General features: G+C 43.4%; 3 protein-coding genes across 5 annotated transcripts; 2 read left to right on the top strand and 1 right to left on the bottom strand.

Moving 5' to 3' along the window:
- Positions 1–7,710: 7,710 nt before the first annotated feature.
- On the top strand, positions 7,711–10,670 carry spsb1 (splA/ryanodine receptor domain and SOCS box containing 1; the record flags this gene model as incomplete). Its single annotated transcript, XM_080853254.1, has 2 exons — positions 7,711–8,404; positions 10,377–10,670. The coding sequence occupies 2 exons, from the start codon at positions 7,711–7,713 to the stop codon at positions 10,502–10,504; spliced, it is 822 nt and encodes a 273-aa protein (XP_080709380.1). The 3' UTR covers positions 10,505–10,670.
- Positions 10,671–48,657: 37,987 nt separating this feature from the next.
- Positions 48,658–57,747, top strand: slc25a33 (solute carrier family 25 member 33). Its single transcript, XM_080853962.1, has 7 exons — positions 48,658–48,818; positions 52,181–52,354; positions 54,077–54,154; positions 55,112–55,212; positions 55,346–55,412; positions 56,069–56,349; positions 56,735–57,747. Exons 1-7 carry the CDS (start codon positions 48,778–48,780, stop codon positions 56,932–56,934), a joined length of 942 nt encoding a protein of 313 aa, XP_080710088.1. The 5' UTR covers positions 48,658–48,777; the 3' UTR covers positions 56,935–57,747.
- A 4,581-nt stretch (positions 57,748–62,328) lies between these two features.
- On the bottom strand, positions 62,329–64,823 carry sike1 (suppressor of IKBKE 1). 3 transcript variants are annotated; one of them, XM_080854429.1, is made up of 6 exons: positions 64,803–64,823; positions 64,350–64,510; positions 64,130–64,235; positions 63,741–63,883; positions 63,516–63,629; positions 62,329–63,319 (listed from the first exon to the last, which is right to left on the bottom strand). In XM_080854429.1, exons 2-6 carry the CDS (start codon positions 64,506–64,508, stop codon positions 63,209–63,211), a joined length of 633 nt encoding a protein of 210 aa, XP_080710555.1. In that variant the 5' UTR covers positions 64,509–64,510; positions 64,803–64,823; the 3' UTR covers positions 62,329–63,208. The 3 variants fall into 3 exon arrangements, with proteins under 3 accessions (XP_080710555.1, XP_080710556.1, XP_080710557.1); XM_080854430.1 differs by lacking the exon at positions 64,803–64,823 and adding an exon at positions 64,689–64,801; XM_080854431.1 differs by lacking the exon at positions 64,803–64,823 and adding an exon at positions 64,744–64,764.
- Positions 64,824–72,089: the final 7,266 nt, after the last annotated feature.

Raw genomic sequence — 72,089 nt, forward strand, 5'->3', positions numbered from 1 at the left:
AAGGTAAGTTTGAATGTCTTAATCGTTTTTCTAAAGCTTTTTGTCTTCCTAAATTCGAAATGTTTGTATGTGCAAACGGATCATATTTCAAGCTTTTCAGGGGGCATGCTGTTTTAGAGACGCTTTTAATTCTTTTTGAAAGAATCTGCGTTGCCTAAAGTGAGGCTTACATGTAGGCTAGCTAAGCTACATGAGCTAGATTTTTTTCGTTGCAGTCACAGTTGCCGCCGCACCCGAATGTAAATAATAAATTGGTAGGCTATGCATTTTAACACCACCACTTCCTGTTTTAAGAGATGTTTGCTTGATGCACGCAAAATATCTTTGTTCAGTGGGTTCACATGCCGCCAAATACGCTATGAGATAAAGGTTGTTAAAACAAGAGAAAGAAAGCTCAAATGTAGCCTATAACGTTACTTTGAACAGATATGGGTTGAAAGGTTTAAATAGTGTAACGTATCGTATCAGATGTAACGATAAGTTACTTATCGTAGAATACGTCAGCAAAACTAGACACATTTCTTTCGTTTTCCTAGGATTTTGTCCCTTGTCGACAAGTTTAAAGGATTATCAAGTCTCTATCCGCTGCCCCCTATCTAACCACACTTCAGTTTCATGTTAATTTGAGCGAGGGAAGAAGGCTACCTTTCACCGACTGTAAAAGTGGCTTACTTTCGGTTTTGAAGTGGCAACATTGGTACAATTTCTTATTTCACTTAGTTAGGAGTTTAGGCATTGAAGCCCGTGCATGAACCTGTAAAGTTAGAGCGCAATATTGTTCAGCGTGTTCAGTGTCTTTCGTTAGGGAACCTTTGTCTAAACTGTTTCCTCCTACCGAGCTGATTTTGAACCAATATTGCGTCTTAAGGACAGGCTTGACGTCATCTTTTAAACATCACTTTTTGGACAGTTTGACGAACTTTTTTTTTTGGATCACTCCGGTTGCCTCAGAGCACCTTTCTTATGCAACTACACTCGTATTCTAATCTTGAAGACATGCTATGGTGATTCACTGTGTTATATTGCCGGGTTAGACTATCAACATTTAGTCAATGCTGTTTGATCAAAGGCCAATTGTGCCCTTCCATCAGGCAACATAAACTACCGTTCTTGTGACCAATGACGCATTTTATTCGACAGTGGAAAGAGAGACAGACAGACGTCTACACTAAACTACCTGGTAAAAGTTCTACATACACTCGGTAGCCTATGCTTCGTATCATGTGTTAGCCCAAAATTCACTGTATTGCAGCCATTACCCTCCAGGAATAAACCCTCTTCTTTCTTCACTACTGTGTTGCAGTAGGCTAATGGGAATACCGTACATTCTCATAGAATGTGAAAGAAAACCTGGTCATATTCACTTCGACACGCAAGTTGTTGTTTTTTTACCAACATTTTCCAGTTAAAGTTGCCAGTGTGTTGTCACAGGCTGTTGTTCAGCCCCGTGGAGACAAGCTTGTGCCAGTGGCTACAAATCAGCTTTGCTGAAGGATTCAGTCTGAAGTTGTTTTTGCTGCCTAATTTCCTCATCAAGACTGGCACAGAACACAAAGCAACAGGCATAAGCAGGCTCTGGGGAGTTGCTGAGGAATACTGAGGTTGTAATAAGCTATGTGGTTGTGAATGTGCAATCTTGAGATTTGATGATCTAGTTTGACCATTACTGTAGCAGTAGTCTTGAATACTGAGTGGAAAGACGAGGTGTAACTCTAAGAGCATTTAATCACACTTGTTGGTTGGATGGTCTTCTGGTTTCCCCTAGGGTACCTGGAAATGACAGAGACTATCTGGAAGCATGGAAGTGGTCTGGTGGTGGGATCCAACCCTGTCCAGACAATTAACAAATCATAGACTCTTAAACTGATATGATTCATTCACTCTCTAGTCCATGGTTTTTGGCAGAAAGTTAGGGACCATGACTAGTATCGTTGGCATTGATTTGGTTGTCTTGTGTTTTTCATGAATAATGAAAGTTGTAAGAAACACTGTGCCCGGCTTTCTCACTGAGCTGATGTTACAGTCTGTGGCATCTCTGTCCTGCCCCATGTGACGCGTGACCACTGTTATCACATCCATGTCTGCAACCCTCTGTAGTGACATGATGTATGGAATAGAATCAAAAGTCTACGTTTTCAAACATGCACCTTCCAGGTTATGACGGGGATGTCTTTGTAAAGGTCAGATAAAGTTTTAGCCCACATTGTTGGCACATAAGGCCCACACCTTTGGCTGTGTTTTGTGTGTCTTACATGCTGGCCCATTGGTGGTGATGGTGATAATTTATGTGGTAAAATATGTGATATTTACAGTGGCAATTGCTTGCCATGTAATACTACTTTACTAATTTGGCTGCTCATTATGCAGACATTGCTGTGTATTTGAGACCCCCCCCCCCCCCCCCCCCCTCTTTCTTTTTGTAATACGCTTATGTTTTGTCTGCTCAGGACTTGGAGGGAAGCAGTGCTTGTGTGGAGAATTGCACGCATGTGAACAGAAGAGCTTTGCTCAGCAACTTTTTTTGCCTGAGATGCCCCACATACTAAATGTTGGGTTGGATAAACACTATATCAAGTTCACTCTCATGCAGCAACGTGTGGTCTGCCATAGAATTAGAGCAGATTGGATTCAGCGGTTTTGTCCCGGACAGGCCCGATCAGAAAGTAGGTTATAGTCGTGCCACGGCAGTAGGTCACTGAGTGTGGAGTTCGATGATGAAGGTTATCGCTAGTGTTCAGGGCTCCAACTGATAAGCCTGCAAGCAAAGAGAGGCCACACGGATCATGGAGTGCCAAGGCAAGGGGTGCTTTCAAAGGTCGACCACTTTTTCTGGGGTTTTCTGGAGAAGGGTTTTATTTTACATGCCGGAGCCTCCCCAGTTTGAAAGAACTGCTCCCCTGAGAGAGTGTGGGGAATCCAGCTCAGCAGGCTCCTAGATATTGACAGGGCGCGGGGGTTTGTGTTGAAAGTATTAAGTGAAAGCTGTGTTGTGAGGGCGATGTGTTTAAAGCACTTTGTGTAAATTCCACTTCGTTATTAACGCCTTTTGTTCACATGCCAGAACTGTAGGGGTAGACGTGACACCGAGGCCCTTTTGTTGTTTAGTTGCCTTACCTGTTCTGTTGTGTACGTTTCTCTCATTCATTTTCGCCAAAGCACACAGATGTCAGTCATGGCAGTTGAAAGGATGGAAATTATGTTGCTTATTAACGGCTCAGATGAGAACACTGATTTCTCTCACGATTTTCTTAGCTTTTTGTTGTTGTCAGCTCTTGGTCAATTATTTTTGCGACCTCAGTAAGGTTGCCTGATATCTGTTGGTTGTAGATTCTCTGTAAATATTCACCTGCCATTAGATTTTAAAATATAAATCTTTGATCAGTGTCTCTGAAAGCTTGATTTTAATTAGTTCTTTAAATGGTATTTGAATAGATTCTTGCACATTACAGATCTTATGAATCCCCTTTTTATTGTGGCTGTTATTGTAAAGCATTTAGGTAGTTTTGTAATGAGCCACCTTACACTCCACTTTTCCATTCTGAAAATGCAACACGTTCAGTGTCAATGCCCTTTGACCCAATCAGGTCAGCGATGTTTATCAGTCTGGTTGTTTTAGTCTTTCCTGTATTCTCTTCTTCTGAATGGATGCCTCAGTGATCCCTTACAGTGGCTGTAAGTGCACCTTCAATGGCCATTTACAACAGGTGGGGAAACACTCAGATTCTGCAAAATTTTCCAACACTGAGAACAAATAATATTTGAATCTGATTTCAAGTACACAAAAGGAGGACAGGAATTCAACTGTGTGTGTGTGACAGGACTGCCCTTATCTAATTTGCCCTTATGGCAATTGAGATGTTTACTGGACGACATCACCCAAAGTTTGAATGGGCTGCCCTCTGCGTGGTGCACATATTTAGTCTTCCTTTTCCTCAGATCCATCAGGAGGCACCCGATGGGAGCTTCAAAGCTAGCGGTGATTCAGCAGATACACACACCAGTGTCTGTCTCGTCAGGAAGTCCGTCTCGCGGCGGCACTCTGCGTCGTGTTGTGGCTTCTCAGAAGTGAATACACTTCCCTCATTACTTCCTTTCATGTGTCTGTGTGTGTTGGCCACACACATCAATCCGGGCTGATGACGGTTACTGTTATGGGGCAGCGTGTAAGTACGTCATGTTAGATTCCTAGCTGATGAATTGAGCGTTGCAGGTTGGGCATGATATGTGGTCTGTCTGGCTCCATCTGCCTGGTTAGTCATGCAGGATGATGCAGGGCTCGTTGGCAGGCCTCTGCTGTCACGCCATGGCTAGACTGTGACGGCACCTGTTGGGGCCTGGGCGCTCCACCCGCAGGGCCAGCGCAGCAGTTAAACTGGTCAGGCCTGTGGCCGCTCAGCGGGCCTCTCTTCTGGGGCTGTACGGAGGGCTGTGCAGGCAGCTGTCAGAGCGGAGCGGGGAGGTGGAGGATGTCTTGAGTTTACCGCTGCGTGGCGTCCGACTGGGGTGAACCCGAGTTCAAGCAGACGCCACTGCCTCCAAAAAATGTCATGTGCAAACAGGTCTGTTGAAATGTTAACCTCACAGCCCACTGCCTGCTCTCAGTCTCTACGTTTCTGCTTCGGTTAAGGACTTCATGATAATGTGGAGAAGTAATTGATACTGAGAACATTGCGCACTAAAAAGCTTTAAAATACCATCTGTATAGTTCTTAAATAAAGCAATAATATCTGTTGTAAAATTGATCCTTCCTATTTGACTCGGTAATCAATGTCTTTCAGCCAACCTACTGATAACGATTAGTGTTTATTCGGGGAGGCAGACAGTGAATAGTTTTCAGAGCTGAAGTGAATGGTGGTTTGAGTTATATTTAGGTATAGCGTAAGTGCCTTGGAATCAAGGCAATGCAACATATTGAGCAACGTTTATCATGCCAAAGTGTGTGTGGACGATTTTGAGATTATTTACTTTTTAACCGGCTAAATTACGGACAGTATATCCGCTTCTCTCCACTCAATGGAGGGTCTGTGTGACAGTTTTGTTAACAATGAGTTGTGCAGGCATTTCCATTCTCCTGACCCGGCAAGCCGACATATGAAACATGTGCTTGCCAGATGTCTCAATATCCTTGTTGAAAATATCTCGGATGACGTGTCCTTTTTGTTCTGATCCGTCATGTACCTGACAAGACCTGTCTTCAGTTAGAGGGGGGAAAAAGCAGACGGGAGCAAGTAGCAGTGTCTGACTGCCAAGCAGAGGCCAGGTGGGTGCATAGTCATGGTTGCACTTCCAACAGTTGCCCTGCTTGTCTCTGCTCTGCTCTTATCTTCTCTTCACCGCCACGCTCTCCACCACACTCGCCTCCTGCTGGTTGTTGAGCTGCTTGCTGCATGAACTGGCCTACCCCAGCCTCGGCTGAGGTGAGGGGTGAGGAATTTCACTGGGGCCGGACGAAGGCAAGGACCTCACCAGGCTTTTTGTGGAGCAGGGGCCCAGACCAAAGTCCAGCACAAGAGTACATTTGCATGAGTATTAAACGTGGGCTAGATGGGGTCCCACACAAAAGGCACCAGTGTTCCCTCCACCTCCACCTCCACCTCCCCCCTTCTCTCCACAAGCTCCGCAAATCCACACAGCCCCCCTTTGCATTTCAATCAGGCCCCTGCCCACCACCACACACACACACATACTCCTTCGTCACCTCCAGCCCACCAGCACAGCAGGCCTGAGACCCCCCGCCCCACCAGCTGAAGGCCTTCAGCCCTCAGGCAAAAAAAGTAAAACTATATGACCTAAAACCGGCCCAGGTAGCGCGGTGCCATTGTCCTGCGAGTCCCTAGGTCATTCACCCACTTTCATCTGGTCACATTTCACGTTTATCCTGCGGATGCCAACTGTTGACAGAGGGCGTATGTACACGATTATGGCTGCGAAAAGAGCTAATCACACAACTAATTGTGCCAAAGCCAATCTGAATGTTTTTGTTTTTTTTAAGTTGTGTACTTTACGAAAGCAAGACAGACTGGGTTGGCCTGTGTCGTGCGCCTGTGGCCGGGGCAGGAAGGGGAACAGTTAAAGTGGCCATGTGCAAGAGTGTGCAAATTAACATGTTTCCCTCTTTTTCTAAAGGCTGGACAGGCATTGAGAAGGATATTGTTTACATCCACAAACTCGCCACCCACTGCTAGCTTCCCCTCCCGCCTCTGTTTGGCCCATCACTGGAGAGGCATGACCCATTTCCAATGGTTGTTTACTTGTGTCAGGGGAAAAAGGGCTAAGACACTTCTCAATGAACTCTTGTCTACAATTCAATTACAGATTGGCCCCTCCAGCGGCCCATTTCTTTCTAGGCTGTTTGTGTCGCAGCATTCTTGGCACGTCTGGCCTCCATGACCAGCTGAGCTGAAGAGTGCTTCACCGCTGTTTCAGTAATGTGTGTTTGAATTTTTTGTAACTATTTTAACTCTGTGTTAAAACGTAAATGCTAACATCGCCATCTTTTTGTGATCGTTGACCGGTGATGACCAATAGGGGTTATTGATCAAAGCTCTTACGGAAGGTAACGAGTCAACCAGTTCTTCAACGTTACCGTCGCAAATCACTGGTTTTGCAAAGGCAGTGTGACGCAGTAAACGGTGGAAAAAGTGGCGTCATTTAGCAGAGGAAAGAAAGCGGTGTGTTGCGTCAGTGCAGCGTGAGACATGGGCGGTGAACAGGTTCACTGGCTCGCTCTTCGCCTCAGTCTCAGGGCCTCTTCTGGGAGCCCGGGCGAGATATTGTCACTTGTGGTTTCCTTGAATACAATGCGGCTGCGTGGATTTTCTTTTATTTATTTCTTTTTAAAGCCAGACATTTTCTTATTGCTTTTCCTGTTATCTGCAGACTAGACGAGCTTATAAAAGGAAATGGCCTTTTTTTTTTTCTCCCTCTGACATTTCTTTTTTTTGGGACGTTTTTGGATCCAACCTGAAATTTTTACCGGTTTTCCCTCGCTTGTCTGTGGAAACTCACCGAGATGAAGCCTTAAGACGTTATATTGTTTATCATTACCATGAAAGCCGTTTTTGAAAAGGGAATATTTCCATGTGTGGGCTGGCAAACCCTGTCTGCCTCTAGTCTGTACAGTAATCTGCACCTGTAGACTTTGAGAGGCACACAGCAGCAGCAACGACACCGTTACGAAACCACACACACTTATGCAACGGCAGGATGACACACTTGCATGCGCTGGCTGTGTTGTGTGCTGCTTTGTTTTGGTGCCATGTAATCAAGAGTCTTCATTTTTTTTCTTTATGTCCAAATCTGTGCGTAGGCTGTAGCGTGTATGTATTCAGACTTTTGCAGCAGATTTAGTGTCTGGTAATGGTGGATCTGAAGCGGAGAGGATGGAAGGCTGGCAGGTGTAATGATTAGCTAACACAGACTTCTGCCTCTGCTTTTATGTCCCCTCTAATCTCCCCAGGTGGGCTCGACGTGCATCTGCTCCGACTTGGTTTCCGAGCAACTTGTGACACAGTAAAGGGAGCACCCAGCCCTCCTGATTGGCTGACTGGAAGCCAGGAGCAAAGCATTGGACCCCTGCTGACGAATTTTTTTTTTTTTTTTTTTTTTTTCCTGTTCCCTCTATCTGTTTTTCTCTCTCCCTATACCACCAGCACTGAAGGCGGAGGAGGGGGGTGGGTCAAGGAGTTCGGGAGGATAAAACCACCCAGCATGGGGCAGAAGGTTCCGGGAGGCATCAAAGCAGTGGACATGCGCGACCCGGCGCTGCGGCCCCTCAAGCTGGAGCTGCAGGCGCAGGACTATGCCAAGCCCTCGCGGCTGGACATGCTGCTGGACATGCCGGTGGCAGGGCAGGATGTGCAGGTGCAGCACTCGTGGAACAATGACGATCGCTCGCTAAACATCTTCGTCAAGGAGGAGAACAAGCTGATCTTCCACAGGCACCCGGTCGCCCAGAGCACAGACGCCATCCGCGGGCGGGTGGGCTACACGCGCGGCCTCCACGTTTGGGAGATCCACTGGGCAATGCGCCAGCGAGGCACGCACGCCGTGGTCGGAGTGTCCACCGGTGAGGCGCCGCTGCACTCGGTGGGTTACACTGCGCTGGTGGGGAACAACCAGGATTCCTGGGGCTGGGACCTGGGCAGGAATAAACTCTACCACGACGGGAAGAACCAGCCCAGCAAGACCTACCCGTCCTTCCTGGAGCCTGATGAGACCTTCCTGGTGCCGGACGCGTTTTTGGTGGTGCTGGACATGGATGAGGGTACAATGAGTTTCATGGTGGACGGACAGTATCTTGGGGTGGCTTTCCGGGGACTGAAGGGCAGGAAGCTGTACCCTGTAGTTAGTGCGGTGTGGGGACACTGTGAAATAAGGATGCGGTACATCAACGGGCTTGATCGTAAGTATTTTCCTTCTCTTCAGTGGATTTTGTGTTTCTCTGAATTGCTAATTTGATTTAAGAGGAGTCATTGCATGGTCTGGTTATTAAGTCAGCTTTTTCTTCAACCAGCACCACGGAACTTCTTATGTAAATTCTAATGCTTCCCAAGATATAGGGGAAACTAGAAATGACTGCATTTCGTTAGGTCATGATATGCGTATTTGGACAAAAGGTGCTCAACCAGGATATCTGTAATAGAAACGTTTGTGTCAGTGATTTCCAAGGGAGGGGCAAGAACCGAATTCAATACTGAAGTCGCAAAAGACCTTTCATTGAATGACCGTTCATTAGTTGGTGCCACATTTCAGTTTTATTTCCCACTCTCTATAAACTCATGGGTTCTCAGAGTTGCTCAGTTTGAGCATGTCCAGACACAAGAGTAGTTCCATAGCAGCCTTGACTTCCAACCATAGCCTCTGGAACACTGTGTCCATCCCACACCCCCAGCACCCCACTCCCGGAGCCCAGCGTTGGTGACTTTTGGAGCAGGACGTCAGAGTCGCGGCTCCTGTTTCTCTGCAATGAATTATGTAAACTAGGTTAGCGTTCCTGATAAGAGCTTCTCTGTGACATCATTCCTCTATCTCCGACAGTGGCTCCAGGAAGCCAATCATTAATCCGAACACTTTGCCCTTTCCACTGGAACACCTCGGTGTGGCTGTTCCACATAATACCTGTGGTCAGACTTCACAATGTGTCCCATGGAACCGTTGCAGGGCTTGCTTGTGCTTGCTCCACAGCAAATCAGTCAAGATGGGTTTTCCATGTGTTCCTACACCTGAGGCCATTGCCTGTCCTTTGTCCGCGCGCGTGTGCGTGTGCGATAAAAATAATACAATGGCCAGGTCCCATTCCCTCAACATGGCGCTTCAAACTGTGCAGGTATGTCTACACTTTCCCAGGTTTGGCACCATAAACTTTTCAGGGCCGTACTGTATCAAATATCCTCTAAAGTCCCTCAGATTTGAGGTGATGGAAAACAGCTTGGTCAAGTCGTGATGACCTCAGCAGTCTGGTGTCCTGTTAACGAAGGCCGCCCCGTGCCCAGTGACTCAGGGGACCCAGCTGCTCGTGATCACTCACTCACTCGTCCCCGCCGACCGCTCAAAGGCAGCAGGTTTCAAAGCATGTGTCCATTAGTGTGGCCTCCAGTAAAGTGGGGCCTAATGAACTCCATCCATCCTCTCTAGGTAGCCTTTTCTTTTTTGCCAATACCAGACTGGAAATATCTGTGCTGTGGGAACCTTTTCATTCCTTTGGCTATTTTGTGTGTGTGTGTGTGTGTGTGTGTGTGTGTGTGTGTGTGTGTGTGTGTGTTTTTTTTTTCTTTTCTTTTTTGATTGTTTTTTTTATGTGATTGTTAATGGAGCTTAAATGGCAAGCATCATTACAGGATACAGGTGCTGTTTTTTTTATTTTATGGGAACTGAAGTGCGGTTTCGCTCTTGTGTAGCACGAGCATCCGTGTCTGGAGAGCCAGAGCATTAGTCAGCCACATGACATCAAGGCCTTTGGGCTGCGAGTGGTGTCTGTCTCATGTCAGTGTGTCTGCTGCACACTTCCTCCCATAGAACACCCTGTTTGTCTGCTCACAGATGGCCCGACCTTGCCGTATTGTTCAATTTGTTTAGTGTGTGTGTGTGTGAGTATAGCGCTTGGCGTGGAGGGTTAGAGGTTGTCAGACGACGATTTCCTGAGGCAATGTGTGAGGGTCTGAAGGGGGGTGGGGTGGGAGGGGAAACGAACTTAGCAGGTGGTTCCACAAGTGGTTAACTGAAGTTCACTTTCTCATAACCTGGAGCAAGGGTTTGCTGGATGACCTTAGTAATGGCCTAGTTTGCACTGTGTTTTTGCGGTCGCTCATGTAATCCATCCGTGTATTCGGTGTGTGTTCTAACCAGCTTCCCTGTTTCTGTGTGTTTCTCCGTAGCTGAGCCTCTGCCCCTGATGGACCTGTGCCGGCGTTCGGTGCGTGTGGCGCTGGGAAGGGAACGACTAAGCGAGATTCACGGACTGCCTTTGCCAGAGTCTCTCAAGAACTACCTGCTCTACCAATGATGCTGGGAGTGCCTTTACCTCTGCACGTGGCATAAACTCCCAATACTTTTTTTTTTCTCCCACTCTCTCTATCTGTCGCTCTCAAGGATTTTTTTCTTCTTTTCTCTGGATTTGGTACAAAGCTCCTGTTTTTTAAATAGTTTTTTTTTTTTTTTTTTAAACAAAATCTGACCCAGGACTATTCTCGTCCAGTGTTTCGGAGGTGTTTACGGTCACATACTGATGATGTCCCTATGTACTGGAATCGTTTTGTTTTGTTTCCGTTTTGGTTGTAACAAACAAACACATATGAAACACTGTGCAGGCACTGGCCCAAGACATCCACAACAAAATGGCCTCCGCAAATGAGCTTGGTGGAGCCTCCCTCCATGACTGCCATGGCCTCCTCCTCATCCTCCCTTCATCCCTCTCACTTTGTCTGTTTTTATTTTTTGTTTTGTTTTTATTTTAAAACTGTTCCAGTCATGGCCGTGTTATGTGCCCGACTGGTACTATCTGACATGCCTGTGTGACTAAGCAGTGGGATTTTTGCCTTCCGCACCATGCCTTTCCTCTCTAGGATTCGTAGGTCTAACAGGCCAAACTGTAGGCTAAAAATGCTCTTGATTTTAATCATGATTCATCTGGGCTTGGACATGATTGTAAGGCCATTGGATGCCATTTTTAAAAAGAAAGTGGTGCTTTTATCTTAAACCCCCACCCCCGACCCAAAATCCATGACATGGTTCACAAGTGCATACACGTATAGACCTCATGGTATGCATTACATTTCCAACCCTAGTGCAAAGACGTCCTTGTGGTTGCTTTTAGTTACCCACCCCCCTATCCCATTGTAATACATCTGTTTCTAGATGTGAGTGAGTGGAGGGGAGAGTTGGAGGTGTACTGATCTCCCAACAGTTTACTTGTCCACGCTGGGTAAACCCAGGCCTGTCTCCCTCCCTGGGCTTTGAGGTAGCTGCAGGGTGGACTCTTTCTCCAATACCGAACCACAGGAAGCCTGTGAATCAAGCTGCTCTGTGCAGCGCTCTGACTGCCCCCCCCAACCAACCTTGTGTCCTCCTCCCCCTTAGCTACACTCCCCACTGCTCATGTTTAGGTTCCCACTGCAACATAAGTGCCTGTATGTGTGACACCAGAGCATTACTGGGAGGGGGTAGTTTTTAGGAAGCCATTTTGGAAAAAAAAGTGTTTTTCAAAGGAATGATTGAAGGATTACGTCACTGTGAAAATGTTGTAGCATCCACTGCTCCAGGACAGAAGTGGCATGGCTTTCATCTACGGTCTCCCTTTGTAATGTGTCATACAAATTAATGTACAATCAATAATTTTTAGCCAGTTAGCCCATCTTGGATGTCTGAATACTGTTTTTTTCCCCCTATTTGTTTTCCATATGTTGGCAAAAAGTGCATTGACACGACTTGGGTCCATGATGGAAGGCCAAGGCCAGGACTATAAGCAGGCAATCTTGTCACCAGATGCTATTCTAGTTCAATGGAATTTGGTGGCATCATTGCACACAGTTCGTTTTTGACACTGTCATTGGGTGGCTCGCTCTGGACTTTGAGCCATTTGATCTTCCTCTGTCTAGGGTGATGAGAACTTGTTTCTGTGACCATACGAGAAACCTGTTTTAAACTTGATGCAAAGATGGTGAACATTTGCCAAGATATTGACATGTTTCTTTCTTATTTGTTTTGTTTTTAATTCCTTCCTCCATCTCTCTCTCTCTTGCGCTCTGTCTCTCTCTTTTGCTCTCTCTCAAACTTGGGCTGTCATTCATAGGCTTTTTTTTTTTTTTTAATGAAAATTGCAAAATGCCAGCTCTGGTTTGATGTTCATGGATCTGATCATGGACAACTGAGCTGCTGGTCTCATTTTATAGCCCCTCTGCCTGCAGGTGATCCCTTTCTCTCTTTGTATTCAGTGATGTAGATAATGTTAACTCTAATAAAGTTTATTATAAATTACCTCCCTTCCTTTATGTGCTTGTTCTTGATGGCCCCTGTTATAGTGTTTTGTAATTGATTCACGTCAGATATGCCTGCGATCACAAATCAAGATCATTTTAATGGTTGTTCTTAATGCTGCCCTTCATTATAGGTTAATCTACTAACAATTATGTTTTAAAGGAGAATATTAAATTCATCAGATGAGTTGACCTCTGTGTGTCTCTGCCCGGTACATTCCAAAGGGACTGCATATAGCTTCAGACCAGCTATTTTGCGGAGGGCGGAACACTATGGACTTGGTGGCCCACAGCTCTCCGTTTATTTCAGCTGACAGGCTCAGCCAATGCTCCTCTATCTGGTGGAAAGAGACAATCCCGTGCTCTCGCTCTCATTTTGTACTTTAGCTGTCACCAAACGTTTTATTCACATCTCAAATATACACAGTGGAAACTTAATCTGCAGACATAACAAGTCAGAGGTCGCCGAAGCAAAGGAACGGCAAAACTATCTCACAGACACCAAACGATGTCTCGAGGCATATTTGTTATCGTTAACAGATTGATCTGAGACAGTGGAACAACTCTGTTAGGCTGATTAATCGTCCTGAAAGTGAATCCGATGCAGCCGCGCGCACCGAGTGGCTTTTATATCACGGCTCTGCACGTCACTCCGGCTGCCTGTTGCCATGGTGCTGTGTTTGCATACACAGTGATGTGCTACTTGGGGATGAGGTCATCCATTTCAAGTATGCCGTTTGGCTAGTCTGGGAAGTCCCGCCCCACTTCTTCCGGCCAAATTGATTTTGCCTCAGAACTGGGTCTGGCCAAGTATGGATACCCGTTCATTTCAAGAGTTCCACAATCCTTGGAGCCAATCACAAACTGGCTTTTGGCTACCTGGCGCGCCATTGGCGGATTTAAACTTACCACGGCTACGTTACAAATTCTACTGCACGGAGAGTTTTTAAACATTGGACATGGTGGCCGCCGAAGCACCGCAAAACTTCGATAAGGCAAGTTTTCTTTGAAAACAGAACAGAAACTTGCCCTGGAACAATTCATACAGAAAAAATATGTGTTTGCTTTATTACCGATCGTTGTATCGTTGTATAGTATCGTTGGTCTGATTGGTTAAAGGCGTGTCCAATTACGTGAGTGAAGTGGATCGCTGATGATAGTTGGCCAGACTAACTGAGCAAATGCAATGCAGTGAAGGGGCAGGGAATTCCCAGACAACCGTTTGGCTGGAACGGCTCAGTGTTTGGGTGTCTGGAAAGGCACATTCCTTTGGCTCAATATTGTTTCAAAATGTTCAAGGGCAGAGGCTCCTTGCACCATTTTTTTTCCTGGGAATCATCAGCGCTTCCTTTAAAAAAAAATCTTAGCCAAATGTTCTTATACCATCCCTAAAATTCTTGTAAGCAGTCTCATCACCACTGAACCTCTGAGTTATGGGAAAAGACACTTATGACTTAGGGTTGTTCTTGTCCCCCAGGTTTCAATTTGTATGAACTCTCAATTCGACAAAGAAAGTTGTCTGTGTTCTCATGCTTCTGTTGCACAACAGGCCATGTGTAAGACGTGCCTCGAGGACTTAAATAACAAAGATAGACATGAATGTGGTGTCTAGTTCCACCCTTTGTGTTTGGGTGTCTGATGACCCCCCAAAAAAAAGCCCATGAGGGCAATTGAGCAACTCTCAAACAATTGAAGCCTGGGCTTTTTAAGAATGGAGCAATCATCATCTCAAAGGACCACAGTTGTAAAGTAGACAAGTACATTTACTCAAGTACTGTACTTTAAGTGCTTAGCATTTTTCTGGTGTGTCTGTTCATAAAATGGTGTATATAAAGTAGTTCAATCTACCTCCCAAATCCAGCAACTACAATCCAGTGCTAACACACTGATGCTTTAGTATTAATAATCTAGTGAGTGCATATATAAAATAATTTATCAGAGGGACCAAACCAGTACTTAAATCCTTTAACCAACTTTTTTTGCTAATACTTCTGTATTCTTACTTACTTAGGATTTTTTTATGCAGGAGTTTTAACTTGAAATTAAGTAGTTTTACATTGCTGTATTGGTACTTTTACTTCAGTAAAGGATCCGAATACTTCCACGGCCCACCACTGCTTTCATCTCATAAGCGACACCACCACTGGCCTCGCTGGAAGTGGATGTATTCATCGCTGTCAGAGAGGGACGTGGGCTGCTTTTTTGTTTCAATGGCATACAAAGGATCTAATCTATGTGCACAGGCATAATAAGCTCTTGTCAACATCCACTCCTCTGGTGTGAAATCTCACTGCAGGACCAGCCTCTGGTCCGAGGCCTGGACCACAGACCGACTCCACTCCGGTCTGCAAAATGTAACAGCCTCTCCTCAAATATTCAACTGCGCAGAGAGGCATCCTTCAACTTGTGGTTTTGTCAGAGAGAAGAAGTGGAGGGAAGCAAGCGGATAAAAAAAATGTCCCTCCCAGAATAATTCTGAGTACATGATGCCATTAGTTTGTCTGCTTTCTGCTTTCACTGTTAAAATCACATTGTAAGGCCAACAAAGTGAGAGTGAGTCCTCACCCACCCAAGCATGGCGTGATACAGAAGCTTGTTTATTTTTCCCCTTTCGTACCTGAATCCTGATGTAAAAAAAATAGGGAGAGCCTGAACCAAGTGTTCGGATTTGGGAGGAGTGCGAGCGAGAACGAGGGACTGTTCTTTTTCCCTGAGAATCGGCAATCTCCTCAACGGTTACGTAACCAGCCCAGAGAAAGAGCTCAGAGTTTCCCCTCTCTTCTCCCTCTCCCTCTTTGCTTTTCTCACTCACTCACTCTCCACCCCAGCTGGGCTACTCCTTTCAGTCAGGGATCCATGGGCGCCAGCTCCCTGTGGAAACACAAGAGCTGGATGCTCCTGCCCACAATGGGCTGGTGATAACCATAGCACGATGTATAGAAGAGCATGTTAGGATAGATGTGTATTCCCACACTGGGTCTTTACGTAACACACAGTATGTATAGAGTACTGTTTGTGGTTAGAAAAGAGGTATGTAAAAGAAGGATGCTAACTATCCCAAGATGCAGGGGAGTTTAAAGATTGCCTCTGGATCAATGGAGAGGGAGAGAAGGAGCACCGTGTCATTTCCTGTTTTAGGAGATATGTGTCTCCCCAGGTAGATGTAGAAATATGGGCTACAGCTGCAGAAGCTGACGCTCTTGTAGATGAGCGAATTTATGGCCCAAGTGTCTCGGAGTTAAGCATAGGCTAGCTGTACTGTGGTAGGATGAAAGCTAGACAAAGTTAAATGCAGTATACAAATCTGTGTAAATTATACACATTTTCATATTTGTCATCTTTTCTAACACAAATAATTTGACAAAAACACAACATGTCATGCAGGCTTCAGGTTCTCTGCTCAGGGCTTCAGAAGGTCAGTTAAATGAAAGAAGTATCTTTTTACACCCAGGGTGAAATGTATAAATGTCAGCTACTGTAACTATTCGTCATTACACCAGTGATCTCATTAAAAAAAGACACTTTGACGTGACAACTACTTCTGTGTCCACATTCACTTCATCTAAACGGTTTCAGAAGAAATTCATCATTGTTCAGAAGAAATTCATCACTCATCATGCTTCAGTGGTATGGTTGGGGGGGGATGTGAAGAAACCTATCTGCATTTCCAGACTATGAAGTCTATCTGCCATGTATGCTGTAATTATTCCGAATAAGTTTTTACCAAGAGCTGGAGCCAGAGTCTGAGATTTCAGAACAGATAAGGCCTCTTAACGATGTTCTTCTTGTGGCCAAAACGGCATACATGTCAGCCTTTGAAGTCTAAAGCATTTGCATATGATGATGAAAACAATTTACATTTGGCTGACTCATATAGATGAGATGAGACACTTGTTTAACGGAGACAGCTTAAAGTCTTACACAGCAGACTGGATTAGAAGATTCCAGAAATGTGTTAACAGTTGTTAATCACAGAATACAACATATCCAATCATTAAATGAGAATGAAATGGTTTGAGCTCATGGTTTTCAAAATCCAAGGTACAGTCCCAAAAATGAATCGAAATGGCATCTCGGAATGTTCAGTGGTGGTTTAGAATGTAGGCTTCAAAGCATGAGGTCATGCAGGATGCTCCTAAGTGCGTTCTACCACCAGTCCTGCTAAATTTGGAATCGGCTTGACTTGGTGAGTAGGTGTGAGATATGAGAGAGGAGTATGCTTTTCTGTCTGGGGGGAACATGGCCGTGGTACATTATGCCAAAGTGCGATCTCTGACACTCCTCTGATGGACTCTGCGGTCACCTCGGCAAATATTATTGCATTTTCTGACATAGACATAATTGTCGAGCATCTAGAAGCTTCTTTGAGAGTACAGATATTAAAAAAAGGATTTGTCTGAGGCCCGCAGTTTTTTTGTATGTGAGCGACAGTGTTTCTCACAGTCTGGAGGTACTGCAACTGTGTTGGGACATACACAGTAAGTTCAAACACGTCATTTACGAGAGCAGTGGTATTAAGGCAAAAAAGGGTTGTGAGCATTTAATCACAAGAGAAAATGTTTGGTTTAGACCAAGCCAGTTCCATCTGGAGCAGAGAGGTACCAGATAAAACCAGACACTGAAAATCATTACCATGTGAATGTTTTAAGAGGTGAAGTGGGAAGGCAGCTCAGATAGACAGGGAGGGGGGTAGGGGGGGATCATGAGCCACTTGTAATGCTGAGAAACCTGGAGGCAAGCATGAAAGGACAGGAAAAGTCTTCATGGAGGCTGGCAAGTAGACCTTTCCGGATTATTACCCCTTAATGATGATATGCGTTGATTGCACTGTGACCCGACAGAAATGTGATAGCACATGGCAAAGCTAGATGAAAAACAAACAAAAAGAACTAAATCGTGTGTGTGTGTGTGCCTCTGTGTGTGTGTGTGTGTGTGTGTGTGTGTGTGTGTGTCTGAACACAGCCTCCCAGATGCAGACTGTGGCATAGCTGACCTGTAACTACAGGCTGGGAATGTGGCCTATGGACAACTAGTGATATGTTTCCCCGGCCTGTGTCCTGTCTGGTCCGGCTGCTGTGGGAACCACAGGGGACCACCACTGGGTCATCACCCTCAACTGGGTCCGGGCCTCATGGAATCTATTAAGATCAGATGGACATTCACTAAGAGGTTCCCTCACCACTAAATGTAAACTCAAGATGTTCACTGTTCTTACTTTTCTAGCAGCCATAATTTGCCTGAGTTGAAAATAAGTGAATTAAAAGTCACTAAAGCATGTTTTTATTATTTTATATTCAGTTTTTACATTTTCGAATGTATAATTACTCATGGAGCCAATGAAGCTTGCCAGTAGAACAGCACAACCTTAGTCCCCACAGTCCGGTGATTGGCTGAGTATATCTGCCGTGGTGACAGCTAAGTAAGGCGTTAGCCCACAGTTCCAGTTAAATGCTGAAGAATGCATATCTGTTCCCTGGCTTGCCAGGCACGCCATCCCGTGTCCATAGACACCTGCCAACCTCGCTTTGTCGGCTGCCAGTACTTCATGCTTTCTAGGGGAGCATGTGGTTATGGAAGCTGGGAAGGTTTTGTGTTGTGCGTTTTCTTCTTTTTTTCTCTCTCTCTCAGACATTAGCTGGTATCCTGGCACACTCAAATCGAGACCCGTGCCAACATGCCCCCTCATTGAGGCTTTGCCCTCGGGGGAAGAAAAAAGGGAATGCCCCTCTCAGAACCTGGGCCCCTCGAAACAACTCCATCAACATTCTCCCTGCCAGCTTTCTGCTGTTGTTTTGCAATCTTTGCCTTCCCGTACACTGCCTGTTCCCCTAAACCAACTAATTACTATTAAAGAGAATATGGCACACACGACAACATCATGTAAAAGCCCTCAATTTACCTTCTGCAAGACATTAAACAGGAAAAGAGGATGGAATGAAATACTCCTTTCAATAAATTGTCACCCACTCCCAGCCCCACTATCTCCCCCTCACTGGCCTGTGTCTGTCAGAGATGTTTATTTAACTCTGGCATAGAAACTCTGTGAAATGTAGCACAATGGAAAGTCAGGAGGCCTGTCCACTCACCTTTGGGATTTATAGCAAGAAATGTGGAGCCAGGGGGAGGAGGAGGAGTTCGTCTGTCTGAAATTGTATTCTTCTTCAGCAGATGCAGCTGCCTGTATTTGGGCCGATTATCACCAGCTCCCACCATTTCTAGACAACACGTTTCATCAGGTAAGGGGGAGAGTATTTGTGTCTAAAATGTTGCAGTGGATCAAACAGGGAGGGGGATTATGGTGTGCCATAACTCACAAACACTGTCATTCTGCTCGCCCCGAGGCTGAGAAACGTCCAACTGGTTTTCCTGTAAATTTGTGTGTGTGTGTGTGTGTGTGTGTGTGTGTGTGTGTGTGTGTGTGTGTGTGTGTGTGTGTGTGTGTGTGTGTGTGTGTGTGTGTGTGTGTGTGTGTGTGTGTGTGTGTGTGTGTGTGTGTGTGTGTGTGTGTCTGTACATGACAGGAGACATTTCTCTTGGTTGGTAAAGTTTAATGGTACTCATATGACACAGCGTGGAATCTCTGCTCCCTCTGTGAATCATGCCAATCTGCAACTGATTCCTCCCTCCCTTTGAAGCATCCGGGAAGCTTCCAGACACAATACGAAATACTAAGACTACCATCAATCCAGTTTTATTTTGGTAGGCCATCATTTAAAATCAACAAGGCATCTGCTGACATGGTTGAAAAACTAAAACTGTAGACTAGGTTGGGACTAGGTTTAGGAACAGGCCATGACCAACTTTAGCTGTTGCTGTAGACAAATAATTTGACAATGCTGAATAAAGCTAGCAAAATATTAACTCCATTACTACTGACTGAAGTGCCACCTTGTAATTGGCTCCTCAATGTCCCACAGCTCTCCTCCAGTCCTCCTACTCCTGCATGATGTCTGCTGCCTGCTCACAGAGAGAGAGAGGTCGAGGGGAATCTGTCAGTGCGGCACTGAATGAGTGTGGCTAGCAGAGCATCAGCAGCAGCAGCAGCAGCAGTGTCACACCCAGCGGGGCAGCAGGGCCTTGTGGCTAACCCAAAGCTGGTTATAGCGCCTCAGAGCCTGGTGCCAGTGGGGAAACATGACAGAGGACTCATGGCAGAGATGCCCCTTGCTCGCCCCCTCTTCCCCCCCCGCCTCCCTGTCTGTCTCTGTCACTCTCTTCTTCTTTGTCTGTCTCTGCTTTCTTTTTCTCTCACTGTATCTTGAGAACATTAAGTCTTCCACATGGTCTTTTCCGATTCTCTTTTTTTTTATATAAACACAGACTACTGTTCTCTCCCTCCTCCTCTCCCCTGCCCTACGTGGAAAGTCATATCTGCCATGTGTTCAGCCCTGAAGGTGCTATTGCAGGGACGAATATAAAACAGTCCAGAAACACAATAGAGGCTCTTCTAAGGATTGTTATACCTTACTCATCCAGTCAATGAAGTTACTATTCTACTACACTGCACTTCTGTTCGCTAACCTTAGCCTTAGCCATATCTCAGATCACTACCTACTCTGTACTCTAATCTCCCTAATACACATTATCTAAAAGCTATTTCTGTAGTTGATTGGTGAAATCTATATCACTGTCACGTTGGTCATGTGTTTGGACTACACTTGATATGAGCACAGCTCTTATGTCATCCAGTGGACAATGAAGCCTGTGTTGATGCAGTTTAGAATGTGGGTTTCCCATCTTAGGTTTCTCAACAGCAGTGAGTATATCAGGGAGCTGATCACCTGCTCCAAGCCTCATTATGGGCCTGGCTGAGAGGCAAGGCAGAGGGTTTACATGCAGGATGCATTTTCATTTCATTAAGTATGGATGAGAAGACGAGCAGCAGGCTGCACAGTAAAGGTTTTTTTCACCGGACCTCGGCGTAAATGATTTAGCGATATCTCACTGAACATAGGGTCTCCTTCTGTTCGCTCTTCTGAAGAGGATGTCATTCTGCAGGTGATTTTGTGATACTCCACATCTTGTGCTTTTTCACTGACCGTATATATTTTTTCTTTATTAGCATATGACGACAAACATTACAGTGCAACACAGGTTTTTTCCCTCCCTCAGTTATGAGAGAGACATGCGATGAGCGCATGTGTGTTTCCAGTGGAACCTGTAGCATAGTCCAAGTAAAGCCCACAGGGAATTTAAAGGTAATGACGTTTGTGAAGTACTCACAGCCTGTAATTACTTCCTCACTGGGCAACTAACTTGTTTATTTTCCTCTTAAAAGGACACAGCAGGCTGATAATGTGCTCCTCGGACAATTTATTCCCTTTAATGCCACACTAAAATATTGTGTCTGGTTCCGCCTGTGTCCAACTCCAGGACATCTCCGGCATGCCACCCAGAAGCGGGGTCAGCCACGGTGCTGGTGTGCTCTTCTACGCCGTAAGTGGCCAAGCGATGGGCATGGCAAAGAGTGTAATTGCCATAAATGACTGCCAGAATCCACTTGGAAGTGGAAAGCGGGCAAACACAACTGATTAATGGAGAACCTGTTTGTTCGAGTGTCCTATTTAATTAGGAGGTCAATTTATCATCATTAGTGGGGGCAATCATGCCATCTCATCATCATGTGGAAGGTTGGGTGGAGGGGCATTGGGGGTTGGGTGGTGTGACCAGGGTCACCAGGGCTTGGGTGCTGTGCTGCAGGGCCTATTCGCTCCCCCTACGTGATCTCTGCCTTGCCTGATCATTTCTCCCCTCAGTTTCTTTGCTTCTTTCTTCCTGCATTCCTTCACTCCCTTTCTCTTTTTCCTCTCTACCCTCTTCAACTTGTTTCCCTTCCTGTCTTCAGCTCTTTGTCCCCTCCTGTTTTTCCCTCCTTTTCCTCTCTTCCCTCCTACGTCTGACTCAGGGCTGATCTGACTGAAAGTACCGCTGACTCACAGCCAGTCGTAACAGATGACTTCCATCCACTCATAATTAATGCTCACTCACTCTGAATTTCTTAGTAAATCTTGTTGTGCTGAAATCTTGTGGGTTGTGTGTAACTGGGAGAGAAAGAGAAAGAGAGAGAGAAAGAGAGAGAGAGACTGTAGTGTGTGGGTGTGTTTGTGTTTCTGTCTCATGTTTGTTCATTTGTCCGTCTGGAGATTGCTAAGAGGGAGCTTAATCATAACAGACGATGATTAAATGGTGCAAACCACAGCTTTAAAGACTTCTAAGAAAGATGGTAGGGAGTGAACCTCCCCTCCCCGGCCACACTCACCTACATGTCTAACATGTCCAAATCAGTGTCAGCCCAATGCAGGACCAAGGTGTGGATTACTTCCAGATAGCAGGCAGTGGAGTCATGGCTCCATGGTTTATTGAACTATCTGCAGTCCTGAGACTGACCAATAGTGCTACTGTTCAAAGTCCTAGATGTGAGTCACGGCTCTGAAATGAAGACAGTCGGTTCATGAACTTTAATGAGGAGAGGTGAATGATCCTGACAGGGTAATTACGAGATGATTTTCAGCACACGCCGTATTTGAAAACTCCCTGTGAACTTCAGTCCCACACACACACACACACACACACACACACAAATTTCACAATTAATTTAGATGTGTCAGTGGATGTTCATTTTAAGGAACACACACATAGGCTCACACACCCATAAACATACACTCTCCCTCTATCTGTCTTCTCTCCTCACACACACACACACACACAATTCTTTTGAAGGTGTCAGTAAAGGTTCACTTCTACACAGCTGTTGATGCTAAAGTAATTAAGACACTGCAGATACCTGTGGAATGAGGAAAGCAATAACAGTTGTCACCATGGACATGCTCTCCCAGTCTCCAACACACCTGTCCTAATAAAGCCAGCCAGAGGATTCTATTTATGGCATTTCATGAGGAAACTCTTATTTGGCACGCCAGAGTGGGTCCCATCAGTGCAACTCTCACACAGGGTCCTTCACTACCTCCTCTCCCCCCCCCCCCCCCCCCCCCACACACACACACACATACACACACACTCATCCCGTCTGGGATGCGAGCAAGGCTGCTTCCTGTGGAGCATTCTTCACAGCTCCCTGTGGTTCCCGGCTCTCCCGCTTGGCTAGACATCACAAGCCCCAGCCAGACACCACAACATGATGTTTTTCAGCTATTTTCATAGCAGTGACCACATGCTGTAATTTAGCAGAATTAATCCACTGAACGAAGGGAGACGGAGAGAGAGAGACACACAGAGAGCAGAGAGAGAGAGAGAATGAGTGTGTAGGCAAGATGTGTTATATGGGTGTCTCTTTTCCAACACCCCCTTCTCGTTCCCTCCACCCATTCCAGAGAAGAAGCCCTGTCTTGTCTGTCTGTCTGGGACTCCTCTAACGCCACTGACTCTTCTTCAGTGGAAGTGGAATTCCACCCCCCCTGCACACACACACACACACACAAACACACACACACACACACACACACAAACACACACACACACACACACAGACACACACACACACACACAAACACACACACACACACACACACCACACACCTCACACACACACACACACACACACACAAACACACACACACACACACACACACACACACACCACACACCTCACACACCTCCTCCCCCTCCTGTACCTTCTCCTGTAGTCCGGTGTCTGGGAGCATACCAGGCTCAGAGCTCTGGGTGTGATATAAGACAGCGTGGCATACTGGTGGAAGGTGCCCTGTCCACTGGGGTGGTTTGCCCTGGATAGACGTGCAGAGTGACTCAGACATTGTGCAGCTGGCCTGGTTGTGCCCCCACTGACACACAAAGCCATATTTGTGACATGCGTTCAGTGTGACAGTGTGACAGTGTGATGTTCACATGGGGACGGTGCGTTATGAGACAACCTCCCTCCTCTCACACTCTATTCTATGCACTGAACCTGAGAGCAGTACTGTGCTCTGTGTAGCTGATGCAATTTCATCATCGGTTTCATACCAAATCAAGTCTTATTTCCTTTGACTCATGATGTGAAGGAATGGAAATGATTTCTGATCAATATTGTTTAAATATGTATAAAACACCATTTTCATATTTGTGCTTGAACTTGGTGAAAAGTAGAACTGATCTGTTTCACGTTCCCCTGAAATTGTGTTTTTGAAGTTAAAACTACAATATATTTTATGTCTGAAACTCTTTACCTACAAAATTATACTTGTATTACTGTATCTTTGCCAATTTCCTATGATTACTTGGTAGCTAGGTTAGGGTCCACCCTCCTTCTCTGCTGTGTTAAGACATCAGGGGAACGTGAGACACATGCAGGTGGCAGTTGCTACAGGGCCTGGGACAATGGAGCTGGCAGCCATAGTTAGATCACAGACATATGACACTGTTCAGATGAATACACCCCCAAAACCTCAAGCTAACAACCTGTATGCCCTCATCTCTATATACAGTATCTCTCCCTTCTTCTTTCTATCTTTCCCTCTCTCCTTCTCTATCTCTCTTTCCCTCTCTCCCTCTCTTTGTTTCCTTGTCAGGCTGAGAAGGGGTCTGCATTAAATTAGTGCAAAGGGGAAAACTGGTCTTGTTCCTTTAAAATTCAAGCAAAAAAACACCCTGGAAAGTTGAGCACAATGAGTGCAATATGACATTGATGAGCCTTTTCACTTTCAACAGAATAAAGAAAGGGGTGAGAATTAAGCCAAAAAGATCACCAGTGATAAAATATATGATTCATTATGTGCCATTTCAGGACTTTTATTTTTAACAAAGAGAGAGAGAGAGAGAGAGAGAGAGAGAGTGCGTGAGTGTGAGAGAGAGAGAGAGAGTGTGTGTGTGAGAGAGAGAGAGAGATTGAGAGAGAGAGATTGAGATTGAGATTGAGAGAGAGAGGGGGGGAGGTCAAGAGCAGCTCTGAGCTTGTCTGGCTGGTTCTGGCATCAGGATTCACACAGTTCAGCTGTTAGCTTGAGGGCATGCTGTCAGCTAGCACATCTGCTAATGCTAAGCTCTGCCTAGTCTCTCTATCTCTCTCTCTTTGTCTGTGTGTGTGCGCGTGTGTGTGTGGTGTGTGTGTACGTGTGGGGGTGGGTGGGTGTTTTTGACTTGAAAAGAGAGAGTAAAACATGGCATAACTGTCACACTGGGTTCTTACCATTTTGATGCCAGTTGAGTAAGCCTCCATCAGGGGTCAGAGTGAACAAATAGCTCCAGATGTCATGTTGTAAAATAGGCCACAATGGGTCAGTGAATGGTCAGAGCAACCGTTTACATAACCTTTGGCATACTATAGCTGTATAAAAGAAAGGACCCAGAGGAGTATCTTTAACAGATACATACAGACATCAGAGGCATGTGGATCACATGTTACTGTCAGACATTCCTCCAACTGGAGAGATTCACCAATGGCCAATAGCCCACCCAGGTGGAGAGAGATGCAAGAGGTTGTGCGTTGTGCAAGGCCTGCATCGTCTCCTGGCCTTAATGGGGTACCTAATCTGGTCTAAATTAATGGAGATTGTATGGAAAAAAAAAACAATTCTGAGGATGTTGTGTCAAGCAGGTGGTATTTTCATTCCAAAGGAGAAGACATCCGATTTAGGCGCCTATCGGTCTTCTGAATGTTGAAGGAAAGATCTTCTTAGCAAGGTGGTTGGTCTCCTATATAAAGGTTAACAGATTGACAGACATTGCCATGCAGAAAGCCGTAAGCCCAGGGTTTTCACGATGTTTGGAACATAGTATAATGATTTGGCATCAATTTCAGGCGGCCCAGGACAGAAGGCACGGAGGCACGGGAAAAGCGAATGCTTTTGGATCGGTGCCACACAGTCTGTTGTGGAAGGTATTCAGTTAGGTCCCTAAGAAGAGTTCAGCGTCAGTCAGGACATATTTTCGAGGACATATTTTCGAGGACATTTAGTTGTGCTTTAAGCATGGGGTAAGACTAGATTAACACAATTAACTATACCACGTCCCGGCATCATTTGGAGATCATGGCTAGTTGTAGGCTACCATTTCACCATTGGCGGTACAATTCCACATTGAATGACCGAGGAGAGGTTTCAGAGCTTAGACCATTCAGAAACAGGGAAGAAGTGGAATCCACGAGAAGCAGTTCAACATGCACAAGGTGCCTAACAGCATAAAGATATCATTGGGCAGGTGCAGAGAGGAAGAGCAGGGTTTGGTCCATGTGACAGTTGGAAAGCATGGGGTAAGACTACATTGCCAGAGAGGAGACAGATGGTAACTAGCTTTCTATGCGAGCAATAAGAGGAAACTAGATAAGCAGCAGTGGCTTCTCGAGCAAAGAAATGGATGAACTGGCATGATGAGATGGGCTATGGACGCTAACCACATTAAATTCACTATTTGAGCCATATACGATGTCTTCCCAACTCTGCAGAACCTCGGTCAGTGGATCGGTGAAGATGGAAGCTACAAGTTGTTGGCCCATTAAAACATATTCTGTCTCAGTATACAACTAGCCTGACCCAGTTGCTACACATGAAGACATAATCGGGTTTTAAAATTATTTGCGTGTTTGCCAATAAAGGAATTGAGGTTAACTCTTTGCCAGTTAATGGCGGAAACAGTTAGAATTTCTTTTGTGCAATAGAGGCAGAAAAGTTGACACCAGGCACATACAAACACTATTGGCATTTGGGGCAAGCATAGGATTGGAGATTTCTGGCTGATGTCGGAAAACAACATCAAGTTCCACAGTGTATTGCTGTGACTTCTATGAGACCAGACATGGTGTTGTATTCTGCGTGTGAGTACATTGCTCATTGAGTTAATAATTCCCTTCGAAGGTGTGATTGAGGAAGCCTTTGAAGCGAAGGAGCTGAAGTATGCTGAGCAGGTAGAGGAAGCAAGATAATAAGGGTGGCAAGCATACACAAGACTAGTGGAAATAGGTCAATCAAAATCAATCAATCAATTTTAGTTTTCGAGGATGGTCACTTAAAGGAGCTTTAAAAGAGTTGTCTGTGGCTGGTGAAAAAGCGAGCCAGTTGGTGTGGCTGAGGCGCTTACAGACTACTTGGGTTAATCAATTAACCTGAACTAACATAAGATGTGTGAAATCTTTCTTCTTCCTTCTAACATAAGATGTGTAAAATCTTTCATCTGTTGCTGTATCTGGTGGCCAAATGTGTCCTAACCCATCATGTTTATGGAGGGAGGTGGGTATGGGACGCCAGACACCACCCAGCAAGCAAGCCTCCACAGGCCCTATACGGGCCCCCTTAGGGCTGGCACAAGGGCCCTTTGAGGGCTGCCCATGCCGGGCCCCTGAGCTTTTGCTCATTGGCAAAGTGCCGGCCCCTCATTGCTGGCCCTGCGTTGGCAGCCCTAACACAGCCCACAGGAGCCCTCACAAGGCCCACGCAGGGCCCCTGAGCTTTTGTTCATTGGCCAAGTGCTGGCCCCTCAGTGCTGGCCCTGCGTGGGCAGCCCTAACATAGCCCACAGGAGCCCTCATTAGGCCCACACAGAGCCTGCACTCATTTTTGGCTCATTTATTTATTGAATATATTTATATATAATAGTAAAACATAAAAGTGAAAGTAAAAAACTGGCACACACACACACAAACTCTGAATTTGATATCTGCATTTTACCCATCCAGGGTAGTGACTCACACACACTCTGAATTTGATCTCTGCATTTTACCTATCCAGGGTAGAGACTCACACACTCTGAATTTGATTTCTACATTTTACCCATCCAAGGTAGTGACACACACACACTCTGAATTTGATCTTTGCATTTTACCCATCCAGGGTTGTGATACACACAGCACACAGTGAAGTGAAGCACAGCACATTTTTCCTGCCGCTTGGGGATTGAACCGATGACCTTACGCTTTCCAGCCCAACACCCTTACCAGTAGTCCACGTGAGCTTTGTCCACCCAAACTCAAAAGTTATACGTTTTCTACCTCGGAGTTTGGTTTGACAAAGCTCAATAATAATAATAATAATAATAATAATTCATTTTTTTATAGAGCTTTTCTGTATACAAACACACATACACACACACTTGTATTAATAAAGTCTTTAATTTGAATTCCTTTTGGCTATTGTACATTTCTGACTATACAGATGTTAGTTATGCTGTAACTGCATCCATTTAGATTTGCAGAGCAAACACTTTCTATTTTTTACTATCATATATAAATAAATTCAATAAATAAATGAGCAAAAAATGAGTGCAGGCTCTGTGTGGGCCTAGTGAGGGCTCCTGTGGGCTGTGTTAGGGCTGCCAACGCAGGGCCAGCAATGAGGGGCCGGCACTTTGCCAATGAGCAAAAGCTCAGGGGCCCGGCATGGGCAGCCCTCAAAGGGCCCTTGTGCCAGCCCTAAGGGGGCCCGTTAGGGCTGCCCACGCAGGGCCATCACTGTGGGGCCAGCATTTTGCCAATGAGCAAAAGCTCAGGGGTCCTGTGTAGGCAGCCCTCAAAGGGCCCTGCGTGGGCAGCCCTCAAAGGGCCTGCGTGGATAGCCCTCAAAGGGCCTGCGTGGGCAGCCCTCAAAGTGGGCAACCCTCAAAGGGCCTGCGTGGGCAACCCTCAAAGGGCCTGCGTGGGTAGCCCTCAAAGGGCCTGCGTGGGTAGCCCTCAAAGGGCCTGCGTGGGCAGCCCTCAAAGTGGGCAACCCTCAAAGGGCCTGCGTGGGCAACCCTCAAAGGGCCTGCGTGGGTAGCCCTCAAAGGGCCTGCGTGGGTAGCCCTCAAAGGGCCTGCGTGGGCAGCCCTCAAAGTGGGCAACCCTCAAAGGGCCCTGCGTGGGCAGCCCTCAAAGGGCCTGCGTGGGTAGCCCTCAAAGGGCCTGCGTTAGTAGCCCTCAAAGGGCCTGCGTGGGCAGCCCTCAAAGTGGGCAACCCTCAAAGGGCCTGCGTGGGCAACCCTCAAAGGGCCTGCGTGGGTAGCCCTCAAAGGGCCTGCGTGGGTAGCCCTCAAAGGGCCTGCGTGGGCAGCCCTCAAAGTGGGCAACCCTCAAAGGGCCTGCGTGGGCAACCCTCAAAGGGCCTGCGTGGGCAGCCCTCAAAGGGCCCTGCGTGGGTAGCCCTCAAAGGGCCCTGTGTGGGCAGCCCTCAAAGGGCCCTTGTGCCAGCCCTAAGGGGGGCCATATGTGGCAGCCCGCACAGGCCCAGCATGGGTTTTCTGGGCAGCTTAGACTTTGTTGGGCTATCCGGTGACAGCCCGCAGTGAACCCAAAGCTGCAGGCCCTGCTTGGGCAAGCCCACACCGGGCCTGTGTAGGACTGGTGTGGGCTGGCCCTAGCCCACAGTGCCCACACCGGGCCTGTGAAGAATTGGTGTGGGCTGGCCCTAGCCCACAGTGCCCACAGCCTGCCTGCATGGGGCCGGTGGAGGCTTGCTTGCTGGGCATTGTTGAGCCTTCTGGAGGTGTCATGGGCCTAATACAACGAAACGCTGATGAAGGATGACGCCTGCTTGAAAACCCTTGAAAAATGCTTACAAAGACAGCTTTGTTGTTGTTGCTGTTGTTATATCCTACTGCTCATGTTCCATGATTGGGCAGTCATGTTGTTGTGCAGTTGTGAGCTAATTTTGTTCCACTTACAGAGTTTGTGGAATGTCTTCGCAATAACTTGCTTTGTTTGCTCCCCTTGTACAGTTAGCTGCAACTGCTTGTGCTAAAGTTGTTCACTCTGGATTAGCAGTGCTTTCTTGGCTAACATGACATTGTTGACAGTTACTGCTGTGAGAAAGAGAGTTTGTTGCAAGCAGACTACATGTTAAAGAAAGACCTTACGTCCGAGAGCTTGAGAGCAGTAGAGGAAAGAGAGGGAGGGCCTGCTTCCTGAGTACAGGCAGAAAGAGAGGGTAGCTGCTCCTCTGTAAGAGCAGTAAGAAAAAGAGTGGGTTGCAGGTCCCCTATAAGAACTCTAGGTGATTTGGGGTCTTGTTCACCAGGTCAGGGGCGTAGTTTAGGTGACATCAGGCTACAGTTATAGTGATTGATTGGAGGAGAGACTGACTGTTTACGTTAGTTCCTGATTAAACCACACAATGAACCAATTCCAGGTGTACCAACACTGCTCAGGATCTGTGTTTGGGCAGTTGTTAATGCGTAAGGTTGTTGTATGTGTACTTGTATGTGACAGTTAAAGGATTGGTTGCTGTGGGAAGTTCCCAACCAATAGCACAAGGAATTTAACATCTTTTCCTGTTTTAGCCAATACATTTTGCATTCCTGCAAACTATGTTTACTTCAGGACTGCCAAACCATTGTAATCTGTTATTTTCATATCATGTCTGATAATTTTAAAAATCCAATGAAAAAATATTAAAATTAAGTCAAAAGTAGAAGTTGATATTGATATGCAAGTTGATATAATATTTTCCTTATAAGCTATTGCAAGTGTATTCTGGTTCATGAACGGTAGTAAACTGTGTCTCCTCACTCATCATAAACTCAGGTCATCATAGTCTTATCACGCTGAGTCACAAAAGGAGTGGACATTACAAGAGTTCAGTATGTGAGGTAATGGTTTTATGGTGTGTTTATAGTAGACTGCTGTCTGCTGCACAGGTCAACAGTGAAAGTTGTATGCTGTCACTGTCAACCAACCAATAGGGATATGCCATCAAAAGTTCCTGTTTCCGCTGGGGAAATCGGTATCAAATTCAAACACCTATCTGTAAGAGATGATAAAGATATCAGAGAATGTTCCACACTATAAACTTGGGGATTGCGTAATTTCTTACCACTGACACTTAGTAAACTCTATAATCATGTCCTCTACTGTAATGTCCTGCAGTACCAGTCATCAACAGTTTAATCTGTAGATTTGTATTCCAGTTCAGATAAGGTGGAACAATGGACATTGTGCCGGGAACACCCATGGAAAACTACCTTAAGATTGGATAGGATATGTTAAGATATAAGGATAAGGATATAATTTAAGATAAATCACAATTACTCTAACTTCAATCTGACAATAGATTTGAAACCTTCATAGATCAACACTAGACCACTGGTATAATTGATTATTACAATAAGCATGTGATAGTGATTATGTGCAGGAAAGTGTCTGAAGATGGCTGGGTCCATGACTGTACTTAATATGACAACAGAAAGCTCCTGACAAGTTTTACTATGTTCTGATATATTTCAAATGGCCCTAAAAAAAGCTCAGATCCCAACGTTTTCAGCAGTCTGGAATGGCAGATTTAGCATGGTTTCGGCATTTGTCATGCTCTATATTGAAACAGATAATTATTTAAAGGAATTCTTTTTCAGGGAATCAGACCGAAGATTAACCTCAAGTTCTGATTTACGGGACATAACAGGATAATGATCCAAGTTCTGTTGTACACAAGCTGCTCCACGGAAAAACTAAATAAACATGGGGCCATGCCGACACATATTGGCTTTCATAATTAAGTCAGATGAACCTACTGAGTCTGAGGCTAACACTGTTGTGCAACCGACAGGAGGGCTTCTTGGAACTAAATGGCTGTGGTTCAAGAGATATTAATCACTGTCCTTAACAAACATCTGATTCACAGTAAACAATGTGGCATTTTCAGTTCTAAATCTAATTAAGATAACCAGGTCAGCTATATGCTCAGCCTGTCATCTTTATATGAAAGGTTAATGTGGGGGGGGGGGGGGGGCAAACCCACCATGATCCCCTCATTTCATTCAATTGTGATTTCTGAGAAACATTCCAGACAAGTTTTTTGTTTTTCCCCTTCCACTTGACAGCAGATATCATGACTCGTTTTCCTGGTGGTTTCTGAGAGAAAGTTTTGATTTTTAAAGCTAGAGAAATGAATGTGTTCATTTGAGAATAACCAATAGACCAAAGGAATGATAAATTGGATTCATATTGGTTTGTAATCCGATCATTTACAGTTAGATAACAGCTTTGTCTGTCAACAGTATCAAACAGTCAAGTCAAATGATCATTCATTATTGACTGCACAGTATTCAATCCACAGACCTACAGCCGAAGACAGTAAAATCTATTCTGAGAAAGGATTCTAAGTAGCATCATCTGATAGTCACATGATGCAACATTTGTTGCAGCCCATTAAGTGACAGCACAAATGAATCATGAAAACAGAGATGCGGCTGTTGCTCCAACTTTGTAAAACAGTCCAACATGGGTGGACAAAAACAAGGTTGATGATATAACATGCGACAACATCCTTGACAAAACTAAAAACGAACGTTTTGCACCCCTGTTCAAGTGAGGAACTGTTTCAAGTTTTAAACTGTTTTGTTTTTGTGTGAGAGGCTGGTTCCTGATTACCCACAAGACAGCTCATTCTCAGGCAGCTCACTGTCTCATCTTGATCTTCTCATTCTGGGCTTCCTGAGTCAGCTGCCATGAGTCTGAACTCAAAGGCTTGATTAACTCTCCACTACAAGCTTTACTGTATCTACCCTGCATCAGGAAATCCATTTATCCAAATAAAGTATTCAGGTCAATAGGAAGCTTATCATGTGTAATCAATTTTTACTCTGACCTACATCATGCTTAAAAACAAATTACGGAATATCATAAGGTTTTGGATGAAATCAGGCGACTTCTCCGGCGATGGTAAACAAGTTAAATGTTCACCAGCGTGGGGAGGGCAAGAACAAAAAAGACATCCTCTGTTTGGCCTTTGACAGGCATTATAGAAAACAACTTAACCCAGTCAGCCACCACTGGAAAGGGCTGGGACAACAGACTCAATTGCACTTACCAAGAGACGCACAATAGAGACACAGACATGGATCTGAGGCTGGGGACATCAGCTACGGGGTTGGGGTGGGGTGGGGAATGCAGGGGACGGGGTGATGGGGGGGGTACAGGGAGGGCGTGAACGCTTGGAGGCCCTTCTTCACTTGCAGCCCTGTGGTATCCACCACTCGGTGAACAGCGAAACCTCAGACAGCTTCTCCAATGTGGTGGTGTGGAGCTCGTTCCACTTCCACTTTCCCCATGAGTCGTGCTCTCGCGACCCACAATGGCCATTTGTTTGCCGATGGAAGCCACATGAATGTGTGTCCACAGGGCCAGCGGTTTACACTCACACAGTCTGGACAAAAGCAGCTCTATGGAACCTCGACGCTGAGAAATATAGATGAGCTAAAACATTTACGAATGAAGACCATTGTCATTGTTCGCCAAGACATCAGGAAGCCATGATGGCTGTATAGTATCTCATTTGTGAGAAAACAAATACCATACTGTATGGGTCCATTGATAAGAATATGGTTGTGGTGCAGAATTCGGGGGAAAGTCCCAGAAATTTGTATGAGTTGCATGTGTGCCGAGCTGTGCTCTCTGTTGCTCCACAATAAGAGACATGCAAACAAAGAGCTTTTCTGGATATCCAAAAACATATTGACATCCATATGAAATTGGACATGAAGAACAGCCTTTGGGCCTGACAGGTTTCGACAGGTTTGATTCTTATCAGTTTACAACTCGAGAAATGTGCAAGAGAGCAAAAGACAGAGCTCATTAGAGTGTGTGTGTGACATCATTATGAGGTCATTGTGGTGGCAAAATTACCTCAGCGCGCCAGGTGTTTAAGGCAAACCTGGGTTTTTGGCATTTGCTGTAAATGTCAGCCTCTCTGCTGCCAACATCATGACGAAATGGATTCCTATCCACATTTGGTTTCTTGCGCAGTTTCAAGTTTAAAAGGGACAAAGAGGCCAACTGCACCTGCCTGGAAGGAAAGAAAACAGCACGCCTGCATGAAATATGAGACCATGTTTGCACTTTAATCATAGGTGTCTTGACTGCCTTTTGAGTTCAGCTCTGGTCAGCGGTGTTCCACTGTGGAGTTACACAGGCCAAGCCTGTTTGGTCTACTAAGCAGCTGAGATCCATTTTGCATGTCACGTGTTAGGGTTTCACCTGAGAGGCAAGCCAGTGAAAACTAACAATGCTTCACAGAAGAAACTCCAAATACCAAACACCATTTATAGGACTATGTCTGTTCTGAACAGAGTGATAAAGGCTGAGTTTACCATATGACTCCCCACACTTGGGATGATAGAGCTCCCTGAATGCCACTGAATAGTCTACATGGGAGAGTTGCCTATATTTGTGAGTGAATAAAATGTAATCCTTGTAATGGGTGAAACTCCAGTATAAAACACAGACACAAACAACTATGTTTGCCTTTTCAAACTTCATATTTCAATGAAAATCCACTCTCTATTCATATTTCATTTGCCAAGTGGAGCACCACATACAAATGTCTTTGCCCCAGGTTTTGACTGGAAGCGGTTTTATTCCATGAAATCATTTCAGCATTGGCTCTCTTGAATTCATTCCTTCATATCTAGCAAAAATATGTGCATACTTAGCTTCCATTATGACCTTCTCTGTCCAACAGAACACTTGATGAAGACAGCAATGGAACTGAGCAGACTTGTCAACACAATTCTGTGAAAAAATGCTACATTGTGAACACATTTATGAGAAATCTGGGGTTTCTTTTGGGAGAGCTGTTTCCCAGAAGGTCTGCTGTGGGTTGGCGGCAGTCTGTGAGAAACAGCTGGGGTTTCCTCTTTCTCAGCACTGCTTGTGGTGTACATTCAACGACCCTTTAACCTTCCAACAAACATTATAGACAAGAATACCATTTTTTCTTCAGAAGTTACAGAGTGTCTGGAAAATGTGAATCTGAATGAGCCCACTCAAATAAGTCATACACAAGCATGCATACTCATTTTGAAAGAACTCTTCCTTTCTTAAGCACATTGAATTTCAGTTCACAATATGTGGTCAACAGACAATGACCCAATCATTTAGTTTAATTTACATGCAAGTCAGCATGGTACTGCCTCCAATATGTGCCTATTGGGAACTCTATACCCAATAATACTGTGAACTCCAATGCAGTCTGCAACAAGCTGCCTGTCCAGCTTCGCAACAACCACTTTCACAAAACTTTTCGAGCTACACGTAGTTTTGCCACACGTGGTGTGGATATGAAAGCATCACAATTTGATGCCTATGCAGTGGCACTTTTAAAATGATTGAATATTACACAGGTAGACTTCATGCGGCCGCAGGTCATACATCTGGCCTCTCCACTTGCGTGTGTTTTCCACCGATGCCTGGAAACATTTGTCTACCTAGGAAACTCAAGAAAGCTGTCAAGCAAGCTATCTTTAACAAGCAGGTGGTCAGGTCTCATGCTCAAGTCGCTCGTGTAACCCCCATTCTGTTTGTCTCACAGAGCGTTGCTGGGGCAACAAGCGTCACTCACCAAATGGCCATGGCTACATTCTTGGATAAATAAATAATGCAGCAGTTATAAAACAGCCGTCCATTTAAAATGGGGATTACACACGCTTGGAAACTGTCTGGGACACTCTGAAATTGAACTAAGGGCTCGCTGAAACCACCCCAGCCTAACCACAATATTCCCTGCCCTTCTTTGCATGGTCTTGTGCACAACAACCCCATAGACACCCATTTACCGTCAAAGTTTAGTTTCGAAATAAAGCTTTACTGTGAATTAGCCCTACTGGCATGACTCAACAATCCCTTAGTGTCTTGGCAAAGCCTCTGATTCCCTTTCCATGTGTGCATGTTTCAGCTTTTGGGGTTAACAGGTGGCGACGAGATAATGGAAGATGGTTAGCACTTTGGAAGGGGAGAAAGATTCCGAGACCCTCTGTTTCTTCTGGTCCCTTGTCCTTATGTGGCCAGGCAGCCCTGGACAGTGGACAGCCCTTCAGTTTCATGTGAAATGATGTGTGAAAGCACTCTTAGACACAAGCCGGTAATGCCTTTACCAGGTCATCATAAGAGAGCACTGGGTTTTGTTTTTGTCATAAATCAGCACCGATAGGGCGAACCACCGAAGAGGAACAGAGAAGGGGAAATGGGCATGTGAGCCTTCTCAATCAGAAAGCTGAATTGCGGCCCACTAAAACACTGCTTCACACAATTTCTTAGTTATCCAAATCCTTGATTGACTAAAATACTAGTAAATCCTGTTTTTGTGGATCTTATAAAGAGTCTGGCAGAGGCAAAAAAGAGAACCCGAGAGACAGAGAGAGGGATTGCATACATATCACTCAGGACCATTGATCATGATCTGGGGACTATAGGGGAAATTTGCAGACCAGAAATCCCCTGCCTTCAATATTGTGTCCAATGCCTTTATTGTGTCTCTCCCTCAGTGCAGCAGAACCCGTCTGAACCTGCAGCTGTTGGACATTTTGTTCTTCTCCGTCTATAATGAAGCGCTGCAGTCACTGCAGGTTCTCATGATCTAATGGTTGGAGCGTGCAGGCGCAGAGCTCACCGCTGTTTCTGAACAGCATCAGAGAGGTCTGCATCTGTCCCTCGACAGATATGCTGTACATTTTATTGAGACAATGTCATGAACTATAACGCCCCTTTTATACGACAGGGTAATCAGACTTTACATTAAAACCCTTGGGCGGCCGAAGATGCCGATGCTCAAACAAAAACACACTGATTGAAGGTTTGATCAGTGGAAAGTGAAAGTGCAACAAACCCTTCAGATTAGCACATGAAACAAGAACAACTGCATGTGTTCGTTTTCTCATTTGGTTAATGACAGAGCATAGATGCAGATGTCTCCTATGGATCCTCCACTCAGTTTTGGGCTTCATAATCAAAAGAACACAGTACAGAGGCAATGTATGCAGCAGACTTAGACTAGAGGAGCAGACTAATCGCACCAGCTTTCATGAATGAATTACACCTCAGGCGTCTCTGAGTCCGGAAATCATTTTAACATTTCAACCTCACCATAAATGTTAGGTCAGGGCACAAACTACAGTAATGTTTCTTTTCTTTTTCTTTTTGTGCACAGCAGGGTCGTTTCTCTTATTTTTCCTCTAAAGCTGAAATTACTGGTTAGGTGCATGAGTACAACATACTTGAGAATAAATGTACTTTCAGGTTTTATTAAATTATCCAGAGCTGAGGTTTCCATTTGACTTCAGTGTCGATTCAGCATGGTCTCTTTGTGTGGCTCTTAGAGCATGGCTTGCCTCTGATGAAGGACATGGAACACCCTACACAGCGGACATAATGCATGGCCTGTTCTATGACAGATCGAAGAATGAAATTAATGGACTTTTTATTCACCTCACCACATTTGACTGATGATTCAATTATAACAAGTGTTAAATCTGAGCCTAAGCAGACTCATTCTTTGTGCGATAATTTACAACATACATATTGTTTTAACAGGAGCTCAGCTAAAACCCTCCTTCCTCAGTAACTCTGGGTTCATTTACTTCAAAGAGACCTCTGACGCTGTAAAAATATGATGTATTTTCCTGTTGGAGGTCAGGACTTTGGCAGCGGGTCCCGTCTGCATACTTCACGTACGATGTTCAGAGACATGTTTTTTATATTTCAGAGCAATTCCTCATTTTCCAGAGTCTACTTGCATCGAAGAGAGAGAGAGAGAGAGAGAGAGAGAGAGAGAGAAAGAATGAGAAAGAGAGAGATAGAGAGAGATATATAGAGAAAAAAGACTGACAGAGAGAGAGAGAGAGAAAGATAGAGAGAGAGAGAGCAGTGGTTGTGTGAAAAGGCACTGAATTAGTAGTCTGCAAGTTTGTCACAAACACTTATGCACTTATACACTCATATACACACTCACTGTAATAACTGTTCTAACAGGTCCCAGACACCAATTGACTCTGAAACAGATCTAGCCCTGATCTGACACAAAGCTGATGGCCCTGTGCCAGCCCCAGCCCAGAGTCTGCGGGTAACCGGGTAATGTGGTAACTGTGTGTGGAGCCTGCAATGTTCCAGTGCGGCCAGCTGTGGGCCTGTGTCTGTGTGGATGCCGGGCCTTGTCTGATGCAGGACACTCTGCCAGCGTGTCAGAGCTCCCTCTGTGGTGCCACAGAATGCCTGTGTTTCTCCATACTGCATCACTCTGTTCTCCCTCTGAATGGTGAGCTTTTCCTGAATATACTGGTGTGTGTGTGTGTGTGTGTGTGTGTGTGTGTGTGTGTGTGTGTGTGTGTGTGTGTGTGTGTGTGTGTGTGTGTGTGTCTAGACTCTCTATGATGACCACACATGTCAGAGAGGGAAAGGCTGTGCTCTCTCCAGCAGGGCCAACCCTGCTCACTGTTGCCTGAAATACAAGAAACTGGAGAAAAGTGCCAGGCGGATGGAATAAGATCACGTTTTGTGAGAGATGTTATGACTAACCTTATGAGGACATGAACATTTCCAAATCATGTGTTATTAGTAACCCTTTGAAATAATCAATCTTCTTTTTTATTTTCAGGTGAAAAAGTGTGTTTTCTGGTCAGTTGTGACCGATGGGATAATGTATTGTAGACGTATTTCTAACATATTTCTTCTATGCAGTCATCAAAATTCTTATATACCCCAGCCCAGTTATTAACACATTTAAAACACTGGCAGTCCCGAGCATTGCCACTAGAATGGTTTATAACATTCTAGTGTGACTATTTGGCATGTCAAACCCAAACCCAAGACAAAACAAATTAATAAAACAACATCAATCAACATATTTCAACATTGTTTCTTTAGTGCAACATGCATTGAAGCATCAATATTGTAACATTTGAATTTGTTCTATGGTGCAATATTCATTATAACATTGTCATTGTGACATTTTAGTGCAACATTCACTTACAACTGTATAGCAGTCATGTGATTCATTCTGATTGAACATAAGGGTAACATTTAGGATGGAGGTAGCCTGTAAAATATGGATTCAAGGAGGCCTACACTGATAATAAAAATAATAATAATAAAAAATATAGCATATATAATCATAGAGGTAAGCCTCAGGACCATGCACACGATTATTTGTGCAACACTTTCAACTACACTCAGTCACACCTCCTGTCATACAGTATGGATTTCAATCATTTGACCTTTTTCAAAAACCTTTCAGTCAGTTTGATTGTCTTTTTGATCGACTTTTTGATCGGGTTTGTTGTACTGTGTCTCCTCACCCTTTATTGACTTGTTGTTACGTACAGTGTCTTGTATGTATACTGTACATGTTGTAGGCCTACATATTGTGTTCTGTTTTGTGTTGTTGTTCTGTCTCCTCCTGCAGTTTTCATTCTCCTCCTTCTCAGATTTGCGCACCTGGTTCCAATCATTCATCATAACCACACCTGTTCCGAATCTCCAATCAGCCATTCCCTTTAAATAGTCCTTTGTTTGTGTTAAACAGGGTTGTTGCTTTTGGGTTGAGCTGTGGCAAAGCTCTGTTTGAGCTCTGGTTGGTTCTGTTTGGATTTGCTTGTCTATTGATTTATCTTGAGTTATAACACCTTGTTAAACCAATTACTTTAGTTGTTAGCAGCCTACTTTTGTTTTGTCTTTTGTAAATTCGTTGGTTGTGTGCACAGGGACAAATGAGGACAGGTAAGATACCCTGGGTCTGCATATTACACGTACGTAGGTTTACCTTTTGTTAAAACCCCAGGTTAGAGTGAGCACTACCCGCTTTACTTTTGGGTGCTTAGCACCTGTCAATGGGGGTGGGTTTATTATATGTTCTTTCCTTTGGTACCACTGACAGTCCTCTTTGGTCCCTGTGTTTCAGTAAATAAATACCTTCTTTATTTCATATTGGGTCCTGATTTTGTGTGACTACACCCTCACTTGCTCAACCTGTTGCCTTATGTTACGTCCTTCTACTCCAAGCCACCAGGGGGCGTAACACTTGTCCATTTTCTTTTATTGGCTTTTCAGCCCTTTTTCATTCATCCTTGTCTCTTTTTCTATTGCCCATGGTACATCTTGAAGCACTCAATGTGCAGTGGCATTTCTCACATGCATAGGTAGTGGTCACAATGATGAAATCTCTGCAAACCTGTGCATTTTGTTGATTGGCCAGTGAAAAGGTTTGTCATATCTTGCCTGATCTTCAACAGTGGCAGCTTATAGAGATTTCCTTTGCATAAGAGACTAAGCCAATATCCGTGAGAAGGTAAGCAGTTCAGTGGTCCAAAAAACGGTCTTTCTCTCCCTCAGGGTCCATATCTGACCCATCCCTATCACAATCCCTATCACTAGGTTGAAGGCTATGCATGTGTATACCTAGGTTGAGGACCTACAACAAAGTTGAGTAATTGCAAATGCATACAGTATATCTATACTAGACACCTCAAAGACGATGTGTACCAAAAATCATTGTCCTATCGCTATGTTAACATGCTTCACTAAGCTTATGTTTGGGAGCTTTGATGCAGCCATCCTCTCCTCATGGTGTAACCAGGAAGTGAACAGTCCAGGTCACGTGACAATTTACATTAAACATGTGACACTGCACATATTTAATTGAGACTCTTTATTATGTCCATTTTTGCTGAAAATGCAGTGATTCATCACTCAGTAAGTAAAGTTTTAGAGCCTTATAACTGGAAACTATTTGGGGATTAAACCAGCTAATTTGGGAGAGGATAATTGGCAGACAGAATTAACTTTCTAAGTCTAAGAGGATGCATTTATAATCTTTTGGACTTTATAGAGGATTTCACAAATCACTTTTTTCTCACAAGAGGTGTTTCTATGGTCAACATACTAATCTATCTGCTCTGTAGGTAAGGTCTATGGTGACTGTAGAGCAGCTTTGTCACAATGTCTTTTGTAAAACGGGTTGGTAAAACATTTGAACAACCCATCAACACGTTCCCATTCAATAAAGAACCCTCTCTGCCATTTTTGTCCAACAAAATAATGAATTAATGATCATTTCCACTTACAGTGGCATTAGGCTTAGAATTTTAAATATGATTCTGTAATGCACTTGGTTCAGATAAGTGGTAGTAATTGAGGTGATTGAGGTTCAGTGCTAATGAGGCCTATATTCAATAGCTCCTGCCACAGCATGACACACTAATTATTCCCCTTAAAACATGATTGCCGTTTTTCATATTTTTATTTTTTTTTAAAGCACAATCCAACAGGGACAAAAACAGCCTCTATTAGAGCAGCTGTCCAAAGTGTTCTCGATCGTTGTGCTCATTCCCCGTGATTATATCTCTGTAACCTTGAGATGAGCTCTCATCCAAAATGTCACCGTCTCAATGATGTATCTTTTATCTGTGTTTTCAGGTGTTGGAAAGTGCAACATTAGAGTTGGCGATGATGAGGAAACATCAACTGATATCTACACCTTTCCAAAGGGTCAAATAGGGACAAGACTATTAGGAACAAGAGAGTGAGGGAAAAAATCTATGAAACTCAAGAAATTTAAATGACTTTGACATGTAAATGGCTAAAATGCAAAGCCAGAAATTGCACGTTGAGTCAGACAGAGTGTAGCACAAAGCACTGAATCATGTGCTGTGGAGCTTTTAAAGAGTTTAAAGCACGCGAGGACAAAAGAGAGCTGTGAATGGCAGCAGATGAGAAGAGTGCGAGCTGGATTGATGCTTTAGATTAAAGAGGTGCCGCTTCTTGACAGCCACAGAAAAGGGAGCCCGTGGCCAATCCCCTCACAGTCATCTCCACCTGCTCACGCGGCTGCTCAGTCTCCAGTCAGAGCTGGCAAGCTCATTACGAGCTCATATTCTCTCCCTTATAATAATCCCTTCCCTCAAAGCTCAGTTAAAAACCTTATCCACATCTCTCTTTATTTCTGTCAAACACACACACACACACACACACACACACACACATACACACACACACACACACACACACACACACACACAAACACAACAGAGGGCCAAGGGTGAGATCATTAATCACTTTCCAGCTATAAGGTTTAAGTCTTACCCCAGAGGATGTGCTTCAGACAGGGGCACTATGAGAAGAAACGTTGGCCTGGCTATTGCCAAATCTAGACCAGGGACCACATCAGCACATGGTGCACTGTACTGTATCATATGTGATAGCTGCAGGCCCTTTGTGACAGGGGAGCAGAGAATATTACATAACCACTGGCATGTATAGAATTCATAAATACTGTACTATGTACAGTGCAGGACTGTGTCATGTTGACATGTTTGCGGTCCTGGACAAACAACTTGGAAACACATGGGACTTTAGTACCACCTGTTCAAGGCAGGACTTTTGTGCCCTTTTCCCGCCTTGCCATTCTGTATAAAAGTATGAACATGGAATGGGCGTGTCAGTGTTGTTCTGCCTTTAGTCACAGAGCTGGATCAACGTCTGTGTAAAAAGGAGAGTCGGCATGACGGGATAGGGGTGTGACGCCACCAAAACGAAACCAGACTCTACTGTGTTGTCGACTCTACTGTGTTGTCGAATTTGACATGATAAGTATTAACATGTTGTACATGATGCACACCAACTTGGTTTCAGTCCAAACATTACTATAAATATGGACGCATGAACAAAGAGAGCCCGCCGACACTAAGTTCACCCATCATTGTTTTTGCAACTAACAGATAGGCTAGGTTATTAATGTATGTAATGTTTGAGACAACTCAGAATTCGGAATGTCCAACATGATAGTTCCCAGCTCTGACTTAAATGTGTGAGCCAAGTGCAAACTTTCCTTCTATCTGCTGGGTATCAATAATTATGTACAACTTTTATGTTGTCCATTTTGACACACTGCCTCTTCACACATCTTCTTAGCATTTAAAAAGGCTTCTAACCTCTGACATAGTCAAGGGCTCAGTTAGGTTTGTTGCCATATTGATAACGATGTCAAATTGATTGATTTATCAATGTTTTTTTCTTCAAGTGGCCTTCTTGTGCAATTTTCCCAGTTCCAAGTGGTCTCAAACGCAGCATTATAGTCACTATATTTAAAGTCACTCCTTTGCTACTGGCATGCTGTCCAGGGTAGCATTATGTTGGCTTTGTTTGGTTCAGGGTCTTCTTAATGGCAATATAGCAGTATCTCTGTTTAAAAGAAATCGCCATGTGCTGGGTCTATTCTCCCCTCGCTGTCGTCAGCTTAGGCCAGTGCAGTAGTGCTGACAAGGGAGGTCTGTAACTCTGGACCTTCATCTCAAGCTGTGTTTGTACAGAGGGGGGGTGGTGGTGGTGGGGGGGGGGGGGGGGGGGGCAGGAGGGGGGTGTTGATGAAACCGAAATTTACAAGAACTCCACCAGAGGCCCGGGTCTGGCTCCAAGGGATCTTTCAGAGCCGCCAACCTCACACCTCGCCAGCTGCACTTTTCACTGCAGCGCCAGTCTGAGCGTGCAGGGATGTCCTCCGTCCTAGTGATGACATTAATCCTCCCTGTGTTCGCTGACCAAAGACAACTCAGAGGGCCCACATAAAATTGCTGAATATTGAGTTATTCAGACGGGGAGGACTGGATGACGCCAATGGATTTCTCAACAGGTTCTCTCCACCTTCTAAACTGCTTCCACTGTCAATAAGCACAAGCACGGATGACTCTACAATGAATAAAGTGAATGTGTGCGCCATCTATTTGCTCTAGCACGGTGATTTATGTTATGTATACTGGGTTGCAGACAGCATTCTTGACCAGAGTCCAGACCGTCAAAGGTGGCGGCCATTGCCTATTTTCACAGCTTGCCCCAGGTGAACTGAATTAGAGTCAGACAAAGGCCAGGGTAGTGACATCTATGAATCAGGAGTCAGCATGAGTGTTTTATTTCCATGAATGTCTATGACATTCAATTTGATGAATCTGTTGGAAGTAATGGATAATGCTAAATATTTTACCCAAAGACATCCTTGTACGCTAAACACACTTTTTTCAGATTTATGTTTCATGACTGAAATTGAGAAGGAAAATAACCATCTAACAGTTCACTGATTAAATATATCTGTCTTTACTTTTAATTTGGTTGGTATTATTTTTCAAATTTTTGTCTTCAAATATCCTTTTGAATGTGCGTGACCTTTACACAAACTCCAAAAATGACCTCAGTTCATGCCAGAAATACAGTGAAAGGGGCCACATCACCACTTTGTGGAATGCCTTTGATGTTTAGTCTTATTTCTTGAATTTCTACAGAAGGACAAGGCGGACACCTAGTGGTCACTACTTCTTACAGTCAATTCGACCTTCTGCACCAGATAACAAAATACTCTTGTGCTTTGTGATAAAAGCTCAATTTGTATCACCATTGTTAACAAGATTTGATTTAATCTATAAATTCATTGAATCAAGTTTCATTTGAGTTAACAGACAATAGTATTTAAAATTAACACTAGATGGTGTAGCAACATTTTAGAAGCTCTGCTTTTTAATGTACATACTGCCTGAATAAAAATAGTACCCGGAAAAATGCATACAGTATGTAGTAACATAAATAGTACCTGGAATAATAACAATTAGCTATAATTGAACTTAAAAACTTTTTTTTGCAATTCTGATGATACATAACCCTATATGCACCAGCAAGTCCTTTTGGCTTCGAGTGAAAGTGTGACGTGCACTCCCTCTGGTGGTCACATGCATAGCACATTTGTTTTTGCTGGAAAGTAGCACTTTTGTGTTCAGCTATACTATAAAACAAATACAAAGCATATGTCTGACCAAAACAACTGCAGATGTAGTCATTGCCTTTTCTGAGCAGATAAGCACAATGTTATTAACATTCCTCCAATATTTATTTTCAAATTCCTGAGCAGATACATTATGGTGTCTGACTAAAACAGTGCTTCCCTCAGACATTTCAGTTGGTTGACCCTGCGCCGCCCCCTGCTGGTATTGTTTACTTCTGAAACATGAGTTGGACCTTGACTAAACTGGTAAACCTTGTCCAGAGAGATGCCATCACTGTCAGAAGATTAATGCACTTTACTGACACTAGTGGACATTAGTCCATCCTTGGTCTGAATCAGATGAAAACCTAAGCACAATAATACAGGAACTGCCCCACCATGTTATAAAGACTGTTTTTACACTTCTACACCAATTATGTGCAGTGTGTTATTACATAATATTCATATCCACCCAAAACACAACAGAATGTTGTGTAGGAATATCACAAAATTACACTCCAAATCTACTTTCTTATGACTTTAACAAGTAACCAGTTGTAACAAATTCATCATTGTGCAGAGTAGAATTTTGGAATTTCAGGCCTGTTGCATGCTTGCTTCACTAAAAAGAAAAAGAAATCCACATTAATGCAACTGGTCTCTAGCAAAGGAGAAAAATGGTCTTAAATGGCCAGTGTGTTTACACAGAAATAATAAGGGTTTGTTCACTATGACAAACACATGGACCTTCTCTTGCATGCTTTGGCATACACAAAATGCACCAACTGACCTCCACACAGGCACGTGTACAGATTTTTTGGGGGGCTGGTGCTCAAACTAAAAAAGGGCACCCATCGCCAAAATAATTTATGAAATTAAAAATGATAAATAAATAAATAAATAAACAGTAGGATATTTTCAACTTTATATATTTATTTGTATTTTGTTAACAACAACTCAACTTATCATGGGCTCCTCTGGACCAAGTAGTGTTACTGATTATCCCTCATTTGTTTTACTAGTTGATGGCCTGTTTGTCTGATGCTGAAAAGAAGTAGGCTGCAGCCGTTTGGCCTGGCGTTTGGCCTGGCGCTTTGGCCTGCATGAGCACTAAGTGGAGGAGGAGGAGTAAGGGGCGCAGCGGGTGATTTTGAGCGCCGCGGAGCATGTCGGGGCGAAATTCTCACAAGAACTCAAATAAATGCCCGTCAGATATCAAAACAGATTTGGGAGGAATTGATGAGAGAGTTATTTTTATTCTTAAATAGTGATTGAAAAAAATATTGAAATTGGGCGTCAGCAGAAGGGGCACTTTTCTCATCCAGGGCAAAAGGGCAGGTGCTTGAGCACCACTTGGGGTCTATCTGTGCACATGCCTGCCTCCACACATGCCCTTTAGTACATGGCCAGTGGGAGTTGTACTGTTGTCTTTTGGATAAATGCAGGTTTTAGCCTGTAAGGTAATGAATTGCATTTATTACAAAGTATTTTGATTGTCTTGGGGAATAAGTAGAAACCTGCTTTAACCAAAAATGTCATACATTTTCTTTGCTGGTCATTCTGGTTAATGGTCAAACGATGTGATTTACTGGGTTACTATCAAAATACAGTACTTTGAAGCACTGTGGATCGGCACCAAGTCAGACTCTAATGGGTTTCTTTATGGCTCTCAACCATACCAAAAGGCCATTTTCTTTATTTTTGTTTACCAAGACTTCTGAAAAAATGTCCAATGTTTTGCCATGTTCTTGTTGCTTTTGTGTCACTTTCTTTTATTTGAAGATTCGACTGATATTTTCTCTACTTTTCTAAAAGCTGTATAGTGTAGTGTGATTAGTCTGGCCTAACTTAGGCTCATACACTGAGGTGACACATGATTTCTGAAGAGGTTACCATCTGGTGAGGCTAGATTCCCGCACTTCAAAGTCCCTGGACACTTTTAGCTCTTGGCCAAGCTCCATGTACACACTGTCTGTTCTCCAGAGGGTTTCATCAGGGCAAGATATATCAGATGTATGTCTGACATAACTCTTGATGTCAACATAAACACAAGTGAATCCTGATCTATAAATCAAGCGTTCTATGAATTATTATTATCTATGCTTTTGAAGATGCATAGAACACAAGGTATGATGCGACAGCTTTCCACGTCAGGCAACTAGAGTCTAGTCTGACTGAAGATCATTTTCAGTGGTGAGAGTCACTACTTCCTTTAAAGGAGACTGATATCAGTCCCATCAATCCAACAACATCCCATAAACACTGATTGTGTATGACTCTAATAATATTTTATCATTAAAGGCACAATATGCAACAATTATGCTTCAGGATTAGGGTTAGGATAAGCAGTTTAACCTTAAAATAACAGCTTAAAAAAAATTGGGGCGCTACAATGACTTTTAATATGGAGAATTGCGTCCGTGCCAATGGCATAGCAGGGTCGATAGGCATATAACTGCCTTCTGTAGTTTTGCCTGCCGATGCCCGCCGACCTGACTTTGATTACCTTCTGCCGATCTAGTAAGTAGTTTATTTGCCGTCTTGCTTAGTCTTGTGTTGCACATGATTGATGTTTGACTGTGTAAGGACAGTCGTTGAGTAATTAGTTTGTCATAATGTCAAAGTCAGCACATTTCAAGAGATTTCGTTAGTTTTAGCTGCTAGCATACCTTTAGCGAATAGCTATTAATCCTTAATGCACCTTTAATATCAAGCCTTAATATCAATATCAGCCTTCAATCATGACTGTTTCCTATCAACATACGTATATATACACACACACACACACACACACACACACACACACACACACACACACACACACACCCACCCACACACACTCACACACACACACACACACACACACACACACACACACACACACACATATATATATATATATATAGTATATATAAATATATACTCACACACACACACAAATATAAATGTAATATATGTATATATGGCCTGTTACATAATATGTGTTTGTGACTACACTGTGTTCTCGCTGCTATCTCACAAGTCACATGGGGTTGGCAGCACTATCACAGTATGATCTTTTGATCTTCACAGCCTGTCAAACCGTAATAATCACAAATGTAGCTTTGCTGCTGTCCTTTCTCTTTCATTGCATTGTGTTTTACCTGCTCTTTTTACAGCAAAGTAACACATCAATAAACATTACAAACATGTGTTATTTGTATTATGATTATCTGCAGGTCTGGTACAGGTTTTCTGAGAGTTTGTATGCAACATTATTGCCACTGTATTGTCCTTTTATTAAACAGATATATAGTTGATAAATCATAGGTAAACCATTAAAATAAAAGCAATTTACAAAGATTTACAGTATATTGTTGTTGCATACTATTATTCCCAGGTGAGTAGTTTGTACTCAAGGTAGACTACAAAAACAAAGCAGATACAAATGGCCTCCTGTCATAAATCCTAGACATGACCCTTAGTGCTTTAGGTAAACAAGTTAGTATGAATACGGTAGAGCCCACTTATCAGATACTGAACTTAGATGTCCCTGTCTTGTGTACCTCAGATTTCCTCCGGCCCCCTTGCAACACACCCCCTCTCCCAATAGGCTGCTTTGCACATACCTACAAAATCATGCGTGCTGTGCTGTCTCTCCAGATGCCTCTTTCAGTGTGTTGTCATGGTGTATATGCAACCAACCATTGACAACACAGACCAACAGGCAATTCCACCTCCATTTTTAAAATACCTCTGACTACATAACATGTTAAGCTGACCTTTGGTTCTCTACTTGAAGGGCACTGAAGTTATTCTTTGATTCATAAGCCTATATAATTCATATTGTCAGTTGATTGGCCATAAAGGGCACATAGCATAGGCCTATAACAGCAGCGGTGATTTAGTGATAAACAAGTAGTAACATGCTTTGCTGAATCAATAGCTATAGCCTACTTAACGATAAAGTAACTTTATTTTGTTGCCTGCTGTATTCTATTGAACTCTTTTGAAATCCTTGCACAGTTTCACACGAGCTTTTCGACGGTTTCCAAGTAGTTTCACAGAAAGTTGTTTTCCCGGTGGGTGCGTTTATGTTAATGTGAAAGAGCACTGTTTCAGTGCTCATTTGGAAATTAATAGTAAGATAATAGTTCTTCTATATGTGTATGTTCGCTGTGAAAGGTAGGTCACATGTAGTTAAAGTGGGCAATTAGGTGGCAAAAGTATCGCTATTAAATATTGTAGACGTTTTGCCACAACGGCTTATGCGACGAATGTGCTGAGTGGGTAACAACATGTAGGCTATCTATCTGCTCTTATTTCTGAAAATTCAAAATGAAGTGGAAATGCGGGACATTATCTCAATATGCGGGATGAAACAGGCATAATGCGGTGCAGTAGCCTACAATCCGAAGCGGGACACCTGGTCACATATGCAAGAGGAGACTTTGAAATTGTAGCCATATTTACCTTAAACCTATAAAGTGGACTGTGCTATTGGTCTGCAAAATATTGTAGGCTATAGTATCCACGGTTGGACCACTGTTTTTATTTCTCAATTATGAAGTTAATGATAAAGATAATATTTAAAGTCTTATTGTAGATTGCTTTATGGCATGACTTGAGTGTGATATTGTTATATGGCATTTCAAACACTGTTGCTGTGGCTCGCCAGGTAGCCTACACAGAAACCTACGTCACGGACAACACCCCCGGCCAGCCTCCCTGACGTCAATTTATTCATGAGCTCCAGCTCTTTTATCGACTCTGCGCAAGCTTATAAACTGTGCAGATCAAGCCGCGTTGCAAAGGAGTAGGCTGGTCGTCAGCGCGGCCTGATAGAAAAAGAAGAATATATATTTTTTCTTTAATATTTTGTGAATAATAATGAAGATCTAAAAATGGCACAGAAGGACACATTTTTACATCTCATTGCTGGGGGGTGAGTTAGCCTCTTGTAGAATATCTATTTTGTATCTTTGTTTACGATGTAAATTCATTCATTTAGATGACCGTAGACCAGCTATCACCATTGCTTAGCTAGCCAACGTTACAACTTTTGGAGCCAAAATATTCTTATAACGGGTGTTTGTTGGTTTACCTGTCAATGCTTTGCTCCTCGATGAGCTACAATGCTTAACGTTAAACTCTACATCAATTAACACGTAACGTTTAAATGGCTGTAGCTGCTTTTCGTGTTATCTGTATAACGTTGTGTTTCTTCTCAACGCCTAGCTCTAGAGAAATACCATTACGTTGGTCTGCAATGAAGTCGTAAAGCTAGCTAGTACCCCATTGCGTGCATTTAAATTGGGGGATAGCAAACACGAGGGTTTTATTCTGGGGGGTAATTTTACGTTATTGTCAGTGTTTCACAAACGTGAGGACCAGAAATGTTGAAAACACTTTGGCGATAACACATTCAAGATTTAATTCTGTAAATGTTTATGCCTCTTTGATCATGCTAACCAGGTTATTCAAGGACGTTATCGATGCTATGACATTAACGCTAGCTGGCTAGCTAGCAGTAGTGTATGATACCGCAAGGACTAACGTTAGGGTACACTGTTTTCTATGGCTCTGGGTACACTATAGCAAACTGCAACATTGGCCCATGCCAATGCCTTATTCATTTTACAAATGTGATGAGGCAAGTTACCTCAAGGCTATAGCAAGCTTAACGTTAAATATCTTTAGCTTGCTATGCTAGGGAACTTGGCCAATGTCTGTGTATTGAAATGTCAGAATACAATTTCTAGTTAGGTATCTTATTTGCCGTTTATCGAGCTTAAAATGTCCAAGTAATGTCTAGATTACGATAACGCCTAATGTTTATCCGCAAACATACGTTGATTTCAAGTAACGTTACCGTTTACGTAAATTGTAAGTTACATTATATACTTCCCATGGGTTGTCATTGCATAACATTGTAGACAGTCGGAACCTTGGTTCGGTAAATTCGATGCTACAGTCGCGTACTGCTCTGTGCAAATGATTCCCAACGAAATATGTAATGGTGTTTAAAAAAAAAACACAGCACATATATCAAGACATCTGTGACAACTCGCGGATGTCACACAGCTTGTGGTGTTGGTTTATTACAGCATAAATGCTTAGTCAACCAATAGCAAGTGGGCTAACGCAGCGACCATTTTGTTCTAGACGGCCGCTATGACATGAGGATTCACGTGGCACATGTGGATAGAGGGCAAAAAGCCATATCTGAAGTTCAAATATGATACGCGCGATCTGGTGAAATATCGCTCGCCACTTATGGTGTTTATTTAGGCGTAGGATACTGTGCGGCCCGATACACTTAAGCAGTATGACTACATTCTCCTTGCGCGTACCTAAACAGGTTCCCACCTCACAACATGTATTTAGAGAATTATAGGTTTTACACTACTTGTGTAAGTTCATAACTGAGGAGTGGAAAAGTGTCATTTATAGTGGGAACGGATGTTCAAGGTCACCTTGAGTAATTTCTGGGTCTTTAAACTTTAATTTCCCTAAAGGTGTCATGGATTACCCTGATTTTTTTAATTTTTTTTTTAATTAGTGCAGCAGTTCTGGTAAATGCTTTCCCTAAATCTCACCTTTTATACCTAGTAGTATACCTTTTATAACATAATTTATTCATGCCATGTCTAGAAATGTGCTGATACATCAGATCCAGTGCTGTCTACTCATAGCTACTTATTACAAGGCATCGCTACAAAATCAAGTTAAAGTACGAAATCATTTTCTGTACAGTTCTATTCCATTGTCATAATGGAGGTTAGAGGGTGATGGCCCAAGTCTTGACATTTCATCTTTTGTGCTACTTTTTTTGTCAGTACAGCTGTCACTATTTTTTTGCATTTGGCATTCAAAACACATATAATTTTTTACATCAGGACAGAGCAGCTGTTCCAGAAGCTGTTAATGAATGCAGCTGGGCTGGTGTGACTGGTTTAGATAGGTCTGCAGTTTTCATGTTTCATCAGAATGGGTTTGTGTGCAGAGCAATTACTTTAGGTCATGCAGGTCAGTGGCAGTGGCTCATCCTAATTTCCCTACATATCGGAATCAGCCCATTTGCAATTCTTATTCACACGTCTTATGCAAAACTTGTGGATGTTGTGCAACCAACTCCTTGTGTGTTTCTCACAGCAGGATTGCACGGGGACATGGGTCTTGGGAAATTGGGCAGTTATTCAGTTTGAGACCATTTTTAAGCATTTATAAGTGAAGAACCATCTAAGTCATCCTAGAGAGAGCACGGCTTGACTTTGTATTGTGATTGCCTTTCGGATAAAATAGTCAGCCAATTATCTTAAGCACCTCTCAGACTGATTTGGGCACAGGCTTTATCCTCCACTGGCATCACAGAAAATGTTGCTGTGCTCAAAGTTTCATCTGTTGAGACTGTATTGGTGGTGTTTTTGTCTTCAAATTTGACATTTTATGATATTTGGATTGCAGAATGGACTATGCTCCTGGTTTTCTTTAAGAAATTGACTACACAGCAGTCCCAGTCATTGATTTTTATTATTTATTTATTTTTTTATCAATGTACGTCAGCTATTGGACATGTTCTAACCCTACCGTTTACTCTCCTTGACTTCTGTGATGCAACATTGTAGGTGAAAAGCTACTGAGTTTGTGACCAGTTTATTTTCATGGAAGAGATAGTTCTCTGATAGCAGCATAAGTAACTGTTGTGTCAACAATCCCAGGGATGTTTTGTCATGCTACTGTTATGTAACAGCCTTATTTATTGTTTTATGATGGAGTGATTGACTTTTTTGTGACATGACTAGAAACATAAAATGTCAAACATGGATTCTGATAACATCTGGACTACCCATAGCCCTCAAATTGCCTTTAGTAGCATCTCAATAGGCTAGAAGCATATTAAACATTTATTGGACTAACCTTTATAACCTTTAAAGAGGCTGTATTCAACTATTTGCCATTCTTCTCAAGCATAGTTTTGTAGACAACTAGTAATATATTATGCAGTTCTGCGGTTTCTGCAAGACCTTGCCAATTGCATTGCCAAAAACACGAATTAGCTTGCTAGCAAGCCTTTTATCAGAGCCAGTTGTGCTGCTGTTGGTGTTTGTAAGGTTTTTGCATGCCCTTTCAGTGGGTGATTTACTAGTTTTCAATCAAAATTCCTTATTGCTTCTTTAAAACATCCCCACTTATATGCTGTATTAGCACTACTTACTTAACAAAAAAGACCAGTAGTTGACATTTGATGGTCTGGTTCTTGGTATGAGGTATGATGTTACTAAATCCTATCAATTGTCTCTGCAGATGTGGCGGTACTGTTGGTGCCATCATCACCTGCCCCTTGGAGGTGCTGAAGACACGGCTTCAGTCCTCAGGCCTGTCGCTCCGGCCTGTGTTTCAGGTGCAGATGGGTACAGTCAATGGAGCAGGGGTCATCCGGCCAGGTGCTGTCACACCGGGGCTGCTACAGGTCTTACGGTAAGTACGTGACGAGAGCGAGTGGAAGAGATGTAGCACAGTGCTTGAAAGATTGAAGTCGTATGTTTATTTTTCTGGGAAAGGGCTGATTACCTTGCTAGACTTTTGCATTGAATCCATACAGAATTAAGCCAGGAATGATCGACGATAATGCTTGCGGGAAACCTGTAGTTGAGACCTGTTTTGTGTTGTGGTTATGAAGGTGCATCACAGTACACAACATGACCAATATCAATGGTGGAATTAATCTCTTGCATTAAAAAAAAGCAGAGATTATGCCCTCCCTTTGGCAGCAAGAGCCCATCACAGAGTGCTGGGAGACAGCTGACGTTTGGAGCACACAGGGTTGTGGGGGAGGAGAGGAGATGTTCTCTCCCGTGGGAGACTGCGACAGTGTTACATAAGGTTAGGGCCCCTGCTGGTCGAGGGTGCCTATTTTAGGCAGTGCAGGCTGAAGCACGCGATCATGCAGATTAGACTGGGGCGGATCATGTGAAGGAAAGCGCTTCCTCAGCCGCCCTGTCTGTGCTCTGACATGACTCCTTCAGCAGCCCGGTGCGGTGTCAGGTTTTGCCCCGGCTAGAACAGGATGTCCCTGCGTGAACGTCTCTGCTCAGGGCTGCAGGACATTCCGACACTAAAATGAGATGAAGAGGCCATTTTTTTTTGTGCTTAATGTGTTTTTGACTTTGGAGGTGTGTCCTAGTGAACCATTAGCTGATTCATTTCCTGTGTACACATCTCCACCTTAGTTTTTTTCAAACAGTTTTCCTCATTGTAGCTTGTTTTATTTGTATAATTAGCCAGGAAGCCTAGTAGATATTTAAGCTAGGTAAAACCAGTGAACGCCTTCCTTTTTGTTACTTTATCACTGATGGTAGTTAACATGCTGCCCAATCCATCCAACTGTAGGGGTCCAGTTAAAATGCTACAAACTGGATTACTTTGAACTCTGATTGTATTCTTGACCTGACTGCTAAGAAGTAAAACAATTGGAAACACATTTAAATCATGCATCATCTCTGAAGTGTCACTCTGTGTTCTTGTTTCTATTTTTAAAGGTTTATGGTAATGGGGTACACACGTGCCATTATGAGTACCTCACAGTTGGCTATTAAAAATAATACAACACTGTAAGAACATCATCTGTGATTGAAAACACATTAAATCAATTATTTGTGAATAGGTGTTGAATGTAACAGACAGACAGAGGGAGGGAGAGAGATAGATATAGAAAGACGCCACAGTAATGTTTGTCAGCACAGTAAGTGGAATAAAGGGCACCTCAGAGTAATAATTACAGGCTTGGCTGCGAGGGAGCGCAACATTCAGAGGGCAGAGAGTTCACGGACTTGGTCCTCGGGCAACCGGTTCAGTCCTGTCCAAAACAGCAGACTGATGAGTTGGCCAGCCCTGTGTGTTGGGTGTAGGGGGACTGTGGGGCTAAGCCAGGGGGGGGGATCACCAGCAAGGAAATGAAAATACAAAAAAGGACCTTCCCTTTGCACCTCGAAGAGTTGTCGCTGAGCACAGGGAAAACGAAGGCACATGTCTGCCGTGCAGTATAACAGAAGGGGGCGGCCTGTATGTAAGGCCGCCTGTGATTTCTGGTGAAACTGCAGAGTAGGAATGTGTTCTACTTAGAGGAAATGCAATTCAAATGCACTTACGATAAGTGGGCTTATCTTATGATTTGTGTGCCTGTGTTTTCCTGTGTTTTAGGTCAATTCTTCAAAAAGAGGGACCAAGATCACTCTTCAGAGGACTGGGTCCAAACCTTGTAGGAGTTGCACCTTCAAGGTAATTACAAAAATCTGTTTATAAATCATTTAGATTGTTCTTTAATATTTGAGGCCTATGATACTCAAATGTGGCCCAGTGCCTTAACATGTGGCCCAAATGTCGCATATTTACATAAATAATATTGTCAGCTCTTGTCCTTGGTGGCCTTTTGTAATGGAATACCATAGATAGCAGTTCGGGGGGGGGGGACGGGCTAGTCCCATGATGTACCATGAACACCCACAGTGTGACTCTGCCCCAGTAGGTCAGAGGCTGACCTTTTTTTTCACCAACCACCTTACCTAAACACTGTCAAAGAACAAGCATGTTGTGTGAACCAAAGAACTTCAGATTAGATAAAAACTGACAAGGCACAGTTAAAACTTTAACCCTGACTTCCTTCAGAATGGTTTGAATAACAACAATAGTACAACAAGGAAGTTCCGTGAAAAAGTGTCCTCTCATGCAGTCATCAGCCAGTGTGAGGCCTTTCAGTGGTTTAAGCAAACAGCCATTTCAGCAGGGTGGAATGAGGAAACGACTACAGCTGTGTGACAACATAGCAGTAGAGTGTTCAATCATCGGCATGGAAACAAGGGCTTTTTGTGTTGCTGATGCCTTTTTTTTTTTTTGGGCCGTGTTATTGCTGTGTCCCTCAGCTTCCACGGCTGTTCAGAAAGACTACAGGGGCATATCTAGATCCAGCTGCTTATTCAGCTCATTTTGGTGATGGGAACACCAGAAGGCTGTTCCAGAAGCACATGAAAGAAGGGCAGCAGTGTGGAACAGACAGCTCTGGACACTGTATCCCTTGACCACAGGCGTGGTGTGGCAGTTGCGTCAACATGGCTGTGGTTCAAAAAACGAACTAAAACCCCTAAATTTAATGAAATGGCTGACCAACAATGCAACCAACTGGTGTCTGGTTTTAAACGATGTCCCTTATCTCTTTTTGTTTCTCTCTTCTGTTTTCAGAGCTGTGTATTTTGCTGCCTATTCCAAGTCCAAAGAGATATTCAATGGAATCTTTGTGCCTAACAGTGGAGGTGTACATATGTCCTCAGCGGGGTGCGCAGGTGTGGGTCAACCTAGTGAATGCTCACAACACATTCTTGCTCTATGTCTAAACCCACATTAATAGCCAAAGAAAACAAACTCATGAATTGATCATTTTTTTCTCTCTTCCCCCCCCCCCCCCCCCACCCCCAGCTTTCATCACAAACTCATTGATGAACCCAATCTGGATGGTCAAGACACGAATGCAGCTAGAGAATAAGTAGGTTGACGCCCATTGAGCTTTACACAGCATTCTCATTCAAACACTGAGCAGTTCACCTACGAGGGCAGTGCTCTCCATTAGCGTCACCATCTTCAACTTGCGTCAGGTTAAGGCCAGGGAAGGGAAACCAAATATTTATCAAGTGTCCCCTCTGACTTCACACCGGACCCTGTGTCTACGTGCAGACTAACCTTAACCCTATGTAACCCTACTCTTTGACGCGTGACTTGTGTTAAGCCCGTTAGGACTGTCCCTCTATCATTATTAGCATGTGACCAGTGTCGTCGCTATATAAATACCCACCTTGAAGCTGGCAAGAGCTTCACAGGACAGTCTATACTTATCCAGGAAAGTGCAATCTATATATATCCAGGAAAGTGCAGAGATCATTAAGGTCTTGCAGCAAAAATATGTCAGGGCTGCATATCACTCCATGTTGAAATGTATGGCCTCTCCTACACCAGCCTCCACATGTTCCAGAATAGCTCCTCCATTAGCCAGAAGTAGTAAAGACATAACTAGAAGTTGGTTTAAAATTGGCAAGTATAATGGCTAGTTTCCAAAAGGGGACGTATCAGAATAAGTTTTATGCTTTAAAAAAGAAGATTAATGACACATTTGCTGACTAAAATATTTCTACCCTTCCCCCGCAGAGCAAGAGGAGAGAGGAGGATGAACGCACTCCAGTGCGCGCGCTATGTTTACAAGACTGAGGGGCCGCGCGGCTTCTACCGGGGCCTGACGGCATCGTACGCCGGCATCTCAGAAACCATGATCTGCTTCCTCATTTACGAGACACTGAAGAAGCGCATGGCCGAGCAGCTTGCGACCGTCGCCAAGACCGAGCGCCAGAAGGGAGCATCCGATTTCCTGGGCCTCATGGTGGCTGCAGCCTTCGCCAAGGGCTGTGCCTCCTGCGTAGCATATCCACACGGTACGTGTGCGGCCTCAGGCCAGATGGCAACCGCTCCCCAACACTGATGGTGCTTAGATTAGTCCCCATCATGTTTTGACAGTCATCCGTTTTGTCAGTGATTGTCCTTTGCACTAGACTTTGGTCTTGGTGTTTGTTCATGGTAAATGACCCAATGAAATCCCCTCTCATTTGCATGTGTGTGTTTGCACGGAAGTGCGTGTTAGATAAATACTGCTGAGTCAGGCTTTGTCTTTTGATATTTGCTGCAGAGCAGATAAATGCATCAGAGGAATCAAACAGCTTAGGGTTCTGAAATAGACCAAAGCCTATATTGTGTTTATAGGCAAGCAGGTTTTTCTACCAAAAGACTGAACCATCCTCCTTTGTTCCTCCCTGTTCACAGAAGTCATCCGAACAAGACTACGGGAAGAGGGCAGCAAGTACAAATACTTTTTCCAGACGGCGCGTCTGGTGGCGGTGGAGGAGGGATATGCCGCCTTTTACAGAGGACTCATTCCACAGCTCTTCCGACAGATCCCCAACACGGCCATCACGCTGTCAACTTACGAGCTCATTGTCTACCTGCTAGCAGAGTCCAAATGAGCGCCATACGTCCCTCATCCTACCCCTGCCCTTACCCGCCCCCCTTACCCAGGCCCACGGACCAGACAAGGGGAACAAGCCAGAGACTGTTAACACTGCAGAAGAGGTGGCCTGAATGTACAACCTGTAGTTACAGGCTGTTCTTCTTTTTTTTTTTTTTTTGCTTGAGTGGGATGCAGGCTTGAGTGGTTACCCAAAGACTTTTAAAGCTTTTTTTGTATTATTATTATTATTATTATTATTATTATTATTATTTTAATGAATGCATATGATCAGATGTTTCGGTTGACAGACTTTTGTGTCTGGAAGGAATATGAGATATTAAGTTTGTAAAGAGTGAATATGGTACCTACGTGTGCAAATGATCCATGCAGACAAGAAACTACTAGAATTGTACAGAGAAAAGAGATAATGGGTTATCTGTAAAGGTGACACTTTTATGTTAACTAAATTATTGTTATCTAGTTATATCGTAACCAGTTGCTGTCTTTTTCTTTTATTTCCGTCTCTGTTTGTCCTTCTTTCAGTGGTAAATGTCTGAGGATGCTTTGACCACTTTACCTGTGGACCTTAGAATAGGATGCTAAAATGAGGTCACACTTTGCTTCCCATCAGACATGTTCACAAACTTGGCACATCATGTCAGCTCTTACTTAGATGGTCAAGAAGTCGACTAAACATTTAACAACTGGTTTCATTTCCTATAAGTTAATCAAGGTCATTTGTATATTTTGTTTGTGAGCTGCAACAATAGTTCTTTTACAAAAAAATGCATATTTAACCAGTGGTTTAATAAACACATTGGTAAAACTGTTTGGCTGCTGGTAAATCTGTTTTATTGGGTTTGTGACACGTGTTCACTTTTAAATTGAGTCCCGAACCGCTGTCCTCACAGCTCCAAAATGAAGACAGTAGGGATTAACACCCCATTTCAAGGGGGATTGGCCCGGTAGTTTGAGGTTTAGGCTTTACAGTCAACGTCTCGGCGGCAGACAGCCACAGTAAACAAGGACACAATGTTCCAACAACTTATAACGCTTTCCTAGACTGCAACATATTTAGTCAACCTCATCCTGTTGTGTCTGGGCTTTTTAGTCTGATCTTGGTGAAAGGAAAAGTATATTCCCGTACATTTTTGTCTACTGCTTATACTGCTTTCAATCGCTTACTGAAACCACATATTTCCTTGCAAACACCAGTTGCATTGTTAGTACTTATAAACGTTAGCTGGCTTGTTTAATCAATGTATTTTGGTGATATATTTGCAAAGTATATGGTATGAAAGGTTTTGGGGGGGGGGCTTTGAGACTATAGTACAAACTTTAAAAAAAACTCTGAAAACATAACATCTGCATAACTTGGCTATAAGAAAAAGGTAAGTTTGCCAGCTAGGCTATATTTTCTCAGTAGAATATTATATACAAGCCATCCAACGAACCAATGTTAATAATGTCCTGCTGTTGAGAGATACTAGCCCATCTAATGTTACGTTATTACTTTTGCTGCTCATTTTCAGCTTCTTCACAATCACTCTTGTAGAGTGCAAGACAACGGCACTTTTTAAGAAATGTACATTTGTTTTGGACTTTTATGTTGCAATGTTTAATTTTCTTCCTGATGTCCACAAACTTTTGTTGTCCCTTGGGCCTCTCTTCACGCCCCCACTTGTTACTGCCTAAGTGTGCCACTTTCACCCCTGCCCACCTGTGTCTTGTTATCTTGTTCGTCCCGTGTGCCCTTGGGTTTTCTTCAGGTCATTGTCAATGTTCATAGCAACAGTCATAGGGATGTGTTGGAACTGGCCATTCCAGAGAACTTTAGGTACATACCTAAAGTTCTGACCTCAGAGTGGGTAATACATCCTACTAGGTAAGTGGGAGATTTTGTGGTGAAGATAAAAAGCTCCATGCACAACTAAATCACTTTTTATTTAGGTCGTCATGGATGATTGATATTTTGAACTATACTTCACAGTTTACTTTGTGCAACTAATGTAATGTTAACCTTCTGGCTAGCTAGCCTTCTGTTACCGGTTTGCTGTAATTATGTCAACGCTTTCAACTTGTAAGTAGGGAGTTCCGAAAAGGCAACTTTCCCAATTCCTAGCTGCCTGAATGAATGGTAAGCCCTTGTTTTTCTTCAGTTCATTGTCTGTCAAAGTTCCTGTTAACACCATGTTGTAACTGCACCATTCCTGTTTATTTCTGGTAGTGAGAAAAGATTACCCTTTTTTTAAAGTTTGCCTCGACTGTTGTGTTTTTGGCCCAGTCCTGTGCATGACGCAGTGTTTTGCGCATACAAACACCATAGCAACATGTCCAGAGATAGAAGTTGGACAGTACTGTGTGTGTGTTTGTGTGTGTATGAGGTTTACCACGAACCCTGAGTTAAAGTGTAACTTAACCCCCCAGCTCTGAGCCTAACTGCACCCACTGCATAATGCTAACAGTTGGGAGGGCTGGGGGGGGCGTAAACTCCTGTGAATGATCAAGTGTCAATCAGCAAATTGGGGAGGTAGGCCGCCCCTTTCATGCTTGTTTGGGCTATGGGCTGATCAGCTTTGTATCAGTTGGCCAATGGTGAACTGCAACAGTGCTGATTAGCAGCTTAATGTTTGTTTGTCAAACCATTCCCTACATGAGCCTGTCTATCTATCTATCTATCTATCTAACCCAGCGCCTGATCTGCTAAGTGCATGTAACTCTTTGGGGGTTGGGTGTCTTTAGTGTCTTATTTTTCCTGTATTTGTAAGTTCTGCTTGCACCTGTTTATTTGTGTGTGCATTCTTTCTTGGGGGTGTTCCAGTATTTTTGTGTGATCTGGTTGTAAACCCTCTGTCCTATTTCAGTAGGTTGGCTACATAAAAGTGGGTTATGGTTGTGATAAGTCTTTGATAATAGATATTATATATATTATTTTTGTGTGCTCTCAAACTTTCCTTTCATGAAATATTGCCTAAAATCTTAACTATATTTTATATTCTTATACTCTCTCCTTTTTGGCTCTGTGTTCTGAGCATCAGGGTAACACAAACACTTAGTCAGACTACACTACATAATTTTTCGTCAACAATATTGCGCATTGATTTTGTCACAGTTAGTGTTTAATAAAGTCGGTGCAGTCTTAATCATGGACAAAAAGGTTGTTGATGAACATATTAAGACATAGTTTTCATTAACGTAATTTACACACTTAAAAATGACTGCTAACATTGTCCACACAGTTGCACTCAAGAGAAACCGTGAGGAGTTCTGATATAAGCTCAGGTTTGTCTTGAGTGCTTCATTGCTAATCCCCTAAGCTGATTTAAACACCCGCTCTTGTGTTCTGCTCTGATAGCTATGCTGGGCTACTGTAGTGTCCTGATTCCACTGGAGGCGATGAGCCTAATGCCTCTGTCTGGAAAGTTTCACCAGATCCTGTTCTAACTAGGAGTAATTTATGATGGCCCTCAGAGCAACACACTTAAACCTAGGAAATAATAATAGACAAAATGAAGAAAACACCTTCATCAAGTTTATCACACATGGGCAGCATTACAGAAACACGCTGCAATTACACCGAATGACAACAGACTGTTTACAGAGGACACTTCAAAGTGATGAACATGTCTGTACATGCTGGGTGTTTCTCAAAGTCAAGGATGCTTCCTAGGTAGGATGGGTCCTTCTGAGTCCTTCCAAGTCGGGACCTACAAAGGCTAGGCAAGACTCCATCTTAGCATTTGGAGAACAAACAATGTAACAGTCTAGCGGTGTGCGGGTGTGCGACATTGAAAAGATCCTGCCTTCACATTCTATGCTGCTTAAAAAAAAAAAAAAAGGCTCTGGTACGTGCACATTGGATTGTGTGGGTGCTTGAAATGTCTTTGAATGGAGGAATTTGAAGGATCCTAGACGGTGAAACAGCCCTTTGTTGGAAACGATGAGGTAGCATCCTTGAAACGCAGCCATCAAGGATCCTTCCTTGACTTAATAATAATAATAATAATAATAATAATAACAATAATGATTCATTTTATTTTTAACGCACTTTTCATTCAAAAGAATCTCAGAGTGCCTACATATTAGAAACTTACTATAATAATACAATAATAAAAAAAAATGTGTTAACATAAGCATAATAGAAAACTTAGTGGTGCTAGATTTAACATAAGGCCAGAAATGCCTTCCTGAATAAAAATGTTTTGGAAAGACATCCCATGTCTGCTGATGACACTACCGAGGGGGAGCATGTAAATAATGAAGAGGATGGGGCAGAGGACCGACCCTTGCGGAACACCACAGGAGACAGGGAGCTGTCTGAACTTGCATCTTCCCAGTGAGAGATATTCAGTTCTGCCAGAAAGGTAGGACTGAAACCACTTGAGTGCAGAGTCTGATAGTCCAATGGTGGTGTGAAGGCGCTCTAGAAGGATAGTGTGGTCCACTGTGTCAAATGCATCAGTCAGGTCCAGGAGGATGAGGAGTGAGAGTGATCCTGCATCGGCTGTCATCAGCAGGTCATTCGTCACCCTGAGCAGAGCTGTTCAGTGCTGTGGGCTGAATGAAATCCTGATTGAAATTTTTCAAACAAGTTGTTGTGTTTGAGGTGGTCCTGAAGTTGAGAAGCAACTACCTTCTCTACCACCTTGGACAGGAAGGCAAGGTTTGAGATAGGCCTGTAGTTGGCTAGGATCTCCAGGTCCAGGGTAGGACTTGACTTGAGGCCTAACAAGGTAAGCCTTTTATTAATGGCACGCAACCGTACGACTGGCTAACACTAGATGGCACCACAGTGCCTGATGATGTACATTTGTGTTCAGATCATTTTTCACCTAATTCTTGTTCTGAGCATGTTTTTCTTTCACAAGCTACAGGTTAGCAACAACAGCCTGGAGGGTATAAATCTGGCATGTATGTAGATTCCATTACTTGCACCGTTTATTGCCACCGTGCTTGGCAATAACCTCAATTTATCCACTGAAAAGCAAAGGTTTATCCTCCATACAGCCAAAATAGCTTACAGGGAATCTTCTGTTGAAGGTTAACAGAGAGCCCATTTTAAAATTATAGAGAGGGAGAAGAGTTCGAGTTCTTTTCTCATGTCTGTTTTACTTATGTCTATCAGAATGTGCAAACTCAGCTAGCTGAAGTATTAAAACGAAAAGTACCCTTACTGCTATGATGTTAGGACCTCACATCTTAAATCCTTTTAGATATAAAATGAAGACAAAAACCAGACTGCCAATCCCTTTTGTTTGGTTTGTTGAGATTACCTTTGGTTGAGGGACATCCAGTATTCTCTCTGTATTATAACTTAATTTCTACTTCTAAGGGATTGAGGCCATTTGATGTGGCAGATTGTGTCTCTATGGGAGCTATAAAGCCATGTTTAAGAAACGACACATTACTATTTGTTATATCAATACGTTTATTTGTATCATAATGTACAACACATGTGTAAAGGCTTGTTTTTTGCTTTCACCTTTAATATGCCATCCTGTCCTGGTTGCTGTGATTTATCCACATTAGTTCCACATTTACTATTAGTATTCATAACACTACACTAGCAGTTACTATTCTGAATGGTATCAGCATTCCTGAGATGAGACATACATAATTTTCTTCCATTTACTCTATTAAAAAACAATACACATCCCTCCATCCTGGACATTACACAGATGTAAAAAACTGTAGGCCTTACATGACATGTTGATATGTTTGACCTACTAGATGCATCAAAATATTGAGAAACGTTTTTCTGTCTACATGTCTACAATCATCAAATCTTTAGGCCAGAGGGTTCTGTAATTACAATTATATTACATCTATGAATACACACCGATTCAGTGTTCTTTGTTTTGTTTTTCAACCTTTGTTTTAAATTTAATGTTGAGTGGCAGTCTCATACATAGTTTGTCCAACCAACTTCAGGCTACATGTGAAGTCATCTTCGGTAAGGAGATTTAGATATGACAGTACACCAGCATGAGAATAATTGAAGACAAAAGTACAAAACATCCAGAAAAATAACAACGCATTTGTATTAACAATGGCCAAAGGTCAGTGATTCGACCGTCAAGAGCGTGATTGAATTTCCTGAGAAAAAAAAGACAGACATGCACCTGTACCTCAAATCCAAATGGAACAGCACTAAGGTGTTGAAGGAAACATCCGAACACATATATTTAAGACCTGTGGTGGATGGATTCTAACCTGGCATTTTAGCCAAACCAGGTGTTCTTGGCAGCTTGAAATTCTACCTCCACAGAAAGGACCTCGGTGCAACCCCACTACTGGTCACAGAGACATGCCTCAGGCTCTGGCTGACCCTCTTCTTCTTTCTGTGCTTTTATAGAACTCTTACTGATGGATAGGAGGTCTCGAAGTTCCTTATTCTCAATCTGGTAGACATAAAAAAACATAAAAAGGAAACAATTCCATTATGGCTTCTGTGCATGGCTTCTGTGCAAGTGCTTATCCATTTTTGGAACCTAGGTACCATGTTGACTTTGCATTTACGACTAACAACTTAATACATATTTTAATATACTTGATTTGATTGTTTACTCTGAGAGTCCTTATAGACAAATAAGATACCTCAAGCTGTGCAAGTCTTTCCTGCACAGAACAGTAGTGCTGGTCATCCACATGAACAGCTTTTCTCATCACTTGGCCCATCTCGCATATCCTCTCCAGCTGGCCTTGCACCTCCTGAAAGAGAAAGGGTTATTAAAATGACATGAAAATAACTTTAAAATGACTTAGAAGATAAACTCATTGCATTTGGTGAACAACATGCAAGATGCAGAGGTATACAGGGACCTTGGCATGGTCCTTATGAAGATTTAACACAGGTTTTGTATCAAGTTTCTTCTTCCCCATCATCAGTTGAAGCATTTGTTTGCGGTATCGACCCATGATCAGTTCCAGTGCATACTGGTGTTCCTCTAGAGATAGCCAGAGCTCTGTTGAAAACAGACAGAAAAATAAAGTACAGTTTGGTGGTTGCTGTGAAACATAACTCCTGCAGGTCCAGGAAAGAAAACACTGACGAACATTTCCCACGCACGACACCAGGCTGTAATGTTGTGGGTATTGAGAAGTCAATTCGTAGTAAAACACAGCAGCACTAACTAAGCACAGTTCAGAAACAAAGGCAGAACGTTCTACCACAAAAAATACGTCAGCAGGACGTCGGCATTGATTCTTACCTCTATTCTCCAGCTGCAATTCTTTGATTTGCGTGTTTTCCTGAGCAAGAAGTACGTGTGGCTTGTACCTCGACAGCTCTTGCAACTCACAACTCTCCTCTATGTACTGAAACAAGATCAAGACCACCAGCTCAGACTCATAATCATCTTAAAGTCGGTTGCTTAACAGAAAACACAGACCGATCGTGAAAGTGATAAAGTGAGAACGAAGCCTAGTTACCTTATCTGGGAGTGCGTTACTAACTTCCTTCATGCTGTGAACCCTGTGGCTAAGTGCTCCCGACTGCTCGATTAAACTCTCCGCCGCTGTGTCATGCTCTTTCAGCCGCTCCAGTAGGGTACGGGCATCACCAAGTACCTTTTCTAATGTACATGCCATTTCTGTAATAGCAAAGAAACACGCTGGTGTCAATCGTGATTAACTATAATAAACTAGTCTTTGTAAATGTGACTACAACAGATGCTAGCTAAATAACATTAGCATAGCTAACGCCACTATTTCAGTCCCAAACGTAGTAACCTATGTTAGTTAAATAACAAATATTCGAAAGGTAACTACATGCAATATTCCTAACTGAAACACCCCACAGAACAGCTGTCTCCAGATCACATACTTTACATCCAAATTGAGTTTTTATGGACTATGGATTTAAAGAGAGTACCCTAGACTTGCCTCCGCTACTTTATTTTGACGTCTAGACGCTTTTTGTTAACGCAACTTCCGATTTGACACTGAAGATGAACGACAAAACGAGGCCATATTTTGTCCTTATATGGAGTTCCGTCTCTGAGTGCCTTTCTCTAATCGAGAATTACATCGGGGTTTTGAATAATCGCACTTACCAAGCACTGTGATTATCGAAGTTCTCTGACATGCCCTACATACGTTTGTCGTCCTTAATGTGTGCTGAGAAGTGAGGTTCAGCTTGCTCCCATGTAGCAAAAATCCCAGTTTGCCCTCTTTAACAGCATCAAACCTTTGATCGTCTTGTACGAAATGGTTTTCGGCTTGAAAACTGCCATGGATAAGTTTAGTGTTTGGCACGAGCCTATTCGCGCATGATTGTTGACAACATTCCTTATTTGAGTAGAACGATTAAGGAGACTGGCTGCTGAGATTTGGGTCAAGGCTAATGCCCCTTTGACCTATACTACATATATTGGCTATATGGGAAACAATAATAATAATAAAAAAACAATAGGATATTCTCTGTGATTATAAAATCATAAATTAGCAAGAACAAAACTCACAAAGATCAAACAAGTTCAGTGTTCACCTATTTCCCATACTTCCATACTTTTCCATAATATGGGTAAGTGGTGCAGGCCCCAATCAAATTCAATAAATCGTGCAGCACTTTGGCACAGTGCAGCACATAAGTGACCAGTTGGCAATCAAAGCACCTTTCCTAAGCATTCAGAGAATTCTACAAGCTCCTATCATCACTGCCACTTCCGGGTCATTTTGCTCAGTTAGGAACCTTTCTAAGCAAAAAAGATGATTGAAGTATTTCATGACGTAGCTATAGGTCTACGATACCTACCGGTTGAATGAATGTCATCAACATTGGCCTTGGCGACAGTAGATGGCGTGTCAAGCCATTTTCGATCAGGAGGTCAGGATTTGGTGGGTTAGCTTCAGTCAGTTGGCATCTTAATTGACTGCCGACCTCTGTAGGTCGACGATGGGTGGTAAGCAGACGATCGGTGGTAACTGGTCTCTGATTGGTTAAGACCAGTCACTTGACCAGTCTTAACCAATCAGAATCCAGAATTACTTCCGGTTACCTGCGATCCTCTGCTTAACATCTTCAAAAATGTTGGACCATGGGTGCTCGCTTCCGGCACCATTTCAATACAAAATCCACATAGTACAACAGGCACAAAAAAATAGTGCCGTCTATGCGGTTTGGTGGATTTTGAAGACTGCCCGTGCAATGTTTTGCAACTTGTTATCCTTCTGATGGCAGCCTCATTAAATCAGGCCAATTAAAAAAGGCCAACTATTTACAGATAGAAGTGCACTCCCTTAGGCGGTGTTCACACCTGACTTCCTTTAGTGCTTTTTGAGCGCTTCAGCAGAATTTTGTAACCTTAACAACGGGAATCATACATTCTAGCCATACATTATTATCCGTTAGTTATCATTATTATAAGCTAGCTACTATGGGCGAATAAAATGCAATTTCTTGCTTTAGCTTTGGCGTTTGAGACGGAGGAGGGTGTTCGTAAACAGCCAAGGCGCCGTTTATGAGTGCATAATATCCTCCTCAATGGGGAGTCGCAGGGGGCATTAGTAACTGTAGTAGGTTCTAGGGAAGGTACACGCGTACCTACTCTCCTCGTCCTGATCGGTCTACTGTCAGAAAGGCGCTCCACGTCATCCAGCGCTTTTCTGGAAAGTTGAGAAAATTACACTCAAAAAGGTGCAGCACTGCGCTTTTTAAAACGCTTTAAAAGGGATCTGCCTTATTCCTTTTCCCATAGGATTTCATGTAAAAAAAAAAGGCGCTTGCAGTTGAAAAAAAGCAGCCAAGTGTGAATACAGGGGGGCGACGTCGGTTTACAAGTCAGGAGGTAGAGAAGTCGTTTAGTAATCAGAAGGTTACTAGTTCGATTCCCTGTCGAAGCGTCCTTGAGCAAGACACTGAACCCCTAATTGCTCCTGATGTGCAAATGTGTGTGTAAATGTAACATGCGTATACATTGTATACACCTTTTTGAGTGTAAGTCGCTTTGGATAAAAGCGTCTGCTGAATGTGTAAATGTAACACAGCCTTAGGCTTCATGTAGGTGAATTGTAGTGCTAATGCAGGATGTTGTTTAACTTCCAGAGATATGCTAAAATACATTTCTACATTTGCGGACATAATATATATCACCTGAAACCTACCAATACATTACACAACATGATATCATTTAATGATGTTTTTTTGTTGTTGTTTCCCATTTAGTCTAAATATAAGGCTAATATAACAGTGTGGGCTAAAAGGCATATGCCCCGACACAAACCTCAGCAGCCAGTCTCGGGTTCATGCCCTACACTAAACACATGCATAAAATGGCAGTTTTAAAGACAGAAACATTCACCAAGCAGCATAGACAACTTACTTGTGTTGCCATCTGCATTGTGGCACCTAATTAGCTTTTTGTAAAAAAAAAGACAATTTTTAATTTTCAATTATTTAGTACTTTGTAGGCTGAAGAAATGTCTCTGGCTGGAGTAGCTAGCATAGCATCAGCCATTAAAATCAATGGGGGTGGTACTTGTTGTTAGACGATGGGTGGTAAGCAGACGATCTGTGTTAACTGGTCTCTGATTGGTTAAGTCCAGTCACCTGACCGTCTTAACCAAAAAGGTGCCAGAAGTTAGCACGGAATTACATTATTGTTGGTGGTCAATTATTTAGTTCATTTTAAGGCTAAAGAAATGTCTCTGGCTGAAGTAGCTAGCATAGCATCGGCCATTGAAATGAATGGGGGTGGTACTTGTTGGTAGACGATGTGTGAAGTACGTATGCGTTGCCAACTGGTTTGCCCCTATCTGGCTATGCACTCCGATCAGAAAGCAGCCACAACCCCTAGGTGCAGTAAGAACAGATTTATTTGAGTTGAGCAGGTGGTCAAGTGCAGTTGGTGCTTGCGGTGAAATAATCATACATTAAAAGAAAGGTGTTCGTGTGGTTTTCTGTGAGTAGAGAAATACAGAATGTAACATAATAAATATACATAAATAGCAATCTGTATCAATGAACATAAATGTATGCATATCTGAACAATATACACAATAATAATCATAAATGGTTAGAGTTCACTATAATACAATAAACAGAATTGCTATGATTGTAATATATAAGTACCAGCGCCCAGTGTATCAGCAGTACCGTAATTACAATGCTGTACCTAACGTCACCACAAGATGGCACTCCAAGACCACAAGTTGCCTGGCAGTCTAAACTCCAAGCTAACCGCAACACAGAAACAACTAGATATCTAGATCAGTGTCGAAGCCCGACCAAAACTGTTTGTTGCAGAAAATGACTAATTACAACGGCCAGTGCTATCAAACATCATCACGAGAAAGCAAGGCCAACAGGAACATGAAGTTACAAACTTACATTGGCAGCAACGCACACGGCAACACAATAACGTTATGCTAACATGGTATTTCAGAGCACGTCAACTCCTTTTAGCGGCGGGCGCGAAAAGGAAACTGAAAGTTTGTGCGCGTGCGCAACGCCTCAGCCCTAAAGGCGGCTGCATGCTACAGCGTTGGGGGTTAACGGTTGCGCAAAATTTACTCGGTGCAGTTCATGCTCCCAAAGGTTGCGCGTGTTGTCATGAGCCTGCCATTTGCCTGGCAGATACAAAGCTGTTTCCCTAACAGAAAGTCTGAAGCTTGAAGTTCTTTTCAAACCTTTGCTTGGGTAGCACTGTTAAACTGAGCAGACATGCATACTACATTTGAGTAATCTCATCACGTAACATTCGTTTTCTAAAAACAATCACATAGTATTGCATGTTTAACTGTGGTAGAAAATACGTTAGCTTAATGCTAACGTATATGGAAAATCCTATAGACACCGCGCTAGGTATTAGCATCAAGTAATTCACGTTAATGTTTTTGTATGAGCCTGACATTTGCTCTGCAGATAGATAACAGGTTCCCTAACAGAAAGTCTGAAGCTTGAAGTTCTTTTCAAACCTTTACTTGGGAAGCACTGTAAAACTGAGTAGACATGCAGAATATTTTAGTAACCTCATCTCGTATCATTCGTTGATAGAATGCAGGCTGCGAGGCTCGCGTAAGGGCTTACGTAAAAAATGACGCAAGTCTAGAAAAAGGGGCCGACGCACGCAAGACGTAAGAAGTCGCGCAAGGGTCGCGCAAGGGGCTTGCGCGGCCTCTTGCGCTTGCGCTTACGCTTACGTAAGGAAGCATGAATCAGCCTTAAAGGCAGCTGCATGCTACAGCGTTGGAGGTTAACGGTTGCGCAAAATTTACTCGGTGCAGTTCATGCTCCCAAAGGTTGCGCGTGTTGTCATGAGCCTGCCATTTGCCTGGCAGATAAAAAGCTGTTTCCCTAACAGAAAGTCTAAAGCTTGAAGTTCTTTTCAAACCTTTGCTTGGGTAGCACTGTTAAACTGAGCAGACATGCAGACTACATTTGAGTAATCTCATCACGTAACATTCGTTTTCTAAAAACAATCACATAGTATTGCATGTTTAACTGTGGTAGAAAATACGTTAGCTTAATGCTAACGTATATGGAAAATCCTATAGACACCGCGCTAGGTATTAGCATCAAGTAATTCACGTTAATGTTTTTGTATGAGCCTGACATTTGCTCTGCAGATAGATAACAGGTTCCCTCACAGAAAGTCTGAAGCTTGAAGTTCTTTTCAAACCTTTACTTGGGAAGCACTGTAAAACTGAGTAGACATGCAGAATATTTTAGTAACCTCATCTCGTATCATTCGTTGATAGAATGCAGGCTGCGAGGCTCGCGTAAGGGCTTACGTAAAAAATGACGCAAGTCTAGAAAAAGGGGCCGACGCACGCAAGACGTAAGAAGTCGCGCAAGGGTCGCGCAAGGGGCTTGCGCGGCCTCTTGCGCTTGCGCTTACGCTTACGTAAGGAAGCATGAATCAGCCTTAAAGGCGGCTGCATGCTACAGCGTTGGGGGTTAACGGTTGCGCAAAATTTACTCGGTGCAGTTCATGCTCCCAAAGGTTGCGCGTGTTGTCATGAGCCTGCCATTTGCCTGGCAGATAGAAAGCTGTGTCCCTAACAGAAAGTCTGAAGCTTGAAGTTCTTTTCAAACCTTTGCTTGGGTAGCACTGTTAAACTGAGCAGACATGCAGACTACATTTGAGTAATCTCATCACGTAACATTCGTTTTCTAAAAACAATCACATAGTATTGCATGTTTAACTGTGGTAGAAAATACGTTAGCTTAATGCTAACGTATATGGAAAATCCTATAGACACCGCGCTAGGTATTAGCATCAAGTAATTCACGCTAATGTTTTTGTATGAGCCTGACATTTGCTCTGCAGATAGTTAACAGGTTCCCTAACAGAAAGTCTGAAGCTTGAAGTTATTTTCAAACCTTTACTTGGGAAGCACTGTAAAACTGAGTAGACATGCAGAATATTTTAGTAACCTCATCTCGTATCATTCGTTGATAGAATGCAGGCTGCGAGGCTCGCGTAAGGGCTTACGTAAAAAATGACGCAAGTCTAGAAAAAGAGGCCGACGCACGCAAGACGTAAGAAGTCGCGCAAGGGTCGCGCAAGGGGCTTGCGCGGCCTCTTGCGCTTGCGCTTACGCTTACGTAAGGAAGCATGAATCAGCCTTTAGACGCAACGCGTAAGCACGTAAGATACACAAGAGCCCCTTGCGCAGTAAAATACCCCCCCTTACGTGCTTAAAGACTGATTCATGCTTCCTTACGTAAGAGTAAGCGCAAGCGCAAGAGGCCGCGCAAGCCCCTTGCGCGACCCTTGCGCGACTTCTTACGTCTTGCGTGCGTCGGCCCCTTTTTCTAGACTTGCGTCATTTTTTACGTAAAGGCGGCTGCTTGCTACAGCGTTGGGGGTTAACGGTTGCGCAAAATTTACTCGGTGCAGTTCATGCTCCCAAAGGTTGCGCGTGTTGTCATGAGCCTGCCATTTGCCTGGCAGATAGAAAGCTGTTTCCCTAACAGAAAGTCTGAAGCTTGAAGTTCTTTTCAAACCTTTGCTTGGGTAGCACTGTTAAACTGAGCAGACATGCAGACTACATTTGAGTAATCTCATCACGTAACATTCGTTTTCTAAAAACAATCACATAGTATTGCATGTTTAACTGTGGTAGAAAATACGTTAGCTTAATGCTAACGTATATGGAAAATCCTATAGACACCGCGCTAGGTATTAGCATCAAGTCATTCACGTTAATGTTTTTGTATGAGCCTGACATTTGCTCTGCAGATAGATAACAGGTTCCCTAACAGAAAGTCTGAAGCTTGAAGTTCTTTTCAAACCTTTACTTGGGAAGCACTGTAAAACTGAGTAGACATGCAGAATATTTTAGTAACCTCATCTCGTATCATTCGTTGATAGAATGCAGGCTGCGAGGCTCGCGTAAAGGCGGCTGCATGCTACAGCGTTGGGGGTTAACGGTTGCGCAAAATTTACTCGGTGCAGTTCATGCTCCCAAAGGTTGCGCGTGTTGTCATGAGCCTGCCATTTGCCTGGCAGATAGAAAGCTGTGTCCCTAACAGAAAGTCTGAAGCTTGAAGTTCTTTTCAAACCTTTGCTTGGGTAGCACTGTTAAACTGAGCAGACATGCAGACTACATTTGAGTAATCTCATCACGTAACATTCGTTTTCTAAAAACAATCACATAGTATTGCATGTTTAACTGTGGTAGAAAATACGTTAGCTTAATGCTAACGTATATGGAAAATCCTATAGACACCGCGCTAGGTATTAGCATCAAGTAATTCACGTTAATGTTTTTGTATGAGCCTGACATTTGCTCTGCAGATAGTTAACAGGTTCCCTAACAGAAAGTCTGAAGCTTGAAGTTATTTTCAAACCTTTACTTGGGAAGCACTGTAAAACTGAGTAGACATGCAGAATATTTTAGTAACCTCATCTCGTATCATTCGTTGATAGAATGCAGGCTGCGAGGCTCGCGTAAGGGCTTACGTAAAAAATGACGCAAGTCTAGAAAAAGAGGCCGACGCACGCAAGACGTAAGAAGTCGCGCAAGGGTCGCGCAAGGGGCTTGCGCGGCCTCTTGCGCTTGCGCTTACGCTTACGTAAGGAAGCATGAATCAGCCTTTAGACGCAACGCGTAAGCACATAAGATACACAAGAGCCCCTTGCGCAGTAAAATACCCCCCCTTATGTGCTTAAGGCGAGACACGGCAGGCAAAAACATCGTTTTTTCAGCAGTGGTCAATTTTGA

This window comes from Sprattus sprattus (genome assembly GCF_963457725.1).
Source record: "Sprattus sprattus genome assembly, chromosome: 16".
Lineage (NCBI taxonomy): Eukaryota > Metazoa > Chordata > Actinopteri > Clupeiformes > Clupeidae > Sprattus > Sprattus sprattus.

What these genes read in the sequence shown, in the direction of transcription:
- sike1 (XM_080854429.1), bottom strand. Translation starts at nt 64,508, where the DNA reads ATGGCATGTACATTAGAAAAGGTACTTGGTGATGCCCGTACCCTACTG. An exon ending in GTAACGCACTCCCAGATAAG is followed by an intron (nt 64,236 to 64,349) that starts GTAACTAGGCTT and finishes ATCTTGTTTCAG; the next exon opens with TACATAGAGGAGAGTTGTGA. An exon ending in ATTGCAGCTGGAGAATAGAG is followed by an intron (nt 63,884 to 64,129) that starts GTAAGAATCAAT and finishes TGTTTTCAACAG; the next exon opens with AGCTCTGGCTATCTCTAGAG.
- slc25a33 (XM_080853962.1), top strand. Translation starts at nt 48,778, where the DNA reads ATGGCACAGAAGGACACATTTTTACATCTCATTGCTGGGGG. An exon ending in GGGCTGCTACAGGTCTTACG is followed by an intron (nt 52,355 to 54,076) that starts GTAAGTACGTGA and finishes CCTGTGTTTTAG; the next exon opens with GTCAATTCTTCAAAAAGAGG. An exon ending in CTGCGTAGCATATCCACACG is followed by an intron (nt 56,350 to 56,734) that starts GTACGTGTGCGG and finishes CCCTGTTCACAG; the next exon opens with AAGTCATCCGAACAAGACTA.